The sequence below is a fragment of the Oncorhynchus masou genome, chromosome 31, assembly GCF_036934945.1.
Source record: "Oncorhynchus masou masou isolate Uvic2021 chromosome 31, UVic_Omas_1.1, whole genome shotgun sequence".
NCBI classification, from domain to species: domain Eukaryota; kingdom Metazoa; phylum Chordata; class Actinopteri; order Salmoniformes; family Salmonidae; genus Oncorhynchus; species Oncorhynchus masou.
The window spans coordinates 102,407,745-102,479,833 of record NC_088242.1 but is presented as its reverse complement, the minus strand read 5'-3'; the positions used below and the strand labels follow the sequence as shown (position 1 = coordinate 102,479,833).

At 42.5% G+C, this 72,089-nt stretch overlaps 1 protein-coding gene across 1 annotated transcript; it reads left to right on the top strand.

Annotated features, from left to right (window-relative positions):
• Positions 1–32,811: 32,811 nt before the first annotated feature.
• Positions 32,812–59,315, top strand: LOC135524844 (cyclic nucleotide-gated channel cone photoreceptor subunit alpha-like). The gene is made up of 8 exons (XM_064952705.1): positions 32,812–33,126; positions 45,429–45,587; positions 46,914–47,018; positions 48,146–48,277; positions 54,791–54,985; positions 55,475–55,576; positions 55,714–55,820; positions 56,818–59,315. Exons 2-8 carry the CDS (start codon positions 45,481–45,483, stop codon positions 58,197–58,199), a joined length of 2,130 nt encoding a protein of 709 aa, XP_064808777.1. The 5' UTR covers positions 32,812–33,126; positions 45,429–45,480; the 3' UTR covers positions 58,200–59,315.
• The last annotated feature ends 12,774 nt before the right edge of the window (positions 59,316–72,089 follow it).

Below are 72,089 nucleotides of genomic sequence, written 5' to 3'. Positions count from 1 at the left end.
GCGCTGCTGCGATGGTGTAACGCCTTGATCACACCGATAGTGTTTTTGCGAAAAAATAGGCAGCAGCATCATCTGGACATGTGTGCAACAAAATTTAACATTCATCAAAATGTGTCGTTGCTTCGTGTTACAAATGGTTGTCTCTACCTTCTTGCCCTTTGTGCTGTTGTTTGTGCCCAATAATGTTTGTACCATGTTTTGTGTTTGTGCCATGTTGTGCTGCTGCCATGTTGTGTTTGTGCCATGTTGTGCTGCTGCCATGTTGTGTTTGTGCCATGTTGTGCTGATGCCATGTTGTGTTGCTGCCATGTTGTGCTGCTGCCATGTTGTGGTGCTACCATGTTGTGCTGCTGCCATGTGGTGTTTCTACCATGTTGTGCTGCTGCCATGTTGTGCTGCCTCCATGTTGTGCTGCTGCCATGTTGTGCTGCCTCCATGTTGTGTTGCTGCCATGTTGTGTGTTGCAACCATGTTGTGCTGCTACCATGTTGTCATCTTGTGCTGTGTTTCTGCCATACTGTGTTGTTGTCTGAGCTCTATGTTTGCTGCTAGTGTTGTGCTGCTGCCATGTTGTGTTTGTGCCATGTTTGTCCTCCATATTTTACCATTGAATGTTTTGTGTTTGTGCCATGTGGTTCTGCTGCCATGCTGTGCTGCCGCCCTGTTGTGCTGCTGCCATGTTGTGCTGCCTCCATGTTGTGTTGCCGCCATGTTGTGTTGCTACCATGTTGTGCTGCTACCATGTTGTGCTGCCGCCATGTTGTGTTGCTACCATGTTGTGTTGCTACCATGTTGTGCTGCTGCCATGTGGGGTGCTACCATGTTGTGCTGCTGCCATGTTGTGTTGCTGCCATGTTGTGATGCTACCATGTTGTGTTGTCATGTGTTTCTGCCATACTGTGTTGTTGTCTGAGCTCTCTCTTTATGTAGTGTTGTCTCTTGTCATGATGTGTGTTTTGTCCTATATTTTAATTTAATGTTTTATATTTAATCCCAGCCCCTGTCCCCACAGGTCTTTTGCCTTTTGGTAGGCCATCATTGTAAATAATAATTTGTTCTTAACTGGCTTGCCTCGTTAAATAAATATAAAAATAAAACATCTTCTGATACCATTTCTGTCAAGCCGTCTGCACATAAAGCTTGACGCATACGTTCGATAAATCCAACGTGGGCACCACATAGAACACACTGCAACTGCCTCCGCAACGTGGGCACCACACAGAACACACTGCAACTGCCTCCGCAACGTGGGCACCACACAGAACACACTGCAACTGCCTCTGCAACGTGGGCACCACATAGAACACACTGCAACTGCCTCCGCAACGTGGGCACCACACAGAACACACTGCAACTGCCTCCGCAACGTGGGCACCACACAGAACACACTGCAACTGCCTCCGCAACGTGGGCACCACACAGAACACACTGCAACTGCCTCCGCAACGTGGGCACCACATAGAACACACTGCAACTGCCTCCGCAACGTGGGCACCACACAGAACACACTGCAACTGCCTCCGCAACGTGGGCACCACATAGAACACACTGCAACTGCCTCCTCAACGTGGGCACCACACAGAACACACTGCAACTGCCTCCTCAACGTGGGCACCACATAGAACACACTGCAACTGCCTCCGCAACGTGGGCACCACACAGAACACACTGCAACTGCCTCTGCAACGTGGGCACCACACAGAACACACTGCAACTGCCTCCTCAACGTGGGCACCACACAGAACACACTGCAACTGCCTCCGCAACGTGGGCACCACACAGAACACACTGCAACTGCCTCCTCAACGTGGGCACCACACAGAACACACTGCAACTGCCTCCTCAACGTGGGCACCACATAGAACACACTGCAACTGCCTCCGCAACGTGGGCACCACACAGAACACACTGCAACTGCCTCCTCAACGTGGGCACCACACAGAACACACTGCAACTGCCTCCTCAACGTGGGCACCACATAGAACACACTGCAACTGCCTCCGCAACGTGGGCACCACATAGAACACACTGCCACTGCCTCCTCAACGTGGGCACCACATAGAACACACTGCAACTGCCTCCGCAACGTGGGCACCACACAGAACACACTGCAACTGCCTCCGCAACGTGGGCACCACATAGAACACACTGCAACTGCCTCCGCAACGTGGGCACCACACAGAACACACTGCAACTGCCTCCGCAACGTGGGCACCACACAGAACACACTGCAACTGCCTCCTCAACGTGGGCACCACACAGAACACACTGCAACTGCCTCCGCAACGTGGGCACCACACAGAACACACTGCAACTGCCTCCGCAACGTGGGCACCACACAGAACACACTGCAACTGCCTCCGCAACGTGGGCACCACACAGAACACACTGCAACTGCCTCCGCACCACACAGGCAAGGCAAATGCAGCGTTCCATTAGAAGTGAATGTACTTCAGGTGTATCAAAAATGCAAACACTGTCGGTGTGATCGAGACGTAAGAAAAATTGTAGTTAACTGAATGTGGGGCTTAGTTCATAGATCCGTGGTTATGTGAAACTCCCAAAGTCATCTGGGGTGTAGTGCTGCGATGCTCCGTCACTTCTCAGAATGGTGCTGTGTTTCACAAGATCATCCATTAGTATTCTACATAACAAACCGAATATAACAGTCCGGCACAGTGGACGGGTCATGATACCCATAAGACCTAGCGGTAAAACCCGGTAATGGTTCCAATAGTTTTTTATTTATTTTTGCATCTAGGATTTTAAAACTATATACTTCATAAGGTCTGTGTTTGTGTAGGTGTACCCTTGCATGACATTTTAAAACTGTCTCTCTCCTCAGTGTTTTATAACATATGTGGTCAAAAAAAATCATCAAAACACTAATAAGGAAAAGAGAAGCCCTGCTAGGACACACCCCCTCAGTGTTAACAGTGGTCTTCCTATAGGACACACCTCCTCAGTGTTCTTCCTGATAGGACACACCTCCTCAATGGTCTTCCTGCTAGGACACACCTCCTCAGTGTTAACAGTGGTCTTCCTATAGGACACACCTCCTCAGTGTTAACAGTGGTCTTCCTATAGGACACACCACCTCAGTGGTCTTCCTATAGGACACACCTCCTCAGTGTTAACAGTGGTCTTCCTACTGGGACACACCTCCTCAGTGTTAACAGTGGTCTTCCTACTGGGACACACCACCTCAGTGTTAACAGTGGTCTTCCTACTGGGACACACCACCTCAGTGTTAACAGTGGTCTTCCTATAGGACACACCTCCTCAGTGTTAACAGTGGTCTTCCTATAGGACACACCACCTCAGTGTTAACAGTGGTCTTCCTGCTAGGACACACCACCTCAGTGTTAACAGTGGTCTTCCTACTGGGACACACCTCCTCAGTGTTAACAGTGGTCTTCCTACTGGGACACACCTCCTCAGTGTTAACAGTGGTCTTCCTACTGGGACACACCACCTCAGTGTTAACAGTGGTCTTCCTACTAGGACACACCACCTCAGTGTTAACAGTGGTCTTCCTATAGGACACACCACCTCAGTGTTAACAGTGGTCTTCCTATAGGACACACCTCCTCAGTGTTAACAGTGGTCTTCCTATAGGACACACCTCCTCAGTGTTAACAGTGGTCTTCCTACTGGGACACACCTCCTCAGTGTTAACAGTGGTCTTCCTACTGGGACACACCTCCTCAGTGTTAACAGTGGTCTTCCTACTAGGACACACCTCCTCAGTGTTAACAGTGGTCTTCCTATAGGACACACCACCTCAGTGTTAACAGTGGTCTTCCTATAGGACACACCACCTCAGTGTTAACAGTGGTCTTCCTACTAGGACACACCTCCTCAGTGTTAACAGTGGTCTTCCTATAGGACACACCACCTCAGTGTTAACAGTGGTCTTCCTATAGGACACACCACCTCAGTGTTAACAGTGGTCTTCCTACTGGGACACACCACCTCAGTGTTAACAGTGGTCTTCCTATAGGACACACCACCTCAGTGTTAACAGTGGTCTTCCTACTGGGACACACCACCTCAGTGTTAACAGTGGTCTTCCTATAGGACACACCTACTCAGTGTTAACAGTGGTTTTCCTACTGGGACACACCTCCTCAGTGTTAACAGTGGTCTTCCTATAGGACACACCTCCTCAGTGGTATTCCTATAGGACACACCTCCTCGGTGCTAACAGTGGACTTCCTACTGGGACACACCACCTCAGTGTTAACAGTGGTCTTCCTATAGGACACACCTCCTCAGTGTTAACAGTGGTCTTCCTATAGGACACACCTCCTCAGTGTTAACAGTGGTCTTCCTATAGGACACACCTCCTCAGTGTTAACAGTGGTCTTCCTATAGGACACACCACCTCAGTGTTAACAGTGGTCTTCCTATAGGACACACCACCTCAGTGTTAAGAGTGGTCTTCCTATAGGACACACCACCTCAGTGGTCTTCCTACTGGGACACACCTCCTCGGTGTTAACAGTGGTCTTCCTATAGGACACACCACCTCAGTGTTAACAGTGGTCTTCCTACTAGGACACACCACCTCAGTGGTCTTCCTACTAGGACACACCACCTCAGTGTTAACAGTGGTCTTCCTATAGGACACACCTCCTCAGTGTTAACAGTGGTCTTCCTACTGGGACACACCACCTCAGTGTTAACAGTGGTCTTCCTATAGGACACACCACCTCAGTGGTCTTCCTACTGGGACACACCCCTCAGTGTTAACAGTGGTCTTCCTATAGGACACACCTCCTCAGTGTTAACAGTGGTCTTCCTATAGGACACACCTCCTCAGTGTTAACAGTGGTCTTCCTACTGGGACACACCACCTCAGTGTTAACAGTGGTCTTCCTATAGGACACACCTCCTCAGTGTTAACAGTGGTCTTCCTATAGGACACACCACCTCAGTGTTAACAGTGGTCTTCCTATAGGACACACCTCCTCAGTGTTAACAGTGGTCTTCCTACTGGGACACACCACCTCAGTGTTAACAGTGGTCTTCCTATAGGACACACCACCTCAGTGGTCTTCCTACTGGGACACACCCCTCAGTGTTAACAGTGGTCTTCCTATAGGACACACCTCCTCAGTGTTAACAGTGGTCTTCCTATAGGACACACCACCTCAGTGTTAACAGTGGTCTTCCTATAGGACACACCTCCTCAGTGTTAACAGTGGTCTTCCTATAGGACACACCACCTCAGTGTTAACAGTGGTCTTCCTATAGGACACACCTCCTCAGTGTTAACAGTGGTCTTCCTACTAGGACACACCTCCTCAGTGTTAACAGTGGTCTTCCTACTGGGACACACCTCCTCAGTGTTAACAGTGGTCTTCCTATAGGACACACCTCCTCAGTGTTAACAGTGGTCTTCCTACTGGGACACACCTCCTCAGTGTTAACAGTGGTCTTCCTATAGGACACACCTCCTCAGTGTTAACAGTGGTCTTCCTACTGGGACACACCACCTCAGTGTTAACAGTGGTCTTCCTATAGGACACACCACCTCAGTGGTCTTCCTACTGGGACACACCCCTCAGTGTTAACAGTGGTCTTCCTATAGGACACACCTCCTCAGTGTTAACAGTGGTCTTCCTATAGGACACACCTCCTCAGTGTTAACAGTGGTCTTCCTACTGGGACACACCACCTCAGTGTTAACAGTGGTCTTCCTATAGGACACACCTCCTCAGTGTTAACAGTGGTCTTCCTATAGGACACACCACCTCAGTGTTAACAGTGGTCTTCCTACTAGGACACACCACCTCAGTGGTCTTCCTACTAGGACACACCACCTCAGTGTTAACAGTGGTCTTCCTATAGGACACACCTCCTCAGTGTTAACAGTGGTCTTCCTACTAGGACACACCACCTCAGTGTTAACAGTGGTCTTCCTATAGGACACACCACCTCAGTGTTAACAGTGGTCTTCCTATAGGACACACCTCCTCAGTGTTAACAGTGGTCTTCCTATAGGACACACCTCCTCAGTGTTAACAGTGGTCTTCCTATAGGACACACCTCCTCAGTGTTAACAGTGGTCTTCCTACTGGGACACACCACCTCAGTGTTAACAGTGGTCTTCCTATAGGACACACCACCTCAGTGGTCTTCCTACTGGGACACACCCCTCAGTGTTAACAGTGGTCTTCCTATAGGACACACCTCCTCAGTGTTAACAGTGGTCTTCCTATAGGACACACCTCCTCAGTGTTAACAGTGGTCTTCCTACTGGGACACACCACCTCAGTGTTAACAGTGGTCTTCCTATAGGACACACATCCTCAGTGTTAACAGTGGTCTTCCTATAGGACACACCACCTCAGTGTTAACAGTGGTCTTCCTATAGGACACACCTCCTCAGTGTTAACAGTGGTCTTCCTACTGGGACACACCTCCTTAGTGTTAACAGTGGTCTTCCTACTGGGACACACCTCCTCAGTGTTAACAGTGGTCTTCCTATAGGACACACCCCCTCAGTGTTAACAGTGGTCTTCCTACTGGGACACACCACCTCAGTGTTAACAGTGGTCTTCCTATAGGACACACCCCCTCAGTGTTAACAGTGGTCTTCCTACTGGGACACACCACCTCAGTGTTAAGAGTGGTCTTCCTATAGGACACACCACCTCAGTGTTAACAGTGGTCTTCCTATAGGACACACCACCTCAGTGTTAACAGTGGTCTTCTTATAGGACACACCTCCTCAGTGTTAACAGTGGTCTTCTTATAGGACACACCTCCTCAGTGTTAACAGTGGTCTTCCTACTAGGACACACCACCTCAGTGTTAACAGTGGTCTTCCTACTGGGACACACCTCCTCAGTGTTAACAGTGGTCTTCCTAGAGGACACACCTCCTCAGTGGTCTTCCTATAAGACACACCTCCTCAGTGTTAACAGTGGTCTTCCTACTGGGACACACCACCTCAGTGCTAACAGTGGTCTTCCTACTGGGACACACCTCCTCAGTGTTAACAGTGGTTTTCCTACTGGGACACACCTCCTCAGTGTTAACAGTGGTCTTCCTATAGGACACACCTCCTCAGTGTTAACAGTGGTCTTCCTATAGGACACACCTCCTCAGTGTTAACAGTGGTCTTCCTACTAGGACACACCTCCTCAGTGTTAACAGTGGTCTTCCTATAGGACACACCTCCTCAGTGTTAACAGTGGTCTTCCTACTGGGACACACCACCTCAGTGTTAACAGTGGTCTTCCTACTGGGACACACCACCTCAGTGTTAACAGTGGTCTTCCTACTGGGACACACCACCTCAGTGTTAACAGTGGTCTTCCTACTAGGACACACCACCTCAGTGTTAACAGTGGTCTTCCTATAGGACACACCTCCTCAGTGGTCTTCCTACTAGGACACACCTCCTCAGTGTTAACAGTGGTCTTCCTATAGGACACACCTCCTCAGTGGTATTCCTATAGGACACACCTCCTCAGTGGTCTTCCTACTAGGACACACCTCCTCAGTGTTAACAGTGGTCTTCCTATAGGACACACCTCCTCAGTGGTATTCCTATAGGACACACCTCCTCGGTGCTAACAGTGGACTTCCTACTAGGGTACACTGCCTCAGTGCTAACAGTATAACTCTGGTTCATAGGCACATAATTACAGCAGACAATAGCTGTCGGATCAACAGAGGTATTCATCATAACATGTTCTCAAGATGGCGCCGACAGAGAGGGCTGCCTTGCTTCGAGCCTTAGGAAACTTCGCAGTATTTCGTTTTTTTAAATGCATTATTTCCTACATTGTTAGTCCAGAAAATCTTAAGTACATTTACATTTACATTTAAGTCATTTAGCAGACGCTCTTATCCAGAGCGACTTACAAATTGGTGAATTCACCTTCTGACATCAGTGGAACAGCCACTTTACAATAGTGCATCTAAATCATTTAAGGGGGGGTGAGAAGGATTGCTTTATCCTATCCTAGGTATTCCTTGAAGAGGTGGGGTTTCAGGTGTCTCCGGAAGGTGGTGATTGACTCCGCTGTCCTGGCGTCGTGAGGGAGTTTGTTCCACCATTGGGGGCCAGAGCAGCGAACAGTTTTGACTGGGCTGAGCGGGAACTGTACTTCCTCAGTGGTAGGAGGCGAGCAGGCCAGAGGTGGATGAACGCAGTGCCCTTGTTTGGGTGTAGGGCCTGATCAGAGCCTGGAGGTAATTGCGGTGCGTTCCCTCACAGCTCCGTAGGCAAGCACCATGGTCTTGTAGCGGAAGCGAGCTTCAACTGGAAGCCAGTGGAGAGAGCGGAGGAGCGGGGTGACGTGAGAGAACTTGGGAAGGTTGAACACCAGACGGGCTGCGGCGTTCTGGATGAGTTGTAGGGGTTTAATGGCACAGGCAGGGGAGCCCAGCCAACAGCGAGTTGCAGTAATCCAGACGGGAGATGACAAGTGCCTGGATTAGGACCTGCGCCGCTTCCTGTGTGAGGCAGGGGCGTACTCTGCGGATGTTGTAGAGCATGAACCTACAGGAACGGGCCACCGCCTTGATGTTAGTTGAGAACGACAGGGTGTTTTCCAGGATCACGCCAAGGTTCTTAGCGCTCTGGGAGGAGGAAACAATGGAGTTGTCAACCGTGATGGCGAGATCATGGAACGGGCAGTCCTTCCCCGGGAGGAAGAGCAGCTCCGTCTTGCCGAGGTTCAGCTTGAGGTGGTGATCCGTCATCCACACTGATATGTCTGCCAGACATGCAGAGATGCGATTCGCCACCTGGTCATCAGAAGGGGGAAAGGAGAAGATTAATTGTGTGTCGTCTGCATAGCAATGATAGGAGAGACCATGTGAGGTTATGACAGAGCCAAGTGACTTGGTGTATAGCGAGAATAGGAGAGGGCCTAGAACAGAGCCCTGGGGGACACCAGTGGTGAGAGCGCGTGGCGAGGAGACAGATTCTCGCCACACCACCTGGTAGGAGCGACCTGTCAGGTAGGACGCAATCCAAGCGTGGGCCGCACCGGAGATGCCCAACTCGGAGAGGGTGGAGAGGAGGATCTGATGGTTCACAGTGTCGAAGGCAGCCGATAGGTCTAGAAGGATGAGAGCAGAGGAGAGAGAGTTAGCTTTAGCAGTGCGGAGCGCCTCCGTGATACAGAGAAGAGCAGTCTCAGTTGAATGACTAGTCTTGAAACCTGACTGATTTGGATCAAGAAGGTCATTCTGAGAGAGATAGCGGGAGAGCTGGCCAAGGACGGCACATTCAAGAGTTTTGGAGAGAAAAGAAAGAAGGGATACTGGTCTGTAGTTGTTGACATCGGAGGGATCGAGTGTAGGTTTTTTCAGAAGGGGTGCAACTCGCTCTCTTGAAGACGGAAGGGACGTAGCCAGCGGTCAGGGATGAGTTGATGAGCGAGGTGAGGTAAGGGAGAAGGTCTCCGGAAATGGTCTGGAGAAGAGAGGAGGGGATAGGGTCAAGCGGGCAGGTTGTTGGGCGGCCGGCCGTCACAAGAAGCGAGATTTCATCTGGAGAGAGAGGGAGAAAGAGGTCAGAGCACAGGGTAGGGCAGTGTGAGCAGAACCAGCGGTGTCGTTTGACTTAGCAAACGAGGATCGGATGTCGTCGACCTTCTTTTCAAAATGGTTGACGAAGTCATCTGCAGAGAGGGAGGAGGGGGGGGGGAGGAGGATTCAGAAGGGAGGAGAAGGTGGCAAAGAGCTTCCTAGGGTTAGAGGCAGATGCTTGGAATTTAGTGGAAGAAAGTGGCTTTAGCAGCAGAGACAGAGGAGGAAAATGTAGAGAGGAGGGAGTGAAAGGATGCCAGGTCCGCAGGGAGGCGAGTTTTCCTCCATTTCCGCTCGGCTGCCCGGAGCACTGTTCTGTGAGCTCGCAATGAGTCGTCGAGCCACGGAGCGGGAGGGGAGGACCGAGCCGGCCTGGAGGATAGGGGGACATAGAGAGTCAAAGGATGCAGAAAGGGAAGAGAGGAGGGTTGAGGAGGCAGAATCAGGAGATAGGTTGGAGAAGGTATGAGCAGAGGGAAGAGATGATAGGATGGAAGAGGAGAGAGTAGCGGGGGGAGAGAGAGCGAAGGTTGGGACGGCGCGATACCATCCGAGTAGGGGCAGTGTGGGAAGTGTTGGATGAGAGCGAGATGGAAAAGGATACAAGGTAGTGGTCGGAGACTTGGAGGGGAGTTGCAATGAGGTTAGTGGAAGAACAGCATCTAGTAAAGATGAGGTCGAGCGTATTGCCTGCCTTGTGAGTAGGGGGAAGGTGAGAGGGTGAGGTCAAAAGAGGAGAGGAGTGGAAAGAAGGAGGCAGAGAGGAATGAGTCAAAGGTAGACGTGGGGAGGTTAAAGTCGCCAGGACTGTGAGAGGTGAGCCGTCCTCAGGAAAGGAGCTTATCAAGGCATCAAGCTCATTGATGAACTCTCCGAGGGAACCTGGAGGGCGATAAATGATAAGGATGTTAAGCTTGAAAGGGCTGGTAACTGTGACAGCATGGAATTCAAAGGAGGCGATAGACAGATGGGTAAGGGGAGAGAGAGAGAATGACCACTTGGGAGAGATGAGGATCCCGGTGCCACCACCCCGCTGACCAGAAGCTCTCGGGGTGTGCGAGAACACGTGGGCGGACGAAGAGAGAGCAGTAGGAGTAGCAGTGTTGTCTGTGGTGATCCATGTTTCCGTCAGTGCCAAGAAGTCGAGGGACTGGAGGGAGGCATAGGCTGAGATGAACTCTGCCTTGTTGGCCGCAGATCGGCAGTTCCAGAGGCTACCGGAGACCTGGAACTCCACGTGGGTCGTGCGCGCTGGGACCACCAGGATTAGGGTGGCCGCGGCCACGCGGTGTGGAGCGTTTGTATGGTCTGTGCAGAGAGGAGAGAACAGGGATAGATAGACACATAGTTGACAGGCTACAGAAGAGGCTACGCTAATGCAAAGGAGATTGGAATGACAAGTGGACTACACTTATCGAATGTTCAGAACGTTGCTTACGTAGCAAGAATCTTATTGACTAAAATGATTGAAATGGTACAGTACTGCTGGAGTAGGCTAGCTGGCAGTGGCTACGTTGTTGACACTACACTAATCAAGTCGTTCCGTCGAGTGTAATAGTTTCTACAGTGCTGCTATTCGGGGCTAGCTGGCTAGCTAGCAGTGTTGATTACGTAACGTTACGTTAAAAGAACGACAATAGCTGGCTAGCTAACCTAGAAAATCGCTCCAGACTACACAATTGTCTTAGATACAAAGACGGCTATGTAGCTAGCTAGCTACGATCAAACAAATCAAACCGTTGGACTGTAATGAAGTGAAATGAAAATGTGATACTACCTGTGGAGCGAGGCGGAATGTTGACCGGGTTGTTGAAGTTCAATTCGGAAGGCGTTGGCTAGCTGTTGGCTAGCTAGCTAGCAGTGACTCCTACGTTAAGGACGACAAATAGTTGGCTAGCTAACCTCGGTAAATTAAGATAATCACTCTAAGTCTACACACTCTAAACTACACAATTACCTTGGATACGAAGACAGCAAAGACAACTATGTAGCTAGCTAACACTACACTAATCGAGTCGTTGAGTGTAATAGTTTCTACAGTGCTAGTGGACGTTAGCTAGCTGCTGTGCTAGTGGACGTTAGCTAGCTGCTGGGCAGAAAGCAGTGTAGACTACGTTAGGACGACGAAATACGATAATTATGCAATTATCTTTGATACAAAGACGGCTATGTAGCTAGCTAAGAAGAAATTGCTAAGATTAGACAAAGATTAGACAAATCAAACCGTTGTACTATAATGAAATGTAATGAAAAGTTATACTACCTGCGGACCGAAGTGTAGATGCGACCGCTCGCTCCAACCCGGAACCGGAACCGTTAAGTGTTATTAAATACAGCCGGGAATAACTATTGGATATCAGAGCGACGTCAACTTACCAGTACGACGACCAGGAATACGACTTTCCCACAGCGGATCCTTTGTCCGAACCACCCAGGGCATTTGAACTGATTCCAGAGGCTGACCCAAAACAACGCCGCCGGAGAAGAGGAACAATGGTCTTCTGGTCAGACTTTGGAGGCGCGCAAATCACCCACTGCTTCCCAGTATATTACTTGCCAATGTCCAGTCCCTAGATAACAAGGTCAGCGAAATCAGAGCAAGGGTTGCCTTACAGAGAGACATCATGGATTGTAACATACACTGTTTCACGGAAACATGTCTCTCTCTGGATATGCTGTCAGAGTCGGTACAGCCACCTGGATTCTTTATGCATCACGCCGACAGGAATAAACATCAAGAAGGGCATTTCATGATTAACAACTCATGGTGTAATTGTAACAACATACAGGAACTCAAGTTCTTTTGTCCACCTGACCTAGAAGTGCTCACGTTCAAATGCCGACCGTATTATCTCCCAAAATAATTATCTTTGGTTATTGTCACAGCCGTATATATTCCCCCTCAAGCCGATACCACGACAGCCCTCAAGGAACTTCACTGGACTTTATGCAAACTGGAAACCATATATCCTGAGGCTGCATTTATTGTAGCTTGGGATTTTAACAAAGCAAATTTGAGAACAAGGCTACCTAAATTCTATCAGCATATCGACTATAGCACTCTAACACTGGATCACTGCTACATCAACTTCCCTCCACAAGGCAATCAAACAAGCAACATGTCAGTAAAAAGACAAAGTGGAGTCGCAATTCAACGGTTCAGACACGAGATGTGGCCGGGTCTACAGACAATCACGGTCTACGCAAGGAAAACCAGCCACGTCACGGACACCGACGTTTTGCTTCCAGACAAACACCTTCTTTTCCCACTTTGAGGATAATATAGTGCCACCGACGCTACCAAGGACTGTGGGCTCTCCTTCTTCGTGGCCGATGTGAGTAAGACATTTAAGCGTGTTAACCCTCGCAAGACTGTCGGCCCAGATGGTATCCCTAGCCGTGTCCTCAGAGCATGTTCAGACCTGCTGGCTGGTGTGTTTACGGACATATTCAATCTCTCCCTATCCCAGTCTTCTGTCCCCACCTGCTTCAAGAGGGCCACCATTGTCCCTGTACCCAAGAATACAAAGGTAACTGAACTAAATGACTACCGCCCTGTAGCACTCACTTCTGTCATCATGAAGTGCTTTGAGATACTAGTCAAGGATCATATCACCTCCACATTACCTGTCACCCTAGACCCACTTCAATTTGCTTACCGCCGCAATAGGTCCACAGATGATGCAATCGCCATCACACTGCAATTGGGTCCTGGACTTCCTGATGGGCCGCCCCCAGGTGGTGAAGGTAGGAAACAACATCTCCACCTTGCTGATCCTGGGGCCCCATAAGGGTGCATGCTCAGAGGTAAGGGCCCTCGGAGTGTGGTGTCAGGAAAAGAACCTCTCACTCAACGTCAACAAAACAAAGGAGATGATCGTGGACTTCAGGAAACAGCAGAGGGAACACCCCCCTATCCACATCGACAGGACAGCAGTGGAGAAGGTGTAAAGTTTGAAGTTCCTCGGCGTACACATCACGGACAAACTGAAATGGTTCACCCACAGACAGTGTGGCAAAGAAGGCACAACAGCGCCTCTTCAACCTCAGGAGGCTGAAGATATTTGGCTTGTCACCTATCACCCTCACAAACTTTTACAGATGCAAAATTGAGAGCATTCTATCAGGCTGTATCACCGCCTGGTACGGCAATTGCACCACCCACAACCGCAGGGCTCTCCAGAGGGTGGAGAAACTACCTGCCCTCAAGCACACCTACAGCACCCAATATCACAGGAAGGCCAAAAGATCATCAAGGACCACAACCACCCGAGCCACTCCCCCCCACCACCACCATCCAGATGGCGAGGTCAGTACAGGTGCATCAAATCAAAGCTGGGACCGAGAGACTGAAGAACAGCTTCTATCTCAAGGCCATCAGACTGTTAAACAGCTTCTATCTCAAGGCCATCAGACTGTTAAACAGCTTCTATCTCAAGGCCACCAGACTGGTAAACAGCTTCTATCTCAAGGCCATCAGACTGGTAAACAGCTTCTATCTCAAGGCTATCAGACTGGTAAACAGCTTCTATCTCAAGGCTATCAGACTGGTAAACAGCTTCTATCTCAAGGCCATCAGACTGAAAAACAGCTTCTATCTCAAAGCTATCAGACTGTTAAACAGCTTCTATCTCAAGGCCATCAGACTGGTAAACAACCATCACTAACAGAGAGACTGAAAAACAGCTTCTATCTCAAGGCCATCAGACTGTTAAATAGCCACATCACTAACACATAGGCTGCTGCCTACATACACAGACTTGAAATCATTGGCCACTAATAAATGGATCACTAGTCACTTTAATAAATGGATCACTAGTCACTTTAATAAATGGATCACTAGTCACTTTAATAAATGGATCACTAGTCACTTTAATAAATGGATCACTAGTCACTTTAATAAATGGATCACTAGTCACTTTAATAAATGGATCACTAGTCACTTTAATAAATGGATCACTAGTCACTTTAATAAATGGATCACTAGTCACTTTAATAAATGGATCGCTAGTCACTTTAATAAATGGATCACTAGTCACTTTAATAAATGGATCACTAGTCACTTTAATAAATGGATCACTAGTCACTTTAATAAATGGATCACTAGTCACTTTAATAAATGGATCACTAGTCACTTTAATAAATGGATCACTAGTCACTTTAATAAGGTCACTTTAAGAATGTTTACGTATCTCACATTACTCTTTTGTTGTATTTTATACCTTTGCATGCTCATCCATATATTTATATGTAAATATTCCATCCCTTTATATTTGTGTGTATTAATTAGGTAGTTGTTGTGGAAATATTAGATTTTTTGTTAAATGTCAGAACGAGAAGCACAAGCATTTCGCTACACTCGCAATAACATCTGCTAACCATGTGTATGTGACCAATAACATCTGCTAACCATGTGTATGTGATCAATAACATCTGCTAACCATGTGTATGTGACCAATAACATCTGCTAATCATGTGTATGTGACCAATAACATCTGCTAACCATGTGACCAATAACATCTGCTAACCATGTGTATGTGACCATTAACATCTGCTAACCATGTGTATGTGACCAATAACATCTGCTAACCATGTGTATGTGACCAATAACATCTGCTAACCATGTGTATGTGACCAATAACATCTGCTAACCATGTGTATGTGACCAATAACATCTACTAACCATGTATATGTGACCAATAAAATGTGATTAGATTTTTAATTTATTTCATCTGTAGTTTAATAAACTGCATAGTTTCCCGAGTCGTAGTGGGAGGATCACACACCAAGTTAAATTCTATATGATGGTTATTATATCAATATTTGCACATAAAAGTGTTTCAACATACATCTCTCACATGATTCATTTTACAAACACAAATATCTCACCATATTTTGTTGTGTTGACATTGGGAAAGTTGACTGAAAAATGATCTGTTTCCATCAGGCCTGTCATGACATTTGTTTTTGTCTGACGTACTTTACGAATGAAAAGGTTGGCTGGAAAGCAGAGTGGACAGTCTAATGATTATTCTGCTCCCCTTGGCTGACATTGAAAGCTTTCTATTGCTGAAGAGGTTGTAAATTCAATCACTCCTCAGCTGTGTAATCAGTGTAGAGAAGCAAGCAGTGTATCACAAGTGTCTCTATTATAGGTACACGCATGCACGCACACACGCACGCACACACACACGCACACACACACGCACGTGAACACCTCAGGATATGACCCAGATGCAGACCCAGGAAGCGGAGAGTTTGATTGACAGTTCTCAGATTATTTATTACAACACGGAGCAAAGGGCAGGTCGAGGGCAGGCAGGGGTTTGTGATCAGGTCAGCGTCAGGCAGGTACAGGACGGCAGGCAGGCTCGGGGTCAGGGCAGGCAGGATCAGGGGTCAGGGCAGGCAGGCTCTGGGTCAGGGCAGGCAGGGGTTTGTGATCAGGTCAGAGTCAGGCAGGTACAGGACGGCAGGCAGGCTCGGGGTCAGGGCAGGCAGGGGTTTGTAATCAGGTCAGAGTCAGGCAGGTACAGGACGGCAGGCAGGCTCGGGGTCAGGGCAGGCAGGGGTTTGTGGTCAGGTCAGAGTCAGGCAGGTACAGGACGGCAGGCAGGCTCGGGGTCAGGGCAGGCAGGGGTTTGTGATCAGGACGGCAGGCAGGCTCGGGGTCAGGGCAGGCAGGGGTTTGTAATCAGGTCAGAGTCAGGCAGGTACAGGACGGCAGGCAGACTCAGGGCAGGCAGAATAGTCAGAACTGGGAAAACTAGGAAAAACAAGTTGAGAAACAGGAAGACGGGAAAGCACCCTGACAAGATAAGACAAACTGGCAACAGACAAACAGAGAACGCAGGTATAAATACACAGGGGATAATGAGAAGATGAGTGGTTGGGGGTGGAGACAAGAACAAAGACAGGTGAAAGAGGTCAGGGTGTGACACACACACTTTATTTGGATGAATTACCTGATGCATGAAAAGTTACGACCGTGCTGATGGATACAGGATATGCCAATACAATTTTAGAGATGCCTACAGACAATTTGTTCGTTCGACATGGTGGGATCTGTTTTGTCTTGGTAAAATTAATTATGTGAGACATTGAAGTGAGATCACTTTTATGAGCAACTATTGACATAATAATCATCATATCATTTTGGAGTCAGGTATTGATATGGGGTGTGGTCCTCCCACTACGACTCGGGAAACCATGCAGTTTATTAGGCTACAGATGAAATCAATTATTATGAACTTCACAGTATGGTGAAAGTGCTCATGATTGAGCAATTATGTAGTGTATTATGTATTATGTAGTGTATTATGTATAATGTAATGTATTATGTAGTGTATTATGTATAATGTAGTGTATTATGTATAATGTAATGTATTATGTAGTGTATTATGTATAATGTAATGTATTATGTAGTGTATTATGTATAATGTAGTGTATTATGTATAATGTAATGTATTATGTAGTGTATTATGTATAATGTAATGTATTATGTAGTGTATTATGTATAATGTAGTGTATTTATGTATAATGTAATGTATTATGTAGTGTATTATGTATAATGTAATGTATTATGTAGTGTATTATGTATAATGTAGTGTATTATGTATTATGTAGTGTATTATGTATAATGTAATGTATAATGTAGTGTATTATGTATAATGTAATGTATTATTATGTAGTGTATTATGTATTATGTAGTGTATTATGTATAATGTAGTGTATAATGTAGTGTATTATGTATAATGTAGTGTATTATCTATAATGTAGTGTATAATGTAGTGTATTATGTATTATGTAGTGTATAATGTAGTGTATTATGTATAATGTAGTGTATTATGTATAATGTAGTGTATAATGTAGTGTATTATGTATAATGTAGTGTATTATGTATAATGTAGTGTATTATGTAGTCTATTATGTATTATGTAGTGTATTATGTATAATGTAGTGTATAATGTAGTGTATTATGTATTATGTAGTGTATAATGTAGTGTATTATGTATAATGTAGTGTATTATGTAGTGTATAATGTAGTGTATTATGTATAATGTAGTGTATTATGTAGTGTATTATGTATAATGTATGTGTATTATGTAGTGTATAATGTAGTCTATTATGTATTATGTAGTGTATTATGTATAATGTAGTGTATAATGTAGTGTATAATGTAGTGTATTATGTATTATATAGTGTATAATGTAGTGTATTATGTAGTGTATTATGTATTATGTAGTGTATTATGTATAATGTAGTGTATAATGTAGTGTATAATATAGTCTATTATGTATTATGTAGTGTATTATGTATTATGTAGTGTATTATGTAGTGTATTATGTAGTGTATTATGTAGTGTATTATGTATTATGTAGTGTATTATGTATTATGTAGTGTATTATGTAGTGTATTATGTATTATGTAGTGTATTATGCAGTATGTAGTGTATTATGTAGTGTATTATGTAGTGTATTATGCAGTATGTAGTGTATTATGTAGTGTATTATGTAGTGTATTATGTATAATGTAGTGTATTATGCATTATGTAGTGTATTATGTATAATGTAGTGTATTATGTAGTGTATTATGTAGTGTATTATGTAGTGCATTATGTAGTGTATTATGCATAATGTAGTGTATTATGTAGTCTATTATGTATTATGTAGTCTATTATGTATTATGTATAATGTAGTGTATTATGTAGTGTATTATGTATTATGTTGTGTATTATGTAGTGTATTATGTATAATGTAGTGTATTATGTAGTGTATTATGCAGTATGTAGTGTATTATGTAGTGTATTATGTAGTGTATTATGTATAATGTAGTGTATTATGCATTATGTAGTGTATTATGTATAATGTAGTGTATTATGTATAATGTAGTGTATTATGTATAATGTAGTGTATTATGTATAATGTAGTGTATTATGCATTATGTAGTGTATTATGTAGTGTATTATGTATTATGTAGTGTATTATGTATAATGTAGTGTATTATGTATAATGTAGTGTATTATGTAGTCTAATGTATTCTGTAGTGTATTATGTATAATGTAGTGTATAATGTAGTCTATTATGTATTATGTAGTGTATTATGTATTATGTAGTGTATTATGTAGTGTATTATGTAGTGTATTATGTAGTGTATTATTTATAATGTAGTGTATAATGTAGTCTATTATGTATTATGTAGTGTATTATGTATTATGTAGTGTATTATGTAGTGCATTATGTAGTGTATTATGTATAATGTAGTGTATTATGTAGTGTATTATGCATTATGTAGTGTATTATGTAGTGTATTATGTAGTGCATTATGTAGTGTATTATGTATAATGTAGTGTATTATGTAGTGTATTATGCATTATGTAGTGTATTATGTAGTGTATTATGTAGTGTATTATGTAGTGTATTATTTATAATGTAGTGTATTATGCATTATGTAGTGTATTATGTATTATGTAGTGTATTATGCATTATGTAGTGTATTATGTAGTGTATTATGTAGTGCATTATGTAGTGTATTATGTATAATGTAGTGTATTATGCATTATGTAGTGTATTATGTATTATGTAGTGTATTATGTAGTGTATTATGTAGTGTATTATGTATAATGTAGTGTATTATGCATTATGTAGTGTATTATGTATTATGTAGTGTATTATGTAGTGTATTATGTAGTGTATTATGTATAATGTAGTGTATTATGTAGTGTATTATGTATTATGTAGTGTATTATGTATAATGTAGTGTATTATGTAGTGTATTATATATGTATTATGTAGTGTATTATGTAGTGTATTATGTAGTGTATTATGTAGTGTATTATGTATTATGTAGTGTATTATGTAGTGTATTATGTAGTGTATTATGTAGTGTATTATGTAGTGTATTATGTAGTGTATTATGTATATTATGTAGTGTATTATGTAGTGTATTATGTAGTGTATTATGTAGTGTATTATGTATTATGTAGTGTATTATGTAGTGTATTATGTATTATGTAGTGTATTATGTATAATGTAGTGTATTATGTATAATGTAGTGTATTATGTAGTGTATTATGCATTATGTAGTGTATTATGTATTATGTAGTGTATTATGTAGTGTATAATGTAGTGTATTATGTAGTGTATAATGTAGTGTATTATGTATAATGTAGTGTATTATGTATAATGTAGTGTATTATGTAGTCTATTATGTATTATGTAGTGTATTAAGTATAATGTAGTGTATTATGTATAATGTAGTGTATTATGTAGTCTATTATGTATTATGTAGTGTATTATGTATAATGTAGTGTATTATGTAGTGTATTATGCATTATGTAGTGTATTATGTAGTGTATTATGTAGTCTATTATGTATTATGTAGTGTATTATGTATTATGTAGTGTATTATGTAGTGTATTATGTAGTGTATTATGTGTAATGTAGTGTATTATGTAGTGTATTATGTGTAATGTAGTGTATTATGTAGTGTATTATGTATTATGTAGTGTATTATGTAGTGTATTATGTGTAATGTAGTGTATTATGTAGTGTATTATGTATTATGTAGTGTATTATGTATTATGTAGTGTATTATGTATTATGTAGTGTATTATGTATTATGTAGTGTATTATGTAGTGTATTATGTAGTGTATTATGTATAATGTAGTGTATTATGTAGTGTATTATGCATTATGTAGTGTATTATGTATTATGCATTATGTAGTGTATTATGTAGTGTATTATGCATTATGTAGTGTATTATGTAGTGTATTATGTATTATGTAGTGTATTATGTAGTGTATTATGTATAATGTAGTGTATAATGTAGTGTATTATGTAGTGTATAATGTAGTGTATTATGTATAATGTAGTGTATTATGTAGTGTATTATGTATGATGTAGTGTATTATGTAGTGTATTATGTATAATGTAGTGTATAATGTAGTGTATTATGTAGTGTATAATGTATGATGTAGTGTATTATGTAGTGTATTATGTATGATGTAGTGTATTATGTAGTGTATTATGTATTATGTAGTGTATAATGTAGTGTATTATGTATAATGTAGTGTATTATGTAGTGTATTATGCATTATGTAGTGTATTATGTATTATCTAGTGTATTATGTAGTGTATTATGTATTATGTAGTGTATTATGTAGTGTATTATCTAGTGTATTATGTAGTGTATTATGTAGTGTATTATGTATTATCTAGTGTATTATGTAGTGTATTATGTAGTGTATTATGTATAATGTAATGTATTATGTATTATGTATAATGTAATGTATTATGTAGTGTATTATGTATTATGTAGTCTATTATGTATAATGTAGTGTATAATGTAGTGCATTATGTAGTGTATTATGTATAATGTAGTGTATTATGTAGTGTATTATGCATAATGTATAATTTAGTGTATTATGTATTATGTATAATGTAGTGTATTATGTAGTGTAAAGCTGGGACGAGAGACTGAAAAACAGCTTCTATCTCAAGGCCATCAGACTGTTAAACAGCCACCACTAACATTGAGTGGCTGCTGCCAACACACTGACTCAACTCCAGCCACTTTAATAATGGGAACTGATGGGAAATGATGTAAAATATATCACTAGCCACTTTAAACAATGCTACCTAATATAATGTTTACATACCCTACATTATTCATCTCATATGTATACGAATATACTGTACTCTATATCATCTACTGCATCCTTATGTAATACATGTATCACTAGCCACTTTAACTATGCCACTTTGTTTACATACTCATCTCATATGTATATACTGTACTCGTTACCATCTACTGTACCTTGCCTATGCTGCTCTGTACCATCACTCATTCATAAATCTTTATGTAGATATTCTTTATCCCCTTACACTGTGTATAAGAAATTAGTTTTGGAATTGTTATATATTTAGTATTCACTGTAATGTTTTTACTGGGGGATTTTACTGTAGTGTATTGCTGACTGGGGTTAGTATATAGTAACACCTGCTGACTGGGGTTAGTATATAGTAACACCTGCTGACTGGGGTTAGTATATAGTAACACCTGCTGACTGGGGTTAGTATATAGTAATACCTGCTGACTGGGGTTAGCTGATATAGTAATACCTGCTGACTGGGGTAGTACCTACTGACTGGGGTTATAGTAACACCTGCTGACTGGGGTTAGTATATAGTAACACCTGCTGACTGGGGTTAGTATATAGTATGAGTAATACCTGCTGACTGGGGTTAGTATATAGTAACACCTACTGACTGGGGTTAGTATATAGTAACACCTGCTGACTGGGGTTAGTATATAGTAACACCTGCTGACTGGGGTTAGTATATAGTAATACCTGCTGACTGGGGTTAGTATATAGTAATACCTGCTGACTGGGGTTAGGGTTACCTGCTGACTGGGGTTAGTATATAGTAATACCTGCTGACTGGGGTTAGTATATAGTAACACCTGCTGACTGGGGTTAGTATATAGTTACCTGCTGACTATACCTGCTGATAGTAAGTAACACCTGCTGACTGGGGGGTTAGTATATAGTAACACCTGCTGACTGGGGTTAGTATATAGTAACACCTGCTGACTGGGGTTAGTATATAGTAACACCTGCTGACTGGGGTTTACTGACAGATGGTGGGGTTAAAGACAAGTCTACTGGCAGATGGTCGGGGGTTAAAGACAAGTCTACTGACAGATGGTCAGAGGGTTAAAGACAAGTCTACTGACAGATGGTGGGGAAGGTTAAAAGACAAGTCTACTGGCAGATGGTCGGGGGTTTAAAGACAAGTCTACTGACAGATGGTCGGGGGTTTAAAGACTGGCAGATGGTCGGGGGTTTAAAGACTGGCAGATGGTCAGGGGTTTAAAGACAAGTCTATTGGCAGATGGTCAGGGATTTAAAGACAAGTCTACTGGCAGATGGTCGGGGGGTTTAAAGACAAGTCTACTGACAGATGGTCTGGGGTTAAAAGGCAAGTCTACTGGCAGATGGTCAGGGTTTAAAGACTGGCAGATGGTCAAGGGGTTAAAGACAAGTCTACTGGCAGATGGTTGGGGTTTAAAGACAAGTCTACTGACAGATGGTCGGGGGTTTAAAGACAAGTCTACTGGCAGATGGTCGGGGGTTTAAAGACTGGCAGATGGTCAAGGGGTTAAAGACAAGTCTACTGGCAGATGGTTGCAGATGGTCGGGGGTTTAAAGACAAGTCTACTGACAGATGGTCGGGGGTTTAAAGACAAGTCGGGGGTTTACTGGCAGATGGTCTATTGGCAGATGGGGGTTTAAAGACAAGTCTACTGGCAGATGGTCTGGGGTTAAAAAAGACAAGTCTACTGGCAGATGGTCAAGGGTTTAAAGACTGGCAGATGGTCAGATGGGGGGTTTAAAGACAAGTCTACTGGCAGATGGTCGGGGGTTTAAAGACAATGGTCGGGGTTTAAAGACAAGTCTACTGGCAGATGGTCGGGTGTTTAAAGACTGGCAGACATGGTCGGGGGTTAAAAGGCAAGTCTACTGACAGATGGTCGGGGGTTAAAAGGCAAGTCTACTGGCAGATGGTCAGGGGTTTAAAGACAAGTCTACTAACAGATAGTCAGGGGTTAAAAGGCAAGTCTACTGGCAGATGGTCAGGGGTTTAAAGACAAGTCTACTAACAGATGGTCAGGGGTTAAAAGGCAAGGCTACTGGCAGATGGTCAGGGGTTTAAAGACAAGTCTACTAACAGATGGTCAGGGGTTAAAAGGCAAGTCTACTGGCAGATGGTCAGGGGTTTAAAGACAAGTCTACTGGCAGATTGTCGGGGGTTAAAAGGCAAGTCTACTGACAGATGGTCAGGGGTTGGAATCTCTATTAAATTCAGATGATTATGATTGGCAAATCCATGAAATCCCAGAAACATATTAACAGAACCAAAATTGATGTAAATACACTTAATGTTGTGATGCCCTGTTTTTCTTCAAATGAGCACCTTAATTAATGCCATATTATTTTAATTTTATTTTGTATGTTATTTGCTTACTAACTAGTGTACATTAGTATTAGCAGTACGACTGGAGAAAGCCTAATGACCAATTAGGGTTGAATCCCTGTCCTTATAACATTCTCAGTACTTAGGCTAGGAAACCAAGTGGTAAGCACTTCTTCTACAGCCAGGCAACCCCCTAAACACACACTACAGTAGACCTGTTGAAACCGCTCCATCAGGAAACCCAGGGGCCCTATTCTGGTCTGGTTGTTTACACTACCTTTATTTCGGTCTCTTTTATAAAGTCTATTTGCTCTTCTGTTAAGTCTACGCATGACAGACCACAATGATAGCCAACCTGAGGTTACTCATAGAGATGGATAGAGGACTCGCTTGGCCCAAAACCTGTTATAGCATGGGCAGGGCTAATCGTCATTGAGGCCTTTCACCATTTCGAAGTAGTCAACTGGGTGGGACTTGCAATAGGTTAGGAAAGGACACAGATAGCCCAAAAAATGTGTAATACGTTGTAATATATTCTAAACGTTCTATGTAACTCAATGTGGAAGGGTCACAGAAGAGGCCATATTGAAGATAGAAGAGCTCTCTAGTCTATCTCTATGAGGTTAGCTTCTCAAAGGGTACGCCCATCTGTGCCTGTGTCCAAGCAGCAGCATTAGGAGGCTCAGATGGTGCTCAGGTCTAATCTGGGATTAACGGGGCCGCTCTATCTGCAGATTGGCCAGGGATTTCTCAGGTCTCTCTCAGCTAACTGGGGGTGCTTGGCTTATGTCAGGTCAGGTGTTACTTTGTGTAACGGGCCGTGTGTCCTGTGTCCTAATCACCTAGATCGCTGGCTCATCAAATATCAGGCTGCCAACCCAGAATTGTTGTGATAGTTACAGGAATGTTGAGAGTTACAAAGAGTACAGATGACACTATTGACAGAGAGCATGTTAGATGTCACAGTAGAGGGGCCATGGTCCATCTAGAAAGCTAAAGCGTTACAGACTCAGCTATAGACATTTAAAGGTAATTTCTGATTGAGCAGACATTAAGCAGTGTTTTAGTCTCCGATAAAGAAAGGAACATTACCTTTAAATTCAATCACGCTGTAAAGCTGAACTTCCGTGATGTGGAATGAATATAGCTGAGGTCTAGATATGTCCAGTACTCAGTTATGTACAGTGTACAGTGTTTTCTTATTTTGGCTCGAAACTCCAACATTTTGGATGTTAAATCAAGCAATGAAAGGAACGGCAGGGTGGCCTGGTGGTTAGAGTGTTGGCCTAGTAACCGAAAGGTTGCGAGTTCAAACCCCGAGCTGACAAGGTACAAATCTGTCGTTCTGCCCCTGAACAGGCAGTTAACCCAGTGTTCCCAGGCCGTCATTGAAAATAAGAATTTGTTCTTAACTGACTTGCCTGGTTAAATAAAGGTAAAAAATGACTATAACATGAAAGTGCAGACTATCAGCTTTATTTTGAGGGTATTTTGTAAACCGTTTGGAAATTACAGCACTTTTTGTACAAAGTGCCCCCATTTTAGGGAACCAAAAGTATTGGGACAACTTCACATACTGTATGTGTATTAAAGTAGTATTTGGTCCCATATTCACAGCATGGGATGATTACATCAAGCTTGTGATTCTACACATTTTTGGATGAATTTTCTGTTTGTTTTGGTTGTTTCAGATTATTTTGTGCCCAATAGAAATTCATGGTAAATAATGTATTGTGTCATTTTTGGAGTCCCTTTAATTGTAAATAAAAACACAATATGTTTCTAAACACTTCTACATTCATGTGGACACTACCATGACTACAAATAATCCTGAATGAATCTGAAACACAACCAAAACAAACAGCAAATGCATCCAACAAATCTGTAGTCTCAAGATTGATGTAGTCATTCCATGTTTCAAGGCTGTGGGTAACTGGTAAAATGAGTCAGGAGCAGGAGAGCTGAGATGCGCGGACAGGGTATTTAATACAAGATAAAACCAGTATAGACACCATACTATGGTGTGGGAAGAATACCGGTACCACGACATAGACAGGAATAATAACAAAACCCAGCAACAATATACCAGCCTTCAGATACCAGCCGTCAGTCAGATACCAGCCTTCAGATACCAGCCTTCAGATACCAGCCTTCAGATACCAGCTGTCAGATACCAGCCTTCAGATACCAGCCTTCAGATACCAGCCGTCAGATACCAGCCTTCAGATACCAGCCGTCAGTCAGATACCAGCCTTCAGATACCAGCCTTCAGATACCAGCCTTCAGATACCAGCCAGTCAGATACCAGATACCCGTCAGATACCAGCCGTCAGTCAGATACCAGCCGTCAGATACCAGCAGTCAGATACCAGCTGTCAGATACCAGCCGTCAGTCAGATACCAGCCTTCAGATACCAGCCTTCAGATACCAGCCGTCAGATACCAGCCTTCAGATACCAGCCGTCAGATACCAGCCTTCAGATACCAGCCTTCAGATACCAGCCGTCAGTCAGATACCAGCTGTCAGATACCAGCCTTCAGATACCAGCCTTCAGATACCAGCCTTCAGATACCAGCCTTCAGATACAAGCCTTCAGATACCAGCCGTCAGATACCAGCCGTCAGATACCAGCCTTCAGATACCAGCCGTCAGATACCAGCCTTCAGATACCAGCCGATACCAGTCAGATACCAGCCTTCAGATACCAGCCGTCAGATACCAGCCGCCAGTCAGTCAGATACCAGCCTTCAGATACCAGCCGTCAGATACCAGCCGTCAGATACCACCAGATACCAGCCAGTCAGATACCAGCCGTCAGATACCAGCCGTCAGATACCAGCCTTCAGATACCAGCCGATCAGTCAGATACCAGCCTTCAGATACCAGCCGTCAGATACCAGCCTTCAGATACCAGCCGTCAGATACCAGCCGATCAGTCAGATACCAGCCGTCAGATACCAGCCGATACCAGTCAGATACCAGCCGTCAGATACCAGCCGTCAGTCAGATACCAGCCGTCAGATACCAGCCTTACCACAGATACCAGATACCAGCCAGCCAGATCAGTCAGATACCAGCCGTCAGATACCAGCCGTCAGATACCAGCCGATCAGTCAGATACCAGCCGTCAGTCAGATACCAGCCGTCAGATACCAGCCGTACCAGTCAGATACCAGCCGTCAGATACCAGCCGTCAGATCAGTCAGATACCAGCCGTCAGATACCAGCCGTCAGATACCAGCCGTCAGTCAGATACCAGCCGTCAGATACCAGCCTTCAGATACCAGCCTTCAGATACCAGCCTTCAGATACCAGCCGTCAGATACCAGCCGTCAGATACCAGCCGTCAGTCAGATACCAGCCGTCAGTCAGATACCAGCCGTCAGTCAGATACCAGCCTTCAGATACCAGCCGTCAGTCAGATACCAGCCTTCAGATACCAGCCTTCAGATACCAGTCAGATACCAGCCGTCAGTCAGATACCAGCCGTCAGATACCAGTCAGATACCAGCCTTCAGATACCAGCAGTCAGATACCAGTCAGATACCAGCCTTCAGATACCAGCCAGATACCAGTCAGATACCAGCCGATACCAGTCAGATACCAGCCTTCAGATACCATACCCGTCAGATACCAGCCGTCAGTCAGATACCAGCCGCCAGATACCAGCCGTCAGTCAGATACCAGCCTTCAGATACCAGCCGTCAGTCAGATACCAGCCGTCAGATACCAGCCGTCAGATACCAGCCTTCAGATACCAGCCGTCAGATACCAGCCTTCAGATACCAGCCGTCAGTCAGATACCAGCCGTCAGTCAGATACCAGCCTTCAGATACCAGCCTTCAGATACCAGCCTTCAGATACCAGCCTTCAGATACCAGCCGTCAGATACCAGCCGTCAGTCAGATACCAGCCGTCAGATACCAGCCTTCAGATACCAGCCTTCAGATACCAGCCGTCAGATACCAGCCTTCAGATACCAGCCGTCAGATACCAGCCGTCAGATACCAGCCGTCAGATACCAGTCTTCAGATACCAGCCTTCAGATACCAGTCTTCAGATACCAGCCGTCAGATACCAGCCGTCAGATACCAGCCGTCAGATACCAGCCGTCAGATACCAGCCTTCAGATACCAGCCTTCACAATAAAACAAACACGTACACAAACATGCCACACTACATAAAGATAGACCTAAGACAGCAACATAGCATCAACAGATGACAGCATGGTGGCAACACAACATGACAACAACATAATAGCAACACAGCATGGCAGCAGCACAACATGGTAGCAGCACAACATGGTAGCAGCACAAACAGGGTACGAACATTTGTGTATATATTTTATTTAACCAGGTAGGCCAGTTGAGAACAAGTTCTCATTTGCAACTGTGACCTGGCCAAGATAAAGCAAAGCAGTTCGACACATACAACACAGAGTTACACATGGAATAAACAAACGTACAGTCAGTAACACAATAGAAAAAAGAAAGTCTATATACAGTGTGTGCAAATGTAGTAAGATTAGGGAGGTAAGGCAATAAATAGGCCAATAATCGAAATAATTACAATTTAGTAATTAAACACTAGAGTGATAGATGTGCAGAAGATGAAAATGCAAGTAGATATACTAGGGTGTAAAATAGCAAAAAAATGAATAACAGTATGGGGACGAGGTAGTGGGCTATTTACCGATGGGCTGTGTACTGGTGTAAATGACCTGGTGTAAGTTAGAGAGGGAGATATAAGACTCCAGCTTCAGTGATTTCTGCAATTCATTCCAGTCATTGGAAGCAGCGAACTGGAAGGAAAGGCGACCAAAGGGGAGTTGGCTTTGGGGATGACCAGTGAAATATACCTGCTGGAACGCGTGCTACGGGTGGGTGCTGCTATGGTGACCAGTGAGCTGAGATACGGGGGCTTTACCTAGCAAAGACTTATAGATGAACTGGAGCCAGTGAGTTTGGCGATGGATATTTACATTTACATTTACATTTAAGTCATTTGGCAGACGCTCTTATCCAGAGCGACTTACAAATTGGTGAATTCACCTTATGACATCCAGTGGAACAGCCACTTTACAATAGTGCATCTAAATCATTTAAGGGGGGGGGTGAGAAGGATTACTTTATCCTATCCTAGGTATTCCTTAAAGAGGTGGGGTTTCAGGTGTCTCCGGAAGGTGGTGATTGACTCCGCTGTCCTGGCGTCGTGAGGGAGTTTGTTCCACCATTGGGGGGCCAGAGCAGCGAACAGTTTTGACTGGGCTGAGCGGGAACTGTACTTCCTCAGTGGTAGGGAGGCGAGCAGGCCAGAGGTGGATGAACGCAGTGCCCTTGTTTGGGTGTAGTGAGGGCTAGCCAACGAGAGCATAGAGGTCGCAGTGGTGGGTAGTATATGGGGCTTTAGTGACAAAATGGATGGCACTGTGATAGACTACATCCAATTTGCTGAATAGAGTGTTGGAGGCTATTTTGTAAACGACAAGAAGCGGTAGGATAGTCCGTTTTACGAGGGTATGTTTGGCAGCATGAGTGAAGGATGCTTTGATGTGAAATAGGAAGCCGATTCTAGATTTCATTTTGGATTGGAGATGCTTAATGTGAGTCTGGAAGGAGAGTTTACAGTTTCACCAGACACCTAGGTATTTGTAGTTGTCCACATATTCTAGGTCAGAGCCGTCCAGAATAGAGATGCTGGACAGGCGGGCAGGTGCAGGTAGCGATCGTTTGAAGAGCATGCATTTAGTTTTACTTGCATGTAGGAGCAGTTGGAGGCAACGGAAGGAGAGTTGTATGGCATTGAAGCTCGTTTTGAGGTTTGTTAACACAGTGTCCAAAGAAGGGCCAGATGTATACAGAATGGTGTCGGCTGCGTAGAGGTGGATCAGAGAATCACCAGCAGCAAGGGATACATCATTGACATATACAGAGAAAAGAGTCGGTCTGAGAACTGAACCCTGTGGTACCCCCATAGAGATTGCCAGAGGTCCGGAAAACAGGCCCTCCGATTTGACACACTGAACTCTGTCTGAGAAGTAATTGGAGAACCAGGCGAGGCAGTCTTTTGAGAAACCAAGGCTGTGGAGCAATTGCTGCTGGGGGTGCAGAGCTGTTGGCAGGCTTGGGGTAGCCAGGTGGAAAGCATGGCCAGCCGTAGAAACATGCACGTTTAAATTCTCTTTTATCGTAGATTTATTGGTGGTGACAGTGTTTCCTAGCCTCAGTACAGTGGGCAGCTGCTCTTGTTCTCCATGGACTTTACAGTGTCCCAGAAGGAGGTTCTCTTTATAGTGTGATTCCCCCCCCCAGTGTACTTTGTAGTGTGATTCCCCCCAGTGTACATTGTAGTGTGATTCTCCCCCCCAGTGTACTTTGTAGTGTGATTCCCCCCAGTGTACTTTGTAGTGTGATTCTCCCCAGTGTACTTTGTAGTGTGATTCCCCCAGTGTACTTTGTAGTGTGATTCCCCCCCCCCAGTGTACTTTGTAGTGTGATTCCCCCAGTGTACTTTGTAGTGTGATTCCCCCAGTGTACTTTGTAGTGTGATTCCCCCAGTGTACTTTGTAGTGTGATTCCCCCCAGTGTACTTTGTAGTGTGATTCCCCCAGTGTACTTTGTAGTGTGATTCCCCCCAGTGTACTTTGTAGTGTGATTCCCCCCAGTGTACTTTGTAGTGTGATTCCCCCCAGTGTACCCCAGTGTACTTTGTAGTTGATTCCCCCCAGTGTACTTTGTAGTGTGATTCCCCCCCCCAGTGTACTTTGTAGTGTGATTCCCCCCAGTGTACTTTGTAGTGTGATTCCCCCAGTGTACTTTGTAGTGTGATTCCCCCAGTGTACTTTGTAGTGTGATTCCCCCAGTGTACTTTGTAGTGTGATTCCCCCAGTGTACATTGTAGTGTGATTCCCCCAGTGTACATTGTAGTGTGATTCCCCCAGTGTACTTTGTAGTGTGATTCCCCCCCCCAGTGTACTTTGTAGTGTGATTCCCCCAGTGTACTTTGTAGTGTGATTCCCCCAGTGTACATTGTAGTGTGATTCCCCCAGTGTACTTTGTAGTGTGATTCCCCCAGTGTACTTTGTAGTGTGATTCCCCCAGTGTACTTTGTAGTGTGATTCCCCCAGTGTACTTTATAGTGTGATTCCCCCCCCCCAGTGTACTTTGTAGTGTGATTCCCCCAGTGTACTTTGTAGTGTGATTCCCCCAGTGTACTTTGTAGTGTGATTCCCCCAGTGTACTTTGTAGTGTGATTCCCCCAGTGTACTTTATAGTGTGATTCCCCCAGTGTACATTGTAGTATGATTCCCCCAGTGTACTTTGTAGTGTGATTCCCCCCCCCCCAGTGTACTTTGTAGTGTGATTCTCCCAGTGTACTTTGTAGTGTGATTCCCCCAGTGTACTTTATAGTGTGATTCCCCCCAGTGTACATTGTAGTATGATTCCCCCAGTGTACTTTGTAGTGTGATTCCCCCCCAGTGTACTTTGTAGTGTGATTCCCCCCAGTGTACATTGTAGTATGATTCCCCCCCCAGTGTACATTGTAGTATGATTCCCCCCCCCCCCCCAGTGTACTTTGTAGTGTGATTCCCCCAGTGTATGTACATTTACATTTAAGTCATTTAGCAGACGCTCTTATCCAGAGCGACTTACAAATTGATGAATTCACCTTCTGACATCCAGTGGAACAGCCACTTTACAATAGTGCATCTAAATCATTAAGGGGGGGGGTGGTGAGAAGGATTACTTATCTTATCCTAGGTATTCCTTGAAGAGGTGGGGTTTCAGGTGTCTCCGGAAGGTGGTGATTGACTCCGCTGTCCTGGCGTCGTGAGGGAGTTTGTTCCACCATTGGGGGCCAGAGCAGCGAACAGTTTTGACTGGGCTGAGCGGGAACTGTACTTCCTCAATGGTAGGGAGGCGAGCAGGCCAGAGGTGGATGGTGGATGTATGTAGTGTGATTCCCCCCAGTGTATGTAGTGTGATTCCCCCCAGTGTATGTAGTGTGATCTCCCCCCAGTGTACATTAGAGTGTGATTCCCCCAGTGTACTTTGTTCATGACGTTCATGTCCATTCTAGTATTGTAATTATACGACAGCATCGTTGATAAAAAAGCCAGATTCTTTGCCTTTTGAATATTGATGAATTGGAGCACCAAGAGGCTCCGCCCCTACCATTAAAAAAATGCCAGATTCTTTGCCTGTTGAATATTGATGAATTGGAGCACCAAGAGGCTCCGCCCCTACCATTAAAAAAATGCCAGATTCTTTGCCTGTTGAATATTGATGAATTGGAGCACCAAGAGGCTCCGCCCCTACCATTATTGGGTTGCCGCCCCCCCTTGGGTTGTGCCGTGGCGGAGATCTTTGTGGGCTATACTCGGCCTTGTCTCAGGATGGTAAATTGGTGGTTGAAGATATCTCTAGTGGTGTGGGGGTTGAGATTTGTCAAAGTGGGTGGGGTTAATTCCTGCCTGTTTGGCCCTGTCCGGGGGTATCATCGGATGGGGCCACAGTGTCTCCTGACCCCTCCTGTCTCAGCCTCCAGTATTTATACTGCAGTAGTTTATGTGTCGGGGGGCTAGGGTCAGTTTGTTATATCTGGAGTACTTCTCCTGTCTTATTCGGTGTCCTGTGTGAATTTAAGTGTGCTCTCTCTAATTCTCTCTTTATCTCTTTCTCTCCTTCTCTCTCTCGGAGGACCTGAGCCCTAGGACCATGCCTCAGGACTACCTGGCCTGATGACTCCTTGCTGTACCCAGTCCACCTGGCCGTGCTGCTGCTCCAGTTTCAACTGTTCTGCCTGCAGCTATGGAACCCTGACCTGTTCACTGGACGTGCTACCTGTCCCAGACCTGCTGGGTTCAACTCTCTAGAGACAGCAGGAGCGGTAGAGATACTCTCAATGATCGGTTTTGAAAAGCCAACTGACATTTACTCCTGAGGTGCTGACCTGTTGCACCCTTGACAACTACTGTGATTATTATTATTTGACCCTGCTGGTCATTTATGAACATTTGAACATCTTGGCCATGTTCTGTTATAATCTCCACCTGGCACAGCCAGAAGAGGACTGGCCACCCCACATAGCCTGGTTCCTCTCTAGGTTTCTTCCTAGGTTTTGGCCTTTCTAGGGAGTTTTTCCTAGCCACCGTGCTTCTACACCTGCATTGCTTGCTGTTTGGGGTTTATGTACAGCTGGGTTTCTGTACAGCACTTTGATATATCAGCTGTTGTAAGAAGGGCTATATAAATACATTTGATTTTATTTTATTTAAAAAAGCCAGATAGTTTGCCTGTTGAATATTGATGACTTGGAGCACCGAGAGGCTCCGCCCTCCCAGACAGCTCAGTGATCTCCTATTAGCGCGCTGTCCGTGATGGTGAAAGCTGTTCTGAAAGTCACTCACTAAATTCTCTACTATTTGGATTACAAATTGGGATTATGATTTTCTTTCCTCACAGGACAACAACTAACGACCAAACGACGTAGGATTACAATTATTGCTGAAAAATGGAATTATCCAATGTCAATTTGTGAGGAATGATGTGCAACACAGCGTGAGGAGAGGACCAGGCTACATTCAGGTGAGCTACTGTTGCTTTCGCCAAAGACACAGGATAGTCTAGATGCTGTGTGAACGTCTGTAACTATATACCTATTCGTGTTTGACAAACGACTACCAGGTTATTGTCTAAAGAGAGCACCACATCATAGGCTACATGTTTTGTCAGTTTAAGTTAAACAAACAACGTTAATTGCCTATCATAGAGATACTTAATGGACTGTAATTATGTTACAGGCTATGTGAAGATGCTGAAATGTTTAAGTGGTACTGCTATGTGCACATGTATATTCGGGGTTTACCTAACTGGGATCTGCTTGAGCAGAGCTTAAAGCCATGGTATTATCTACCACTAATCTGTAGGTACACGTGTTAACAGCAGTGGTCTTCACACCACAGATCAGATCACTCCATCACGAAATGAATAAACATCAGGAGTGTGCTCAATTATATTTCAATTCCAGTCAATTCTGGAAGTTAACTGACATTCAAATTCTCTCCAATGTTTTTCAATGAGGAAAATGTGAATTTGGAAATGGGTTTAGGTTCTGAATGTAAATGTAAAATCCCCATGACCCTGATAAACATGCAAAGACAGTGTCACTTGAGGTCAACAGAAATGTTGATCTCAGTAAATGAATTACGACCTACCTATACTATATCCCATATACAGACATAACCATGTAGGACAAGATATTTTTGTCATAGCATTGGTTTTTGGGACTTTTACTTTAAAACAGGAAGTTATTTCAGTGACGTTTACATTCACAAGTTGAATGACTTTTAATAAAACCCGTTTTGAAATGAGAAAGACAATCAAAACGGAAACTCTCTTAGTCACTGTACAGACTATAGTAAATAAATTAACATGGAATCAAATATTAGCCACGTGAGGTCAAAATCAACCTATAGCCTATTCATAACCATGCTATTATTAGCATAGGCTCCCATTGATTGCTGTCAATAATTGGGAATATTTTCAATTTTACAGCACTTTGATTTGAATGAACTTTCCGGCGATTTACTTGAAAAGAGGACATTCTTTCGGGTGAAATGTAAATTCACAGGGAAATAAACACAATGGTCTCTTCTTGTACATGTTTTACTGTCCACACCACAGGTCTGTGGTCTCTGACTCTCTGTCCACACCACAGGTAAGTGGTCTCTGACTCTCTGTCCACACCACAGGTAAATGGTCTCTGACTCTCTGTCCACACCACAGGTAAATGGTCTCTGACTCTCTGTCCACACCACAGGTCAGTGGTCTCTGACTCTCTGTCCACACCACAGGTCTGTGGTCTCTGACTCTCTGTCCACACCACAGGTCTGTGGTCTCTGACTCTCTGTCCACACCACAGGTAAATGGTCTCTGACTCTCTGTCCACACCACAGGCCAGTGGTCTCTGACTCTCTGTCCACACCACAGGTCAGTGGTCTCTGACTCTCTGTCTACACCACAGGTAAATGGTCTCTGACTCTCTGTCCACACCACAGGTAAGTGGTCTCTGACTCTCTGTCCACACCACAGGTAAATGGTCTCTGACTCTCTGTCCACACCAACGGTAAATGGTCTCTGACTCTCTGTCCACACCACAGGTCAGTGGTCTCTGACTCTCTGTCCACACCACAGGTCTGTGGTCTCTGACTCTCTGTCCACACCACAGGTCTGTGGTCTCTGACTCTCTGTCCACACCACAGGTAAATCCACACCACAGGTAAATGGTCTCTGACTCTCTGTCCACACCACAGGCCAGTGGTCTCTGACTCTCTGTCCACACCACAGGTCAGTGGTCTCTGACTCTCTGTCTACACCACAGGTAAATGGTCTCTGACTCTCTGTCCACACCACAGGTCTGTGGTCTCTGACTCTCTGTCCACACCACAGGTCAGTGGTCTCTGACTCTCTGTCTACACCAACAGTAAATGGTCTCTGACTCTCTGTCTACACCACAGGTCTGTGGTCTCTGACTCTCTGTCCACACCACAGGTCTCTGACTCTCTGTGTGGTCTCTGACTCTCTGTCCACACCACAGGTCTGTGGTCTCTGACTCTCTGTCCACACCACAGGTCTGTGGTCTCTGACTCTCTGTCTACACCACAGGTAAATGGTCTCTGACTCTCTGTCCACACCACAGGTCTGTGGTCTCTGACTCTCTGTCCACACCACAGGTCTGTCCACACCACAGGTAAATGGTCTCTGACTCTGTCCACACCACAGGTAAATGGTCTCTGACTCTCTGTCCACACCACAGGTAAGTGGTCTCTGACTCTCTGTCCACACCACAGGTAAGTGGTCTCTGTCTCTGTCCACACCACAGGCCAGTGGTCTCTGACTCTCTGTCCACACCACAGGTCTGTGGTCTCTGACTCTCTGTCCACACCACAGGTAAGTGGTCTCTGACTCTCTGTCCACACCACAGGTAAGTGGTCTCTGACTCTCTGTCCACACCACAGGTAAATGGTCTCTGACTCTCTGTCCACACCAACAGGTAAATGGTCTCTGACTCTCTGTCCACACCACAGGTCAGTGGTCTCTGACTCTCTGTCCACACCACAGGTCTGTGGTCTCTGACTCTCTGTCCACACCACAGGTCTGTGGTCTCTGACTCTCTGTCCACACCACAGGTAAATGGTCTCTGACTGACTCTGTCCACACCACAGGTCAGTGGTCTCTGACTCTCTGTCCACACCACAGGTAAATGGTCTCTGACTCTCTGTCCACACCACAGGTAAATGGTCTCTGACTCTCTGTCCACACCACAGGTCTGTGGTCTCTGTCCACACCACAGGTAAATGGTCTCTGTCCACACCACAGGTCAGTGGTCTCTGACTCTCTGTCTACACCAACAGTAAATGGTCTCTGACTCTCTGTCTACACCACAGGTCTGTGGTCTCTGACTCTCTGTCCACACCACAGGTAAATGGTCTCTGACTCTCTGTCTACACCACAGGTCTGTGGTCTCTGACTCTCTGTCCACACCACAGGTAAATGGTCTCTGACTCTCTGTCCACACCACAGGTAAATGGTCTCTGACTCTCTGTCCACACCACAGGTAAATGGTCTCTGACTCTCTGTCCACACCACAGGTAAATGGTCTCTGACTCTCTGTCCACACCACAGGTCTGTGGTCTCTGACTCTCTGTCCACACCACAGGTCTGTGGTCTCTGACTCTCTGTCCACACCACAGGTAAATGGTCTCTGACTCTCTGTCCACACCACAGGTCTGTGGTCTCTGACTCTCTGTCCACACCACAGGTAAATGGTCTCTGACTCTCTGTCCACACCACAGGTCAGTGGTCTCTGACTCTCTGTCCACACCACAGGTCTGTGGTCTCTGACTCTCTGTCCACACCACAGGTCTGTGGTCTCTGACTCTCTGTCCACACCACAGGTCAGTGGTCTCTGACTCTCTGTCCACACCACACACCACTGTCCACACCACAGGTCTGTGGTCTCTGACTCTCTGTCCACACCACAGGTCAGTGGTCTCTGACTCTCTGTCCACACCACAGGTAAATGGTCTCTGACTCTCTGTCTACACCACAGGTCAGTGGTCTCTGACTCTCTGTCCACACCACAGGCCAGTGGTCTCTGACTCTCTGTCTACACCACAGGTAAGTGGTCTCTGACTCTCTGTCCACACCACAGGTAAATGGTCTCTGACTCTCTGTCCACACCACAGGCCAGTGGTCTCTGACTCTCTGTCTACACCACAGGTAAATGGTCTCTGACTCTCTGTCCACACCACAGGCCAGTGGTCTCTGACTCTCTGTCCACACCACAGGTAAATGGTCACTGACTCTCTGTCCACACCACAGGTAAATGGTCGCTGACTCTCTGTCCACACCACAGGTAAATGGTCTCTGACTCTCTGTCCACACCACAGGTAAATGGTCTCTGACTCTCTGTCTACATCAACGGTAAATGGTCTCTGACTCTCTGTCTACACTAAATGTAAATGGTCTCTGACTCTCTGTCTACACCAACGGTAAATGGTCTCTGACTCTCTGTCTACACCACAGGTCTGTGGTCTCTGACTCTCTGTCCACACCACAGGTAAATGGTCTCTGACTCTCTGTCCACACCACAGGTAAATGGTCTCTGACTCTCTGTCCACACCACAGGTAAATGGTCTCTGACTCTCTGTCTACACCACAGGTCTGTGGTCTCTGACTCTCTGTCCACACCACAGGTAAATGGTCTCTGACTCTCTGTCCACACCACAGGTAAATGGTCTCTGACTCTCTGTCCACACCACAGGCCAGTGGTCTCTGACTCTCTGTCCACACCACAGGTCAGTGGTCTCTGACTCTCTGTCCACACCACAGGTAAATGGTCTCTGACTCTCTGTCCACACCACAGGCCAGTGGTCTCTGACTCTCTGTCCACACCACAGGTCAGTGGTCTCTGACTCTCTGTCCACACCACAGGTAAATGGTCTCTGACTCTCTGTCCACACCACAGGTAAATGGTCTCTGACTCTCTGTCCACACCACAGGTCAGTGGTCTCTGACTCTCTGTCCACACCACAGGTAAATGGTCTCTGACTCTCTGTCCACACCACAGGTCTGTGGTCTCTGACTCTCTGTCCACACCACAGGTAAATGGTCTCTGACTCTCTGTCCACACCACAGGTAAATGGTCTCTGACTCTCTGTCCACACCACAGGTAAATGGTCTCTGACTCTCTGTCCACACCACAGGTAAATGGTCTCTGACTCTCTGTCCACACCACAGGTAAATGGTCTCTGACTCTCTGTCCACACCACAGGTAAATGGTCTCTGACTCTCTGTCCACACCACAGGTAAATGGTCTCTGACTCTCTGTCCACACCACAGGTCAGTGGTCTCTGACTCTCTGTCCACACCACAGGCCAGTGGTCTCTGACTCTCTGTCCACACCACAGGTCTGTGGTCTCTGACTCTCTGTCCACACCACAGGTCTGTGGTCTCTGACTCTCTGTCCACACCACAGGCCAGTGGTCTCTGACTCTCTGTCTACACCACAGGTCTGTGGTCTCTGACTCTCTGTCTTCACCACAGGTCTGTGGTCTCTGACTCTCTGTCCACACCACAGGTCTGTGGTCTCTGACTCTCTGTCTACACCACAGGTCTGTGGTCTCTGACTCTCTGTCCACACCACAGGTCTGTGGTCTGTGGCTCTCTGTCCACACCACAGGTCAGTGGTCTCTGACTCTCTGTCCACACCACAGGCCAGTGGTCTCTGACTCTCTGTCCACACCACAGGTCTGTGGTCTCTGACTCTCTGTCCACACCACAGGTCTGTGGTCTCTGACTCTCTGTCCACACCACAGGCCAGTGGTCTCTGACTCTCTGTCTACACCACAGGTCTGTGGTCTCTGACTCTCTGTCTACACCACAGGTCTGTGGTCTCTGACTCTCTGTCCACACCACAGGTCTGTGGTCTCTGACTCTGTCTACACCACAGGTCTGTGGTCTCTGACTCTCTGTCCACACCACAGGTCTGTGGTCTCTGGCTCTCTGTCCACACCACAGGCCAGTGGTCTCTGACTCTCTGTCCACACCACAGGTCTGTGGTCTCTGACTCTCTGTCTACACCACAGGTCATAAAATAAAATAAAAACATTCATTATAATGTCAACATTAAACCTTTTTCCCATATTAATGAACAGTTGATCACTTTCTATTCAGGGACTTGGATATTCACAGTTTGACTGATTAATGACCCTGTAGCTAGGCCCTGTGGCTAGGCCCTGTGGCTAGGCCCTGTAGCTAGGCCCTGTAGCTAGGCCCTGTAGCTAGGCCCTGTAGCTAGGCCCTGATTAATGTAAATCAGTGTTCTGATTGTTCTCTTTTCTTTTAATGTTGTTTTACTTTGTAAGGCCTGTCACTTTATTTTAGTTCAAGGTTCTCCATTCAGTTACATTTGATTTAATGTTGTTTTACCTTTGTAAGGTTCTCCATTCACTACATTTGATCCAAGGTTTTCCATTCAGTTACATTTGATCCAAGGTTTTCCATTCAGCTACCTTTGATCCAAGGTTTTCCATTCTGTTACCTTTGATCCAAGGTTCTCCATTCAGCTACCTTTGATCCAAGGTTCTCCATTCAGCTACCTTTGATCCAAGGTTCTCCATTCAGCTACCTTTGATCCAAGGTTCTCCATTCTGTTACATTTGATCCAAGGTTCTCCATTCAGCTACATTTGATCCAAGGTTTTCCATTCTGTTACCTTTGATCCAAGGTTCTCCATTCAGCTACATTTGATCCAAGGTTTTCCATTCAGTTACATTTGATCCAAGATTCTCCATTCAGCTACATCCAAGGTTTTTTGATCCAAGGTTCTCCATTCAGCTTCACATTTGATCCAAGGTTTTCCATTCTGTTACATTTGATCCAAGGTTCTCCATTCAGCTACATTTGATCCAAGGTTTTCCATTCAGTTACATTTGATCCAAGATTCTCCATTCAGCTACATTTGATCCAAGGTTTTCCATTCAGCTACATTTGATCCAAGGTTTTCCATTCAGCTACATTTGATCCAAGATTCTCCATTCTGTTACATTTGATCCAAGGTTTTCCATTCTGTTACATTTGATCCAAGGTTTTCCATTCTGTTACCTTTGATCCAAGGTTTTCCATTCTGTTACCTTTGATCCAAGGTTCTCCATTCAGCTACATTTGATCCAAGGTTTTCCATTCTGTTACATTTGATCCAAGGTTTTCCATTCTGTTACCTTTGATCCAAGGTTCTCCATTCTGTTACATTTGATCCAAGGTTCTCCATTCTGTTACCTTTGATCCAAGGTTTTCCATTCTGTTACCTTTGATCCAAGGTTCTCCATTCAGCTACATTTGATCCAAGGTTTTCCATTCAGTTACATTTGATCCAAGGTTTTCCATTCTGTTAAATTTGATCCAAGGTTTTCCATTCAGCTACATTTGATCCAAGATTTTCCATTCAGCTACATTTGATCCAAGGTTTTCCATTCTGTTACATTTGATCCAAGATTCTCCATTCAGCTACATTTGATCCAAATTTTCCATTCAGCTACATTTGATCCAAGGTTTTCCATTCAGCTACATTTGATCCAAGGTTTCCATTCTGTTACATTTGATCCAAGGTTTTCCATTCTGTTACATTTGATCCAAGATTCTCCATTCAGCTACATTTGATCCAAGGTTTTCCATTCTGTTACCTTTGATCCAAGGTTCTCCATTCAGCTACATTTGATCCAAGGTTTTCCATTCTGTTACCTTTGATCCAAGGTTCTCCATTCAGCTACATTTGATCCAAGGTTTTCCATTCAGCTACATTTGATCCAAGGTTTTCCATTCAGCTACATTTGATCCAAGGTTTTCCATTCTGTTACCTTTGATCCAAGGTTCTCCATTCAGCTACATTTGATCCAAGGTTTTCCATTCTGTTACCTTTGATCCAAGGTTTTCCATTCAGCTACATTTGATCCAAGGTTTTCCATTCTGTTACCTTTGATCCAAGGTTTTCCATTCTGTTACCTTTGATCCAAGGTTCTCCATTCAGCTACATTTGATCCAAGGTTTTCCATTCTGTTACCTTTGATCCAAGGTTTTCCATTCAGCTACATTTGATCCAAGATTCTCCATTCAGCTACATTTGATCCAAGGTTTTCCATTCTGTTACCTTTGATCCAAGGTTTTCCATTCTGTTACCTTTGATCCAAGGTTCTCCATTCAGCTACATTTGATCCAAGGTTTTCCATTCTGTTACCTTTGATCCAAGGTTTTCCATTCAGCTACATTTGATCCAAGGTTCTCCATTCAGTTACATTTGATCCAAGATTCTCCATTCAGCTACATTTGATCCAAGGTTTTCCATTCAGCTACATTTGATTCAAGGTTTTCAATTCAGCTACATTTGATCCAAGGTTTTCCATTCTGTTACCTTTGATCCAAGGTTTTCCATTCAGCTACATTTGATCCAAGATTCTCCATTCAGCTACATTTGATCCAAGGTTTTCCATTCTGTTACCTTTGATCCAAGGTTCTCCATTCAGCTACATTTGATCCAAGGTTTTCCATTTAGTTACATTTGATCCAAGATTCTCCATTCAGCTACATTTGATCCAAGGTTTTCCATTCAGCTACATTTGATCCAAGGTTTTCCATTCAGCTACATTTGATCCAAGGTTTTCCATTCTGTTACCTTTGATCCAAGGTTTTCCATTCTGTTACCTTTGATCCAAGGTTCTCCATTCAGCTACATTTGATCCAAGGTTTTCCATTCTGTTACCTTTGATCCAAGGTTTTCCATTCTGTTACCTTTGATCCAAGGTTTTCCATTCAGCTACATTTGATCCAAGATTCTCCATTCAGCTACATTTGATCCAAGATTCTCCATTCAGCTACATTTGATCCAAGGTTTTCCATTCTGTTACCTTTGATCCAAGGTTCTCCATTCAGCTACATTTGATCCAAGGTTTTCCATTCTGTTACCTTTGATCCAAGGTTTTCCATTCTGTTACCTTTGATCCAAGGTTTTCCATTCTGTTACATTTGATCCAAGGTTTTCCATTCTGTTACCTTTGATCCAAGGTTCTCAATTCAGCTACATTTGATCCAAGGTTTTCCATTCTGTTACCTTTGATCCAAGGTTTTCCATTCTGTTACATTTGATCCAAGGTTCTCCATTCAGCTACCTTTGATCCAAGGTTCTCCATTCAGCTGTCTTTGATCCAAGGTCCTCCATTCAGCTGTCTTTTGATCTCCATTCAGCTGTTCTCCATTCAGCTGTCTTTGATCCAAGGTTCTCCATTCAGCTGTCTTTGATCCAAGGTCCTCCATTCAGCTGTCTTTGATCCAAGGTTCTCCATTCAGCTGTCTTTGATCCAAGGTTCTCCATTCAGCTGTCTTTGATCCAAGGTTCTCCATTCAACTGTCTTTGATCCAAGGTTCTCCATTCAGCTACCTTTGATCCAAGGTTCTCCATTCAGCTACATTTGATCCAAGGTTCTCCATTCAGCTACCTTAAAGTCCTTTTTTGATCCAGTTATTATCCAGTTCAGCTACGGTATTTGAATCCATCAGTCAGTGTCTCCATTTAGCTAGGCATTTGATCAGAAAAGGTTCTCCAGTTCAGCTACCTTAAAGCTGTTTAATGAGGAGCAGCTAATGATGCAATCTATTCCCAGATGCCAATGGCAATGAACTGTATCATGAAAATCAGTAACAGACATGTCTGTATTCAGATACAGAGGTCTTTCAAGCTCAGAAAAGCTCAGTCTCAGCCAGTGCATTTTGGATACATTACAAAGTGTCCTTTGCAAGGACAGGCTAAGTACGCTAATCTCTTCCCAGAAGCCAATGGCTAATGAACTGTTCCTCGAAAATCACCTTTAACAAAAAAACATCTTCTTATTCACCCATACTAGAGGTCTTTCAGGGTGATTCTGTAAAATATCTTATTCACCCATACTAGAGGTCTTTCAGGGTGATTCTGTCTTATTCACCCACACTAGAGGTCTTTCAGGGTGATTTTGTAAAATGTCTTATTCACCCACACTAGAGGTCTTTCAGGGTGATTCTGTCTTATTCACCCACACTAGAGGTCTTTCAGGGTGATTGTGTCTTATTCACCCACACTAGAGGTCTTTCAGGGTGATTTTACTACATGTCCTTAAAATGAGGTCCTTCACATAGTCTATATGTGACCACAGAACTAGAAAGGTTCTATTTTTATGGACCTGTAGACCTGATGAAACACAGGGCCTAGCTACAGGGCCCAGCTACAGGGTCTGGCTACAGGGCCCAGCTACAGGGCCCAGCTACAGGGCCCAGCTACAGGGTCTGGCTACAGGGCCCAGCTACAGGGCCCAGCTACAGGGCCTAGCTACAGGGCCTAGCTACAGGGCCTAGCTACAGGGCCCAGCTACAGGGCCCAGCTACAGGGCCTAGCTACAGGGCCTAGCTACAGGGCCTAGCTACAGGGCCTGGCTACAGAGCTAGCTAGGGCCTAGCTACAGGGCCTAGTCAGGGCCTACAGTTCCTAGGCCTGCTACACACAGGCCTAGCTACAGGGCTAGCTACAGGTACAGGGCCCAGCTACAGGGCCTAGCCAAACAGGGTCTAGCTACAGGGCCTAGCCACAGGGTCTAGCTACAGGGCCTAGCTACAGGGCCCAGCTACAGGGCCCAGCTACAGGGCCTAGCTACAGGGCTTAGCTACAGAGCCTCGCTACAGGGCCTAGCTACAGGGCCCAGCTACAGGGCCTACCTATAGCCTATAGGGCATGGTTCTTTTAAATCTGTGGCAGGTGATCTTTCAGAGGGCCGGGGCACTGATCCTGTTTAGTGTTTAAGACTTAATCAGGGTGTATTTTTAGGAGCCTCCTGAAGTCCTGCTCCCCTCTCAGATGCTCCCCTCTCTGAAAATGTTTTTTCAGTCAGAAGAATAACCCTTTCTGACAACTGTGGGTAGAAACCCTGTTCCTTAGAGCCCTGTGGAGAGTCCGTGGAAAAACCCTGTGGGTAGAGCCCTATGGGTAGAGCCCTATGGGTAGAAACCCTGTGGGTAGAAACCCTGTGGGTAGAGTCCTGTGGGTAGAAACCCTGTGGGTAGAAACTCTGTGGGTAGAAACCCTGTGGGTTGAGCCCTGTGGCTAGAAATCCTGTGGGTAGAGTCCTGTGGGTAGAAACCCTGTGGGTAGAAACCCTGTGGGTAGAAACCCTGTGGGTAGAAACCCTGTGGGTTTCCCTATTGGTAGTGTCCTGTGGGTAGAGTCCTGTGGGTAGAGTCCTATGGGTAGAGTCCTGTGGGTAGAGTCCTGTGGGTAGAGTCCCATGGGTAGAGTCCCGTGGGTAGAGTCCTATGGGTTTCCCTATGGGTAGTGTCCTGTGGGTAGAGTCCTGTGGGTAGAGTCCTATGGGTAGAGTACTGTGGGTAGAGTCCTGTGGGTAGAGTCCTATGGGTTTCCCTGTGCGTAGAATCCTATGGGTTTCCCTGTGGGTAGAGTCCTGTGGGTAGAGTCCTATGGGTTTCCCTGTGGGTAGAATCCTATGGGTTTCCCTGTGGGTAGAGTCCTGTGGGTAGAGTCCTGTGGGTAGTGTCCTGTGGGTAGAGTCCTATGGGTTTCCCTGTGGTTAGAGTCCTGTGGGTAGAGTCCCATGGGTAGAGTCCTGTGGGTAGAGTCCTATGGGTTTCCCTGTGGGTAGAATCCTATGGGTAGAGTACTGTGGGTAGAGTCCTGTGGGTAGAGTCCTATGGGTTTCCTGTGGGTAGAATCCTATGGGTAGAGTCCTGTGGGTAGAGTCCTGTGGGTAGAGTCCTGTGGGTAGAGTCCTGTGGGTAGAGTCCTATGGGTTTCCCTGTGGGTAGAGTCCTGTGGGTAGAGTCCTGTGGGTAGAGTCCTGTGGGTAGAGTCCTATGGGTAGAGTCCTGTGGGTAGAGTCCTGTGGGTAGAGTCCTGTGGGTAGAGTCCTATGGGTAGAGTCCTGTGGGTAGAATCCTATGGGTAGAGTCCTATGGGTTTCCCTGTGGGTAGAGTACTGTGGGTAGAGTCCTGTGGGTAGAGTCCTGTGGGTAGAGTCCTATGCTGGGCTCTGGTCATAAGTAATGCACTATAACTATGAAGGTAAGAGTGGACCACATGGGACAGATACTGAGCCTCCTCTAATCTGTCATCTCCAGTCTCACTGCTGTTTATCACATCTACAGCCTAGCATCTGATTCAATCTCATGATGGAGAATCTTAATGGAATTAAGATGTACGAGGTGGTGATGACACACCTTCACAACCATTACAGGCCTTTCTTTCATTACGACTAGCAGTTATAGTCAGACATACTGTAGTCTTACTTTTATAAATGCTTCATGGGGATTTTACATAAAAAAACAACCCCAGATTCAACTGTAAATTGCTCTTGAGCGTCTGCTAAATGACTACTGTAATGTGAAATGTAAAGAAAGGAAGGGATGGAACCAAACACAGATATAAGACCAAGGCCTATTTTCTGGCTGTCCACACGCCCAGTTACTTTCATATACATGCAGGGTACGCGTTTTGTGACGTCCGAGCAGGTTTTCACCTGTGAACTGATTATTGATTGGCTGACCTTTTATAATCTCCACCCGGCACAGCGAGAAAAGGACTGGCTACTCCTCAGAGTCTGGTTCCTCTCTAGGTTTCTTCCTAGGTTCCTGCCTTCTAGGGAGTTTTTCCTAGCCGCTGTGCTTCTGCTTGCTCTTTGTGGTTTTAGGCTGGGTGTCTGTAAAGCACTTTGTGACATCAGCTACTGATATTAAAAGGGCTTCATAAAATACATGTAATTGATTGATTGTGGTCTATGACCCCTTGACCTCTACAGTGTCTTGTTGGATGGCTGGAGCCCCCTGGTCAGCAGAACCTTAGGAGTCAGCATGGCAAAGATCTGCACAGACCAGTCCTACCCGGCAACGACCCGGCAACGGCCATCTCTCTGCACGCCAAATGACAATCTGGACTCCATTGAGAACGGAACCCCAAGGTCAGAGGTCGCTACAGAACGCTTGAGAGCCAATGAGCTTCTGCCTCCTAAATGGCACACTGGTCCCTATATAGTTCTCTACTTTTGATCAAGGCCCAAATGATTCTGGGAATAGGGTGCCATTTTGGACGTACCCAAATCAAAAGGTTTAGGTTGAGCTCCATGAATTCAGTATGTGGTGCATGAACATTTAGGCTGTGTCTCGATCCTCCTGTCTACCTTGTGGATTGAGACGTGTCGACAGTGTACTGTACGTGTAGGGGAGAGTGGGGTAAAATTGAGCCATTTTTTGCATCCAGCATCACTCCATAAAGGGAAATACAGGATTATGTCTAACAAAGATATCTACATATATTTCAGGATAATGTGTATCCCTAGAAATAATCATCAGAATTCATGTGAACAGTTTTGAAAATGGCTTATCTGGGGCGGCAGTGTAGCCTAGTGGTTAGAGCGTTGGACTAGTACCGAAAGGTTGCAAGTTCAAATCCCCGAGCTGACAAGGTACAAAATCTGTCGTTCTGGCCCTGAACAGGCATTTAAACCACTGTTCCTAGGCCGTCATTGAAAATAAGAATTTGTTCTTAACTGACTTGCCTAGTAAAATAAAGGTAAAAATAAAATAAAATTATCCAACAAAAGAAAGTGGTCTCTTGGCACAACTTACCCGGGCGTGAGGTAAATCACATGTACTGAATGAAAGTTACCACGACATAATAGTTTTAAAACCACGTCTGTCTTTATTTCCTAAACACTTTTATCATAGGCCCTGCTGTTACCTCATATCCCAGTGATAATAGCCTTGCATTACGGCTGGGAAGATAAACATTACAATTATCTCAATTTTCCTCAAAGCAAACATTTAGACTATATCAGCCCACACAGCTATAGTAATGCTATTCCATGCTAGGTTTAAGACCCCATATTAAAGCTGATAGAGACCCCAAATGATGTATAAAACAAATTTAAAAAGTTTAGAGGTTTAGAGAAAAGCATAATGAAATCTCTAACACAATAAATACATTTGACTTGGTGAAAATCTGTTTTTTCCCCATGTGGTTTCTTCTTGAAAATGATGACCTCGTCCTACACATTTGGTCAAATGATACATTTTGTGTGTGGTGTCTTAGAAACAAGGGTGGCTCAACTTAGCCCTTTTTGGTTCAACTTACCCCACTCTTCCCTACAGTAGCAATCCCAAATGGCACCCCATTCCCTATATAGTGTACTACTGTTGTGTCCTTTGGGCAACAGGACACATACTGTATGTCACTGCTGTCATGTTCTCTCCCTAACGACCCACTCTCCATCTCCTATTTCTTTAAGGTCCAACTCGGAGGACACCTCGTCAGAGATTCAGAGTTCTGGCTCCGTGTCAACCATCAGACACCCAGAGTCTCACAGAGACACAGGGTCAGGAGCCCTGGCCAGGTATCCTCACCTCGCAGTGTCGCACCATCTCACTAGTGTGGTCATGAGCCCTGCTGGTCTGCTACTGCCTAGCAACCTGGCGGCGCTAAAAGCCCTGGTCTGCTATTGCATAGCAACCTGGCGGTGCTAAAAGCCCTGGTCTGCTATTGCATAGCAATAGCTAAAAGCCCTGGTCTGCTACTGTAGCAACCTAGAGGTAAAAGCCCTGGTCTGCTATTATAGCTGCCAAAGCCCTGGTCTGCTATTGCATAGCAACCTGGCGGTGCTAAAAGCCCTGGTATGCTACTGCCTAGCAACCTGGCGACGCTAAAAGCCCTGGTCTGCTACTGCATAGCAACCTGGCGGTGTTAAAAGCCCTGGTATGCTACTGCCTAGCAACCTAGTGGTGCCAAAAGCCCTGGTCTGCTACTGCCTAGCAACCTAGAGGTGCCAAAAGCCCTGGTCTGCTATTGAATAGCAACCTAGCGGTGCCAAAAGCCCTGGTCTGCTACTGCCTAGCAAACGAGTGGTGCCAAAAGCCCTGGTCTGCTATTGCATAGCAACCTAGTGGTGCCAAAAGCCCTGGTCTGCCCTAGAATTACGATCGCCAAACGGCCAAACCCAAAAATGTAGACCCCCGTTTTGGGCTCTAAATGTGGTTCATTATGATCAACCGACCATGATCCTTTGCTAGTTACAGCCACATTCACCATGATCCTTTGCTAGTTACAGCCACATTCACCATGATCCTTTGCTAGTGACAGCCACATTTACCATGATCCTTTGCTAGTTACAGCCACATTTACCATGATCCTTTGCTAGTGACAGCCACATTCACCATGGTCCTTTGTGATTTTCTTATGCAATTCAGCCCCATTCAGCATCATAGCGCCTTTCATATTGAAATACTTCTGGCTTCACATGAGCCATCGGGGAGTTTTCTAGAGGAATTCGTGGATGACGTCAGCGCCATCACTATCTACTAGTTTAATGTCTCTGAATCTCACCCTATATCATTCAGTCATTCATAGGGAGCCATTTGGGACATAGCCAGTGGCAGTGGAGACAGAGTGTGTTATGTTGTGGTTTAACTGATTGTCTAGACTCTCTCACTTCCTGTTCATGCTGCGGACCTGGGCCTCTCCCAGGATGCACCGCGAGGTGGAGAGACCGGACTCCTTCCTGGAGCGCTTCAGGACCCCTGAGCTCAAAGAGGCCTCCAGCAGAGAGAGCAACACACGGTCACTGGGATACCCTATAGACAGAGTCCACAAGAGGAAGTAAGTCTGGACTAGAGATGGTCAACTAGGATCGCAAAATTCTGCTGATTTTTTTTTAGTGGAGGTTTCACTTCTTTTGCCCTCATTCTGGGAATCTTCCAACCCAACCTGGGATTTCTGGGAAACCTGTTACCAGAATATAGCAGCTTTATACTCAACGAAAAAAAAGCTGTCTTGATGAGTGAACCCTAACAACAGATTGAACAGGTCTCTCTTCTCTCAAAAGAGATGTTCTGATCTCAGCGGGTCTAACCTGTATAAGAAAAAGGTTCAATGAAAACAAACTGAAAATCTCTAACTTGGAATATCCTTGAATAGACCTGTGGTTTAATATCTATAACTTAAAGATAACTCAGGAACATTCTAATACATCTAAGAGAAAACTATAATTTTAAATTATGCTCAGTTTGAAATAAATGAAGCTCAATTTGAATACATTATGCTCAATTTGAATACTTTATGCTCAATTTGAATACATTACGCTCAATTTGAATACATTATGCTCAATTTGAAATAAAGTTTTAAGCTCAATTTGAGTCATTATTTAACCCTGCCAATCTGTCCCTGTCTTTCTTCTCAAGCCAAGTCAGTCAATGGCCGCTGGCTATGTACAATATGAACAACTGCAACAACACAGATGAGTAAGTGGAGCTAGACATAGCTCTTTAGAGAGGAAGTAGAAAGTAGCTCTTTAGACAGGAAGTTCTATTTTAGACATAATAGTTCTATAGACATAATAGTTCTATAGAAAGTAGCTCTTTAGAGAGGAAGTAGAAAGTAGCCCTCGATACCTGTTTATAGAGGACACTGGAACTGTTAGAGATCTTAACCTATTGGTACACTGTAAATCCTGGTATGTATATAGTGTAGTTGTACACCAGTAGTTGTATAGTCATATAAGCATGTATGACCATAGACAGTAAGAGCCTCTGTCGATTGTGTTAGTCCATAGTAGATACTATAGACATTTGCCCTGTAGATAGTTCTATAGACATAATTCGGTATAGATCAGTTTAAATCCTGAGTGTTGCTAAAGATACTATAGGTGTACCATAATAGTTTTATAGACCATAGTTCTATAGACATAATATCATAATAGTTCTGGTAGACATAATAGTTCTATAGACATAATAGTTCTATAGACCATAGTTCTAGTTCTATAGACATAATAGTTCTATAGACATAATAGACATAATAGTCAATTTATAGACATAATAGTTCTATAGACATAATAGTTCTATAGACATAATAGTTCTATAGACATAATAGTTCTATAGACATAATAGTTTTATAGACATAGTTCTATAGACATAATAGTTTATAGACATAATAGTTTTATAGACATAATAGTTTATAGACATAATAGTTTTATAGACATAATAGTATAGACATAATAGTTTATAGACATAATAGTTCTATAGACATAATAGTTTTATAGACATAATAGTTCTATAGACATAATAGTTCTATAGACATAATAGTTTTATAGACATAATAGTTTTTATAGACATAATAGTTAGACTATAGACATAATAGTTCTATAGACATAATAGTTTATAGACATAATAGTTCTATAGACATAATAGTTCTATAGACATAATAGTTTTATAGACATAATAGTTTTATAGACATAATAGTTCTATAGACATAATAGTTCTATAGACATAATAGTTCTATAGACATAATAGTTTATAGACATAATAGTTCTATAGACATAATAGTTTATAGACATAATAGTTTATAGACATAATAGTTTTATAGTTTATAGACATAGTTCTATAGACTATAGTTCTATAGACATAATAGTTCTATAGACATAATAGTTCTATAGACATAATAGTTCTATAGACATAATAGTTCTATAGACATAATTCTATAGACATAATAGTTCTATAGACATAATAGTTCTATAGACATAATAGTTCTATAGACATAATAGTTCTATAGACATAATAGTTCTATAGACATAATAGTTCTATAGACATAATAGTTTATAGACATAATAGTATAGACTATAGACATAATAGTTCTATAGACATAATAGTTTATAGACATAATAGTTTATAGACATAATAGTTTTATAGACATAATAGTTTTATAGACCATAGTTCTATAGACATAATAGTTCTATAGACATAATAGTTCTATAGACATAATAGTTTATAATAGTTCTATAGACATAATAGTTCTATAGACATAGTTCTATAGACATAATAGTTTATAGACATAATAGTTCTATAGACATAATAGTTTTATAGACATAATAGTTTTATCTAGTTCTATAGACATAATAGTTCTATAGACATAATAGTATAGACATAATAGTTCTATAGACATAATAGTATAGACATAATAGTTTATAGACATAGTTTTATAGACATAATAGTTTATAGACATAATAGTTTTATAGACATAATAGTTCTATAGACATAATAGTTTATAATAGTTCTATAGACATAATAGTTCTATAGACATAATAGTTTTATAGACATAATAGTTTTATAGACCATAGTTCTATAGACATAATAGTTCTTTTATAGACATAATAGTATAGACTATAGACATAATAGTTCTATAGACATAATAGTTTTATAGACATAATAGTTTTATAGACATAATAGTTTATAGACATAATAGTTTATAGACATAATAGTTCTATAGACATAATAGTTCTATAGACATAATAGTTCTATAGACATAATAGTTCTATAGACATAATAGTTTATAGAATAGTTCTATAGACATAATAGTTTTATAATATAGTTCTATAGACATAATAGTTCTATAGACATAATAGTTCTATAGACATAATAGTTCTATAGACATAATAGTTTTATAGACATAATAGTTCTATAGACATAATAGTTCTATAGACATAATAGTTCTATAGACATAATAGTTTTATAGACATAATAGTTTTAGACATAATAGTTTATAGACATAATAGTTCTATAGACATAATAGTTCTATAGACATAATAGTTCTATAGACATAATAGTTCTATAGACATAATAGTTTTATAATAGTTCTATAGACATAATAGTTCTATAGACATAATAGTTTTATAGACATAATAGTTATAGACATAATAGTTCTATAGACATAATAGTTCTATAGACATAATAGTTTATAGACATAGTTCTATAGACATAATAGTTCTATAGACATAATAGTTTTATAGACATAGTTCTATAGTTTTATAGACATAATAGTTCTATAGAGTTTTATAGACATAATAATAGTTAGACATAATAGTTTATAGACATAATAGTTTTATAGACATAATAGTTCTATAGACATAATAGTTCTATAGACATAATAGTTCTATAGACATAATAGTTCATAATAGTTTTATAGACATAATAGTTCTATAGACATAATAGTTCTATAGACATTAGTTCTATAGACATAATAGACATAATAGTTCTATAGACATAATAGTTCTATAGACATAATAGTTCTATAGACATAATAGTTCTATAGACATAATAGTTCTATAGACATAATAGTTTTATAGACATAATAGTTCTATAGACATAATAGTTCTATAGACATAATAGTTCTATAGACATAATAGTTTATAGACATAATAGTTTTATAGACCATAATAGTTCTATAGACATAATAGTTCTATAGACATAATAGTTCTATAGACATAATAGTTCTATAGACATAATAGTTTTATAGACCATAGTTCTATAGACATAATAGTTTTATAGACATAATAGTTCTATAGACATAATAGTTCTATAGACATAATAGTTCTATAGACATAATAGTTTATAGACATAATAGTTTATAGACATAATAGTTTTATAGACATAATAGTTTTATAGACATAATAGTTCTATAGACATAATAGTTTTATAGACATAATAGTTTTATAGACATAATAGTTTATAGACATAATAGTTTATAGACATAATAGTTTTATAGACATAATAGTTTTATAGACATAATAGTTTTATAGACATAATAGTTTTATAGACATAATAGTTTATAGACATAATAGTTTTATAGACATAGTTTTATAGTTTTATAGACATAATAGTTTTATAGACATAATAGTTCTATAGACATAATAGTTTATAGACATAATAGTTTATAGACATAATAGTTCTATAGACATAATAGTTCAATAGACATAATAGTTTTATAGACATAATAGTTTTATAGACATAATAGTTCTATAGACATAATAGTTAGACATAATAGTTTATAGACATAATAGTTCTATAGACATAATAGTTCTATAGACATAATAGTATCATATAGTTCTACATAATAGTAGACATAATAGTTCTATAGACATAATAGTTCTCTATAGACATAATAGTATCTATAGACATAATAGTTCTATAGACATAATAGTATCTATAGACATAATAGTTCTATAGACATAATAGTTCTATAGACATAATAGTTCTATAGACATAATAGTATAGACATAATAGTTCTATAGACATAATAGTTCTATAGACATAATAGTTCTATAGACATAATAGTTAGACATAATAGTTTTATAGACATAATAGTTCTATAGACATAATAGTTTTATAGACATAATAGTTTTATAGACATAATAGTTAGACATAATAGTTATAGACATAATAGTTTATAGACATAATAGTTCTATAGACATAATAGTTCTATAGACATAATAGTTCTATAGACATAATAGTTTTATAGACATAATAGTTCTATAGACATAATAGTTCTATAGACATAGTTCTATAGACATAATTTTATAGACATAATAGTTTATAGACATAATAGTTAGACATAATAGTTCTATAGACATAATAGTTCTATAGACATAATAGTTCTATAGACATAATAGTTCTATAGACATAATAGTTTATAGACATAATAGTTTATAGACATAATAGTTTATAGACATAATAGACATAATAGTTTTATAGACATAATAGTTCTATAGACATAATAGTTCTATAGACATAATAGTTCTATAGACATAATAGTTTTATAGACATAATAGTTTTATAGACATAATAGTTTATAGACATAATAGTTCTATAGACATAATAGTATCTATAGACATAATAGTTTATAGACATAATAGTTCTATAGACATAATAGTTTTATAGACATAATAGTTTATAGACATAATAATAGTTCTATAGACATAATAGTTCTATAGACATAATAGTTTTATAGACTATAGACATAATAGTATAGACATAATAGTTTATAGACATAATAGTTTTATAGACATAATAGTTTTATAGACATAATAGTAGTTCTATAGACATAATAGACATAATAGTTTATAGACATAATAGTTTTATAGACATAATATATAGACATAATTTTATAGACATAATAGTTTTATAGACATAATAGTTCTATAGACATAATAGTTTTATAGACCATAGTTCTATAGACATAATAGTTCTATAGACATAGATAAGCATGTAAAGATCTGCTGTGTCAATAGCAGTTGCTCCAGTTGGATTTTAGTTGCAGCTATAGAATGAAAAGACACTGTCATTGTTTGAGAGGTCCCATTTGGGATCATTATTAAATAGCTTTTAATGGATTACATATATAGTAGTTTTAGTCTTCTTTAGAATGCATTGTTGAAAGTCCTGATCTTGATTACACTGGTTTAGGCCACTGTTTGATATTGTATTTCAAAAAGATACATCTAAAAGTACAATTAAGTATAAACTTCTTCTCCTTATTCAACATTCAGTGAACTATACCATTTTATATTTATGTCAATGTAAAATTGAAGTTAGTCTCATGAGAAGTGAACTGTATGGTGAACATAAGTAGGAGTGGTGCTGCCACCTACATGGCTGTCGTATAACCTGCACTTTCACATACGGTAATGTCCTCTGAAACCCTATGGGACTGTTTCCACTGGATATGATTGCCCTCTTTCTGTTTCTGTACAGCAGGGGTCCACAATTACATTCAGGCATATGCCGATTGTCCTTGAGTCGATGGTCGGGGGGACCAGAACATAGTTATAAATAAATAAATATTTAATACACTGCAAATTGACCGCAAGAATCCCAATCATATATAGTATTTGACGATAACAGAATAATCTCCTACCTTGATTACATTGGGATACGATCACATATTATTTATGCGTGGGACTACTTGGAAACAGATGTTCTAAATTAAAATAACTTTGAGCTGATTTCCTAGTGATTTTACATTATTTCATGCCCAACAACAAAAATGATTAAATAAAATAAAAATTGTTCAGAAAACTTGGGGAGGCAAATAAAATGAGATTCGGCCCACGGGCCGCCTATTGGGGAACCCTGCTGTAGAGTATCAATGCCCCCTAGGCAAGTAACGACCTTTCCACTAGCGTTGGCTCATATTGTACTATGATAGTCCACCAATAGTCTACCAATAGTATGCCACTTAGTCCACCAATAGTCTGTCAATAGTCTGCCATAAATACCCTAGAAAGTCACTTATAGATCATCTTAATCCTCAACAACATGAAAAATAAACATCCATTATCCATAGCAAAAAAGATGACAAGAAGGACGAAATAAAGAAAGAGGAAAAAAAACAGGAAGCGCAAGAAGATGAGAAGAAAGAGGAGGAGAAAGAGGAGAAGAAAGAGGAGGAGAAGGAGGAGAAGAAAGAGGAGGAGCCTAAGAAGGAGGAGCCTAAGAAGGAGGAGCCTAAGAAGGAGGAGAAGAAGAAGGAGGAGCCCCCGTAAGTATGACTGTAGTCTGATTGGTCGTCTGCCCCAAGATGTGAAGGATAAGGCACATCTGGCAGCATGCTACACTAACATAAAACATGGATAGGTGGGAGAGTAACACTACTTGGGTGTCGGTAAGAACACACACAGGAGAGAAGGGTAGCCTTTGTTTTACCAACATTGAACACGGTGGCCATTGATTCTACCATGTCAGAACAGACATTAACAAATGTTGTTCCGTTGTAATGTATTGTATATGCAAGATGGGGTCAATCTTGTCACTCAACCCCTTTGTGATTGAGGCCACCCCTCATAGCCTGGTTCCTCTCAAGGTTTCTTTCTAGGGAGTTTTTCCTAGCCACCGTGCTTCTACACCTGCATTGCTTGCTGTTTGGGGTTTTAGGCTGGGTTTCTGTACAGCACTTAGAGATATCAGCTGATGTAAGAAGGGCAATATAAATACATTTGATTTGATTGAAAACTGTGCGGTCATGTTTCAGGAAAGAGATTTGGATCATGGACCCATCAACAGACAAATACTACACATGGCTCACCATCATAGCAGCACCATGTTTCTACAACCTGATGATGCTTGTGACCAGGTTTGTTCTGATACAGTATAGTTCACTTCATTTTATCTTACAAAGGGAATATATCCGATTTTTGCTGTTGAATGTTTGTTGTGTTATTTTTTTTAATGTTGTATATTGTTGTTGACTGTTGTTTTGTCGTCCAACAGGGCATGTTTTAACGAACTCCAGAACACTTACACAATGCTGTGGATTGTCCTGGACTACACCTCAGACTTAGTTTACTACGCAGACACATTCGTCAGGTCTAGAACAGGTGAGGTTCTTCGTCTAAAAACACATAGCAGGTATTTTTCCAGTTTGATAGAACGGGATGAGCAGGGAGACAGTTCGAGGGAACGTAGTGTGAAGACCGGTGGGGCTGGGAAGACCGGTGGGGCTGGGGTGGGAAGACCGTTGGGGCTGGGGTGGGGCTGGGGTGGGGGAAACCGGTGGGGCTGGGGCTGAGAAGACCGGTGGGGCTGGGGTGGGAAGACCGGTGGGGCTGGGGTGGGAAGACCTGGGGTGGGAAGAAAGGTGGGGCTGGGGTGGGGAAGACCGGTGGGGCTGGGGTGGGAAGACCGGTGGGGCTGGGGTGGGAAGAAAGGTGGGGCTGGGGTGGGAAGACCGGTGGGGCTGGGGTGGGAAGAGGTGGGGCTGGGGTGGGAAGAAAGGTGGGGCTGGGGTGGGAAGACCGGTGGGGCTGGGGTGGGAAGAAAGGTGGGGCTGGGGTGGGAAGACCGGTGGGGCTGGGGTGGGAAGACCGGTGGGGCTGGGGTGGGAAAAGGTGGGGCTGGGGTGGGAAGAAAGGTGGGGCTGGGGTGGGAAGAAAGGTGGGGCTGGGGTGGGAAGAAAGGTGGGGCTGGGGTGGGAAGAAAGGTGGGGCTGGGGTGGGAAGACCGGTGGGGCTGGGGTGGGAAGACCGGTGGGGCTGGGGTGGGAAGACCGGTGGGGCTGGGAAGTGAAGACTGGTGGGGCTGGGGTGGGAAGACTGGTGGGGATGGGAAGACCGGTGGGGCTGGGATGTGAAGAAAGGTAGAGCTGGGGTGGGAAGACCGGTGGGGCTGGGGTGGGAAGACGGGTGGGGCTGTGATTTAAAGACCAGTGTGGATTTGAACCAATGCAAGTAGGGGTTTCTTTGATCATTTATGATTTGTCAAGCAAGAGAGGCAGTAGACACTTCCATGCAGTCAACATTATTTAACTTTTGTTTGTGATTATTTGATTTATTTTTGATTTTCACTTATGACATTTTCTCTTCATTATCTTAATAGGTTATTTGGAACAGGGGCTGCTTGTGAAAGACAAACAAAAGCTTCTAGACAAATACAGACAAACGGAACAGTTCAAATGGGACATAATTTCAATGATACCCACAGACCTGCTTTTTCTGAAAGTGGGCATCAACAACCCCGAGTTCAGACTGAACCGGCTTGCAAAGATGAACCGCCTCTTTGAGTACTTTGACCGCACAGAAACCAGAACCAGCTTCCCCAACGTTTTCCGAATCAGCAACCTGGTACTTTACATCCTGATCATCATCCACTGGAACGCCTGCATCTTCTTCGCCATCTCCAAGATCATCGGGTTTGGGTCCGACACCTGGGTGTACCCAAACATCAGCCACCCTGAGCACGGCCGCCTTTCCAGAAAGTACATCTACTGTCTCTATTGGTCGACCCTGACCCTGACCACCATCGGAGAAACCCCGCCCCCCGTCAGGGACTTTGAGTACCTCTTCGTGGTCGCCGACTTCCTCATCGGTGTGCTGATTTTCGCCACCATTGTCGGTAATGTTGGCGCCATGATCTCCAACATGAACAAAAACCGTGCGGACTTCCAGGCTAAGATCGACTCCATCAAGCAATACATGCAGTTCCGTAAGGTCTCCAAGGATCTGGAGGCCAGGGTCATCAAGTGGTTCGACTACCTCTGGACGGAGAAGAAGACCTGCGATGAGAAGGAGGTGCTGAAGAACCTGCCGGACAAGCTAAAGGCCGAGATTGCCATTGACGTCCATCTGGATACCCTGAAGAAAGTGAAAATCTTCCAGGAATGCGAGGCTGGGCTGCTTATTGAGTTGGTGATGAAGCTGCAGCCTCAGGTGTTCTCCCCAGGAGATTACATCTGTAAGAAGGGAGACATCGGCAGAGAGATGTACATCATTAAGGAAGGGAAGCTCGCTGTGGTTGCGGAAGACGGGGTGACACAGTGGTGTGTGCTCAGCGACGGAGCGTACTTTGGAGATATCAGTATCCTAGGCATCAAGGGTTCCAAAGCTGGTAACAGGAGAACGGCCAACATCAGGAGCGTGGGTTACTCTGACCTCTTCGCTCTGTCGAAAGATGATCTCATGGAGGCTCTCACCGAGTATCCCGAAGCCAAGAAGATCCTGGAAGAGAAGGGAAAGGCTACGCTGATGAAGGACAACATGATCGATGAGGAAATCGCTAATGCAGGTGCCGACCCCAAGGACATGGAGGAGAAGATCCTCAGGCTGGAGAGCAATATGGAAATCATGACGTCCAAGTTGGCCAAGATCATGGCTGAGTTCACATCCGGCCAGGGCAAGATTAAACAGAGGATCACCGACATGGAGTCAACAGTCAAGTCAGTCCGGCCCGAGGATATATCTGAGGTGGTGGCCGACAAGTAGACCAAATAGGCACACGACACAATGTATTTACCCAGAGACTTAAGGAACCTTTCACACTGAGCAATGCAGAGTAAAAGGACGAAGCCAACTCAACGCGTTTCAATAGGGAAGGTGCGTCGGAGTGGTAGAGGTGAAGGCGTACCAGGGTGCGTGAAGTTGTACAAAACGTGGCATTCCTCAGTTACCTTCTGTGTTGGATGTGTTGCCAGTGTGTGTGAGCCCTTACAGTTAACACAGAGATGTTCTTTTTGGTTTTCAAAAAACAATACATAAAACGGTAGATAGTTTGATACTTTTTGACTGTTCGTATTTATACATCATATGTACATTATCAACCGCTTATTATGTACCTTCCTATTGAGTAAAAATGCACCTCTAAATATGTGTCAAATGTCAATATGTTCATATCCAGTGTATGGATACAGTTTTCCATATGCAGTGACTGAGAAGTTACAGACTTGTGCGTCTCCAAAATCAGAATCGTGGAACTGGTTTCGAGACACTCGTTGGGGCAGTAAGAGAGCCGGGTCGATTCAATTCCAGTCCATTCAGAGATTGTACACCCACATTTCTATTTCAATACTCTTCAATGCTTTACAATTAGTAAAATGTTGAATTGTAATCGTAATTTGGTTTACTTTCTGAATTGAAATGGAATCGACCCCAACCCTGGTAAAGAGACAAACTCTTTGTACAGGACAATTTCATAATATAGCCTTTAGTGGTTTTGGAAATGTATTCTTTATTTTTCAAATGTTTTGAGTCGAGTTGAATGAAGTGCTTCACAAAGAATATTATAATTTAGTATTATTGGTCATCTGTCAATGTGTATGAATGAAACATATTCTAATTGATTCTATTTCTATGGCGACTACAGTCCACAACAGTGTATTTTACAACGGAGGTTATTATCTCATTTGATAACTTCTGATTTACAATTTAAGTTATGTAAACTTGACCAAAACATTAGTGTACCTCAAATATGCACAAATCACAAGACCAGACTGTCATCAAAAACGTGCATTTGATCTGCCGTGATCTACAATATAAACATGAAATGTGCAATGGTATGTATTAGCAAGTGTTCAATTCCAACCAAAAGATTAAATGAATAATAAAAACCAAATGTTATTGTGTGTGTCCTATGTCTTTATAGTGACCGACAAATGTTCCTGTACATTGTAGTTCATCACTTATATTATATAACATCCTCTAGCTTTGGCTCATATTGTAGTCTGTCTACAAATAGTCAAACAATAGCCCACCAATAGACCATCTATAGCTCACCAGTAGCCCACCAATAGACCATCTATATCCCACCAATAACTCACCAATAGTCCATCTATAGCCCATCTATAGCCCACCAATAGTCCATCTATAGCCCACCAATAGTCCATCTACAGCCCATCTATAGCCCACCAATAGTCCATCTATAGCCCACCAATAGTCCATCTATAGCCCATCTATAGCCCACCAATAGCCCACCAATAGCCCATCTATAGCCCACCAATAGCCCACCAATAGTCTATCTATAGCCCACCAATAGCCCATCTATAGCCCACCAATAGCCCATCTATAGCCCATCTATAGCCCACCAATAGTCCATCTATAGCCCACCAATAGCCCATCTATAGCCCACCAATAGCCCATCTATAGCCCACCAATAGCCCATCTATAGCCCACCAATAGTCCATCTATAGTCCATCTATAGCCCACCAATAGTCCATCTATAGCCCACCAATAGTCCATCTATAGTCCATCTATAGCCCACCAATAGTCCATCTATAGCCCACCAATAGTCCATCTACAGTCCATCTATAGCCCACCAATAGTCCATCTATAGTCCATCTATAGCCCACCAATAGCCCATCTATAGCCCACCAATAGCCCACCAATAGTCCATCTATAGCCCACCAATAGACCATCTATAGTCCATCTATAGCCCACCAATAGTCCCATCTATAGCCCACCAATAGCCCACCAATAGCCCATCTATAGCCCACCAATAGCCCATCTATAGCCCACCAATAGCCCATCTATAGCCCACCAATAGCCCATCTATAGCCCATCTATAGCCCACCAATAGCCCATCTATAGCCCACCAATAGCCCATCTATAGCCCACCAATAGTCCATCTATAGCCCATCTATAGCCCACCAATAGTCCATCTATAGCCCACCAATAGTCCATCTATAGCCCATCTATAGCCCACCAATAGTCCATCTATAGCCCACCAATAGTCCATCTACAGTCCATCTATAGCCCACCAATAGCCCATCTATAGTCCACCAATAGCCCACCAATAGCCCATCTATAGCCCACCAATAGCCCATCCAATAGTCCATCTATAGCCCACCAATAGTCCATCTATAGTCCATCTATAGCCCACCAATAGTCCATCTATAGCCCATAGCCCACCTATAGCCCACCAATAGCCCACCAATAGCCCATCTATAGCCCACCAATAGTCCATCTATAGCCCACCAATAGCCCATATATAGCCCATCTATAGCCCACCAATAGCCCACCAATAGTCAATCTATAGCCCACCAATCTATAGTCCCCAGTCCAATAGTCCATCTATAGCCCACCAATAGTCCATCTACCAATAGTCCAGTCCATCTATAGCCCACCAATAGTCCATCTATAGTCCATCTATAGCCCACCAATAGCCCATCTATAGCCCACCAATAGCCCACCAATAGTCCATCTATAGCCCATCTATAGCCCACCAATAGCCCACCAATAGCCCATCTATAGCCCACCAATAGTCCATCTATAGCCCACCAATAGTCCATCTACAGTCCATCTATAGCCCACCAATAGTCCATCTATAGCCCACCAATAGCCCATCTATAGCCCACCAATAGCCCACCAATAGTCCATCTATAGCCCACCAATAGCCCATCTATAGCCCATCTATAGCCCACCAATAGTCCATCTATAGTCCATCCCATCCAATAGTCCATCTATAGCCCATCTATAGCCCACCAATAGCCCATCTATAGCCCACCAATAGTCCATCTATAGTCCATCTATAGTCCATCTATAGCCCACCAATAGCCCCCAATAGTCCATCTATAGCCCACCAATAGCCCATCTATAGCCCACCAATAGCCCACCAATAGTCAATCTATAGTCCATCTATAGCCCACCAATAGTCCATCTATAGCCCACCAATAGCCCACCAATAGTCAATCTACAGTCCATCTATAGCCCACCAATAGTCCATCTATAGTCCATCTATAGCCCACCAATAGCCCATCTATAGCCCACCAATAGCCCACCAATAGTCCATCTATAGCCCACCAATAGACCATCTATAGTCCATCTATAGCCCACCAATAGTCCATCTATAGCCCACCAATAGCCCATCTATAGCCCACCAATAGCCCATCTATAGCCCACCAATAGCCCATCTATAGCCCACCAATAGTCCATCTATAGCCCATCTATAGCCCATCTATAGCCCACCAATAGCCCATCTAAAACAAACCAATAGCCCATCTATAGCCCATCTATAGCCCACCAATAGTCCATCTATAGCCCACCAATAGTCCATCTATAGCCCACCAATACACAGGGGGCTATACACAGGGGGTACCGGTACAGAGTCAATGTGGAGGCTATATACAGGGGGTACCGGTACAGAGTCAATGTGGAGGCTATATACAGGGGGTACCGGTACAGAGTCAATGTGGAGGCTATAAACAGGGGGTACCGGTACAGAGTCAATGTGGAGGCTATATACAGGGGGTACCGGTACAGAGTCTCTGTGGAGGCTATATACAGGGTATTACGGTACAGAGTCAATGTGGAGGCTATATACAGGGTACAGAGTCAATGTGGAGGCTATATACAGGGGGGTACAGAGTCAATGTGGAGGCTATATACAGGGGGTACCGGTACAGAGTCAATGTGGAGGCTATATACAGTCAGAGTCAATGTGGAGGCTATATACCGGTACAGAGTCAATGTGGAGGCTATATACAGGGGGTACCGGTACAGAGTCAATGTGGAGGCTATATACAGGGGGTACCAGTACAGAGTCAATGTGGAGGCTATATACAGGGGGTACCGGTACAGAGTCAATGTGGAGGCTATATACAGGGGGTACCAGTACAGAGTCAATGTGGAGGCTATATACAGGGGGTACTAGTACAGAGTCAATGTGGAGGCTATATACAGGGGGTACCGGTACAGAGTCAATGTGGAGGCTATATACAGGGGGTACCAGTACAGAGTCAATGTGGAGGCTATATACAGGGGATACCGGTACAGAGTCAATGTGGAGGCTATATACAGGGGGTACCAGTACAGAGTCAATGTGGAGGCTATATACAGGGGGTACTAGTACAGAGTCAATGTGGAGGCTATATACAGGGGGTACTAGTACAGAGTCAATGTGGAGGCTATATACAGGGGGTACCAGTACAGAGTCAATGTGGAGGCTATATACAGGGTGTTACGTTACAGAGTCAATGTGGAGGCTATATACAGGGTGTTACGGTACAGAGTCAATGTGGAGGCTATATACAGGGGGTACCAGTACAGAGTCAATGTGGAGGCTCTATACAGGGGGTACCAGTACAGAGTCAATGTGGAGGCGATATACAGGGTGTTACGGTACAGAGTCAATAACTTTCTTCTGAAACTCGTCAGTCTATTCGAGTTTCAGAAGAAAGTGCTTAGTTTCTGGCCATTTTGAGCCTGTAATCAAAACCACAGATGCTGATGCTCCAGATACTCAACTAGTCTAAATAATACAATTTTTATTGATTCTTTAATTAGCACAACAGTTTTCAGCTCTGCTCACAATTGCAAAAGGGTTTTCTAATGATCAATTAGCCTTTTAAAATTATAAACTTGGATTAGCTAAGACAATGTGCCATTGGAACACAGGAGTGATGGCTTCTGTACACCTATGTAGATATTCATGTTTTTTGTTTTAAATCAGCTGTTTCCAGCTACAGTAGTCATTTACAACATTCACGTCTAAACTGTATTTCTGATCAATTTGATGTTATTTTAAATGGACAATTTTCGTTGCTTTTCTTTCAAAAACAAGGACATTTCTAAGTGACCCCAAACTTTTGAATAGTACTGTATATTTATATTTCCTGAGCTTTCTTATGCAGTATCTCCTAGCTATAGGACAGACACTTCAAAACCATATTCCTTTTTTGACTTTATTTCTATGGGCTACAGTAGTAAAGGCCAAATTCAATATTTCATCAGGGGTCCTACAATTCAATATCAAATAGCTAAATGATCCATGGTATGGCCTTCTTAAAACAATACCATGTCAGCTTAGATTTTCAAGAATTAAAGCACCATTTAATGGTAATGTGGCAGCCTGGTGGTTAGAGCGTTGGGGCGGCAGGGTAGCCTGGTGGTTAGAGCGTTGGGTGGTAGCCTGGTGGTTAGAGCGTTGGGGCGGCAGGGTAGCCTGGTGGTTAGAGCGTAGGGGCGGCAGGGTAGCCTGGTGGTTAGAGCGTTGGGGCGGCAGGGTAGCCTGGTGGTTAGAGCATTGGGGTGGCAGGGTAGCCTGGTGGTTAGAGCGTTGGGGCGGCAGGATAGCCTGGTGGTTAGAGCGTTGGGGCGGCAGGGTAGCCTGGTGGTTAGAGTGTTGGGGCGGCTGGGTAGCCTGGTGGTTAGAGCGTTGGGTGGTAGCCTGGTGGTAAGAGCGTTGGGGCGGCAGGGTAGCCTGGTGGTTAGAGCGTTGGGGCGGCAGGGTAGCCTGGTGGTTAGAGCGTTGGGTGGTAGCCTGGTGGTAAGAGCATTGGGGCGGCTGGGTAGCCTGGTGGTTAGAGCGTTGGGGCGGCAGGGTAGCCTGGTGGTTAGAGTGTTGGGGCGGCAGGGTAGCCTGGTGGTAAGAGCATTGGGTGGTAGCCTGGTGGTTAGAGTGTTGGGTGGTAGCCTGGTGGTTAGAGCGTTGGGGCGGCAGGGTAGCCTGGTGGTTAGAGTGTTGGGGCGGCAGGGTAGCCTGGTGGTTAGAGTGTTGGGGCGGCAGGGTAGCCTGGTGGTTAGAGCGTTGGGGTGGCAGGGTAGCCTGGTGGTTAGAGCGTTGGGGTGGCAGGGTAGCCTAGTGGTTAGAGCGTTGGATTAGTAACCGAAAGTTTGCAAGATCGAATCCCCGAGCTGACAATGTAAAAATTTGTCGTTCTGCCCCTGAACAAGGCAACCCACTGTTCCAAGGCCGTCATTGTAAATAAGAATTTGTTCTTAACTGACTTGCCCGGTAAAATAGAAAAAAAGAGTGAGAAAAACCACAGAGCTGATTACATGATTGCAGTTATGCGGATAGAGGTCGGGTTCAATACCCTGATGGCATATCTAGAACCAGACTACAAGACTGTGATGGCCCAGATGGAGAAATTGTACAATGATTGCTCTGCAAGTACAAAGCGTGTTAACAACAGATTGTTGGACTTCTATGAACACGCTGTCATACATCACTGCAACGACCTTGATACCTTGATGAGAAGTACTGACCACTGAGAACATGGAGGAAAGGAACACAACAGAGAACCTAAATTGGCATTAATACCATTGTTGCTGAGTGGGTCGGGGACAGCAGTAAGGTGAGCGCCGTCTTGCTGGTAGGTGGTCGAGACAACGGTACATTGAAATGAATTGCCCCCTAGTGGTCATAGGCGATCGTATCTGAATTTTGAATTCACGTTATCCTATGATTTTATCACAAATGATTAAATGAGAGAGAAAAAAAAAGTCTGGAAACCTTAAGGACATTTTCACATTTGTCACATCCCCTAAAATAATCGCAAGAGCAGTATATATACAATCCAGAGATGAACCTTAGCCTGGAAAAATCTCCTTTTCAGTGTCTGAGCCCACTTGCCTTAGAGTCGATTACAATAGCCACATCATCAAAAAACGTGTAACCGGATGCATTTTTGTCTGGAAGGCCCATACAGCACTGAATGAGGGCAAATTTGAAATGGAAAGCTGGCATGCTGATGGAGTATTTATCTGCGTGGCTTAATGGGTCACTGTTAATTCCTGACCTTTGACTAAGAGTGTTCTGAGCCTTAAGGCACATTATTACCACTACAACACCTACAATACAACACATTACACTACTTCATCACCTACAATACAACACATTATTACACCACTACATCACATTATTACACCACTACAACACCTACAATACAACACATTATTACACCACTACATCACATTATTACACCACTACATCACCTACAATACAACACATTATTACACCACTACATCACATTATTACACCACTACATCACCTACAATACAACACATTATTACACCACTACATCACATTATTACACCACTACATCACCTACAATACAACACATTATTACACCACTACATCACATTATCACACCACTACATCACCTACAATACAACACATTATTACACCACTACATCACCTACAATACAACACATTATTACACCACTACATCACATTATTACACCACTACAACACCTACAATACAACACATTATTACACCACTACATCACCTACAATACAACACATTATTACACCACTACATCACCTACAATACAACACATTATTACAGCACTACATCACCTACAATACAACACATTATTATTACACACATTATTTACATCACAACACATTATTACACCACTACATCACATTATTAAACCACTACATCACATTATTACACCACTACATCACCTACAATACAACACATTATTACACCACTACATCACCTACATCACATTACACCACTTACACCACTACACTACATCACCTACAATACAACACATTATTACACCTTTACATACACCACACAACACATTATTACACCACTACATCACCTACAATACAACACACTACATCATTACACCACTACATCACCTACAATACAACACATTATTACATTATTACAACCACTACAACACATTATTACACCACTACATACAATACAACACATTATTACACCATACATCACATTATTACACCACTACAACACCACTACAATACAACACATTATTACACCACTACATCACCTACAATACAACACATTATTACACCACTACATCACATTATTACACCACTACATCACCTACAATACAACACATTATTACATTATTACACCACTACAATCACCTACAATACACACTACTTCACCTACATCACATTATTACACCACTACATCACCTACAATACAACACATTATTACCACTACATCACTAATCACATTATTACACCACTACATCACCCTACATTATACACAACACATTATTACCACTACATCACCTACAATACAACACATTATTACACCACTACAACACCTACAATACATTATCACCTACAATACAACACATTATTACACCACTACATTACACCACACCTACAATACAACACATTATTACACCACTACATCACCTACAATACAACACATTATAACACCACTACATATCTACACCACTACATCACATTATTACACCACTACATCACCTACAATACAACACATTATTACACCACACCTACAATCACATTATTACACCACTACATCACCTACAATACAACACATTATTACATTATTACACTAATACAATACAACACATTATTACACCACTACATCACCTACAATACAACACATTATTACACCACTACATCACCCTACAACACATTATTACACCACTACATCACCTACAATATAACACATTATTACGCCACTACATCACCTACAATACAACACATTATTACACCACTACATCACATTATTACACCACTACATCACCTACAATACAACAGATTATTACACCACTACATCACCTACAATACAACACATTATTACACCACTACATCACCTACAACATACAACACATTATTCACATTATTACACCACACACCTACAATACATTATACACCACTACAATACAACACATTATTACACCACTACCACTACAATACAACACATTATTACACCACTACAACACCTACAATACAACACATTATTACACCACTACATCACCTACAATACAACACATTATTACACCACTACATCACCTACAATACAACACATTATTATCACATTATTACACCACTACATCACCTACAATACAACACATTATTACACCACTACATCACCTACAATACAACACATTATTACACCACTACATCACCTACAATACAACACATTATTACACCACTACATCACCTACAATACAACACATTATTACACCACTACATCACCTACAATACAACACATTATTACACACTACCTACAATACAACACATTATTACACCACTACAATACAACACATTATTACACCACTACATCACCTACAATACAACAATACAACACATTATTACACCACTACATCACAATACAACATACACCACTACACACATTATTATTACACCACTACAACACCTACAATACAACACATTATTACACCACTACAATACAACACACAACACATTATTACACCACTACATCACCTACAATACAACACATTATTACCCACTACATCACTACTACAACACATTATTACACCACACCACTACATCACCTACAATACAACACTACATACACATTATTACACCACTACACTACAATACAACACATTATTACACCACTACATCACCTACAATACAACACATTATTACACCACTACATCACCAATACATTATACAACACATTATTACCACTACATCACCTACAATACAACACATTATTACACCACTACATCACCCTACAACATCACTAACACATTATTACACAACACTACATCACATTATTACACCACTACATCACCTACAATACAACACATTATTACCACTACATCACCTACAATACAACACATTATTACACCACTACATACAATACTACAATACAACACATTATTACCACTACATCACCTACAATACAACACATTATTACACACTACAATACAACACATTATTACACCACTACATCACCTACAATACAACACATTATTACACCACTACATCACCTACAATACAACACATTATTACACCACTACAATACCTACAATACAACACATTATTACACCACTACATCACCTACAATACAACACATTATTACCACTACATCACCTTATACACCACTACCACTACATCACCTACAATACAACACCACTACATATTACACCACTACATCACCTACAATACACACACTACATACATACATCACTACATCACCTACAATACAACACATTACACCACTACATCAACAATACAACACATTATAACACCACTACATCTACAATACAACACATTATTACACCACTACATCACCTACAATACAACACATTATTACACCACTACATCACCTACAATACAACACATTATTTACATCACCTACAATACATACAACACCTACATCACCTACAACACATTATTACACCACTACATCACCTACAATACAACACATTATTACCACTACATCACTACATCACATTATTACACCACTACATCACCTACAATACAACACATTATTACACCACTACATCACCTACAATACAACACATTATAACACCACTACATACTACATCATACAACACATTATTACACCACTACAACACCTACAATACAACACATTATCACACCACTACATCACCTACAACACATTAACGCCACTACATCACATTATCACACCACTACATATCTACAATACAACACATTATTACACCACTACAACACCTACAATACAACACATTATCACACCACTACATCACCTACAACACATTATTACGCCACTACATCACATTATTACACCACTACATCACCTACAATATAACACATTATTACACCACTACATCACCTACAATATAACACATTATTACACCACTACATCATCTACAATACAACACATTATTACACCACAACATCATCTACATCATACAACACATTATTACACCACTACATCATCTACAATACAACACATTATTACACTACATCACCTACAATACAACACCATTACACACCCCTACATCACCTACAATACAACACATTATTACACCACTACAACACCTACAATACAACACATTATCACACCACTACATCATACAACACATTATTACACCACTACATCACATTATTTACACCACTACATCACCTACAATATAACACATTATTACACCACTACATCACCTACAATATAACACATTATTACACCACTACATCACCTACAATACAACACATTATTACACCACACACTACATCACCTACAATACAACACATTATTACACCACTACATCACCTACAATATAACACATTATTACACCACTACATCACCTACAATACAACACATTATTACCACTACATCACCTACAATACAACACATTATTACACCACTACATCACCTACAATACAAAACATTATTACACCACTACATCACCTACAATACAACACATTATAACACCACTACATATCTACAATACAACACATTATTACACCACTACAACACCTACAATACAACACATTATCACACCACTACATCACCTACAACACATTATTACGCCACTACATCACATTATCACACCACTACATATCTACAATACAACACATTATTACACCACTACAACACCTACAATACAACACATTATCACACCACTACATCACCTACAACACATTATTACGCACTACATCACATCACATTATTACACCACTACATCACCTACAATATAACACATTATTACACCACTACATCACCTACAACACATTATTACACCATACATATCTACAATACAACACATTATTACACACAACATCATCTACAATACAACACATTATTACACCACTACATCACCTACAATACAACACATTATTACACCACTACATCACCTACAATACAACACATTATTACACCCCTACATCACCTAAAATACAACACATTATTACACCACAACATCATCTACAATACAACACATTACTACACCACTACATCACCTACAATATAACACATTATTACACCACTACATCACCTACAATATAACACATTATTACACCACTACATCACCTACAATACAGCATTATTACACCACTACATCACCTACAATATAACACATTATTACACCACTACATCACCTACAATATAACACATTATTACGCCACTACATCACCTACAATACAACAGATTATTACACCACTACATCACCTACAATACATCACATTATTACACCACTACATCACCTACAATACAACACATTATAACACCACTACATATCTACAATACAACACATTATTACACCACTACAACACCTACAATACAACACATTATCACACCACTACATCACCTACAACACATTATTACGCCACTACATCACATTATCACACCACTACATATAAAATACATCACATTATTACACCACTACAACACCTACAATACAACACATTATTACACCACTACATCACCTACAATACAACACATTATTACACCACTACAACACATTATCACACCACTACATCACATTATTACACCACTACAACACCTACAATACAACACATTATTACACCACTACATCACATTATTACACCACTACCTCACCTACAATACAACACATTATTACACCACTACATCACATTATTACACCACTACATAACCTACAATACAACACATTATTACACCTACAATACATCACATTATTACACCACTACATCACCTACAATACAACACATTATTACACCACTACATCACATTATCACACCACTACATCACCTACAATACAACACATTATTACACCACTACATCACCTACAATACAACACATTATTACACCATACATCACATTATTACACCACTACAACACCTACAATACAACACATTATTACACCACTACATCACATTATTACACCACTACATAACCTACAATACAACACATTATTACACCACTACATCACATTATTACACCACTACATAACCTACAATACAACACATTATACACCACTACACACATTATTACACCACTACATCACCTACAATACAACACATTATTACACCACTACATCACATTATCACACCACTACATCACCTACAATACAACACATTATTACACCACAACATCATCTACAATACAACACATTATTACACCACTACATCATCTACAATACAACACATTATTACACTACTTCATCACCTACAATACAACACATTATTACACCCCTACATCACCTAAAATACAACACATTATTACACCACTACAACACCTACAATACAACACATTATCACACCACTACATCACCTACAACACATTATTACGCCACTACATCACATTATTACACCACTACATCACCTACAATATAACACATTATTACACCACTACATCACCTACAATATAACACATTATTACACCACTACATCATCTACAATACAACACATTATTACACCACAACATCATCTACAATACAACACATTACTACACAACTACATCACCTACAATATAACACATTATTACACCACTACATCACCTACAATACAACACATTATTACCACTACATCACCTACAATACAACAGATTATTACACCACTACATCACCTACAATACAAAACATTATTACACCACTACATCACCTACAATACAACACATTATAACACCACTACATATCTACAATACAACACATTATTACACCACTACAACACCTACAATACAACACATTATCACACCACTACATCACCTACAACACATTATTACGCCACTACATCACATTATCACACCACTACATATCTACAATACAACACATTATTACACCACTACAACACCTACAATACAACACATTATCACACCACTACATCACCTACAACACATTATTACGCCACTACATCACATTATTACACCACTACATCACCTACAATATAACACATTATTACACCACTACATCACCTACAATATAACA

Coding starts and splice junctions, on each gene's coding strand:
- LOC135524844 (XM_064952705.1), top strand. CDS start 45,481: ATGGCAAAGATCTGCACAGACCAGTCCTACCCGGCAACGACCCGGCAA. Junction 47,019..48,145: donor GGGTCAGGAGCCCTGGCCAG/GTATCCTCACCT, acceptor GGCCTCTCCCAG/GATGCACCGCGAGGTGGAGA. Junction 54,986..55,474: donor AAGAAGAAGGAGGAGCCCCC/GTAAGTATGACT, acceptor GTCATGTTTCAG/GAAAGAGATTTGGATCATGG.